Source organism: Phocoena phocoena, chromosome 6 (assembly GCF_963924675.1).
Source record: "Phocoena phocoena chromosome 6, mPhoPho1.1, whole genome shotgun sequence".
Lineage (NCBI taxonomy): Eukaryota > Metazoa > Chordata > Mammalia > Artiodactyla > Phocoenidae > Phocoena > Phocoena phocoena.
Genome location: NC_089224.1, coordinates 59,192,135 through 59,264,223, shown reverse-complemented (window position 1 = coordinate 59,264,223; position 72,089 = coordinate 59,192,135). Strand labels below are relative to the sequence as shown.

General features: G+C 37.9%; 1 protein-coding gene across 1 annotated transcript; it reads left to right on the top strand.

The window, feature by feature from the left end:
* Positions 1-32,596: 32,596 nt before the first annotated feature.
* IL33 (interleukin 33) lies at positions 32,597-44,538 on the top strand. The gene is made up of 7 exons (XM_065879349.1): positions 32,597-32,693; positions 38,952-39,077; positions 39,625-39,765; positions 40,900-41,007; positions 41,921-41,971; positions 42,866-42,963; positions 44,332-44,538. The coding sequence occupies exons 1-7, from the start codon at positions 32,597-32,599 to the stop codon at positions 44,536-44,538; spliced, it is 828 nt and encodes a 275-aa protein (XP_065735421.1).
* The last annotated feature ends 27,551 nt before the right edge of the window (positions 44,539-72,089 follow it).

Sequence of the window (72,089 nt, the reverse complement as noted above, 5' to 3'; positions counted from 1 at the left end):
TTTTCAAGAAAGAAGGACAAATATAAGAACTGAAAAGTGCTATTCCCTCAAAAAAATCTGCTCAAAAATAATTTGTGAAAAAATAAGGAATTAACATTCTAAATAAGTAAATTTAAAAGCTCATTAGTGTTGTTACTATTCTTCATTTAGAGTGAAAATAGTTTTTGCTCTCTTTAATTCTTGCTGTTTTGCACTTTCCTTTGCCTTATCTTTCCCTGCATGAATACTTGCCTCCAGACTATTTGAATTTAAAAAATGACACAAGGTCCTAAGTATTGTGGCTGCACAAGAGTTGATTCTAGAAGGTCTTCGGAAATTTGAGAGTGGAGTATCTAGGACTAGGTGTGGCTGGATATTCTTGATGCTCACTCACTCCTCAGCATTGTGCTTCCTCAGCCTGAATCATCCCTTTATGTCACTGAATGCATCCCTGTATGTCATCCTATGCTGTTCCCTACATCCCTACCTACTGCTTCTCACATTTGTCTTTTGAATACTTAGTGCACTTCTTCTAATTTCGACCCTGAAAAGGCACAGCTCTGTGTTCAGAAAACTTCAGAATCCTCTGTTTCTTAAAGTTTAGGGTGGGTGCTTGAGGTGAATCACACAGCTGGGTAGTGTCCTTAAATTGTAAAGAATTCTCACGGGCATCACTGTCTGCAACTCAAATTTCACATTTTCTTCTCCATGCTTCTCTGAAAGGATCCTGGATTTCCTACCAATATTTGACTGGTGGCTGCATAATTCATTTTCTCAGCAATGTGTTGACTTAGATGTTTTTCACTTTCCCACCACTGTTTAACTTACAGTATCTAAAGCAAGAATGTACCTCTTTTCCTTTCCCATTTATGGAGAGAGAAGAATCCTGAGGGGAACTTTCACTTAGGGGTTGAAATAGGTCTAAAAAGTAAGGGAAGCGATTGAGAAATGGGAGATGCCTCTTCTGGCCAAAGTCTGTAGAGGATTAAAGAAACAGCTTTCAACCAACTTCAGGGAATGTATCTGAGTTTCAGCTGTAAAAAGTTCTGCTCCATGGAGGAATTAAATCATTACAGGGAAATACTGTGGGAGGTGAGGAGGGGGGTTGGGGTGCAGCATTGAGGGAAGAAAAAAATAAACACCAAGAATTGTTTATGCGAGTAAATCTGACAGCATGAGGTCTGTTTTGGAGATATGAGTGCAAAGTTAAATCATTACATGGAAGTACTGCAGAGGGGGCAGCACTGGGGGAAGAAAAATATATACATCAGGGAATATTTATGCCAGTAAATCTGATAGCATGAGGTCTTTTTTGGAGATGTGAGTGTAACTGCGCCAAAATCAATGTATCTTTCATTCAACAAGTTGAAATTTTGCCAAACATGGTGGGCATCAAGTGATAGAATTCTCTTATATCTCAACTTGCAGCAAGAACATTTAGAAACATTAAGACCAAAAATAATCTCCTTGAACAGCAGAAAGAGATCTTAATTCCATTAAAAAAAAAGATGCTTGGTTCAAGGACTTTAGGAAATCCTGGTAGAACCTCTAATCTCTTTTCAATTTCCCTGTGGTTTCTCTGGTGCTATATCTGTACGCAAAAGGAAACTTTAAGGGTACACAGCCTTAGAGGACAGGCAAAGTTCATTTTTGGAGGTGTTAAAGGGGGGAATAAAGAGTTTGGGGCACTTCTTCCCTGTAGCAGACTCCTGGCACACGTTCACATGCTGTCCTTGTTATTGTTGGTAAATCATGCTATATCTGTGAAGGTTTTTGATTTTTTTGTTTTGTTTTGATTTTTACTTTAAGTGAAGAGTGCAGTATAGCATAATAGTAAAAAACACAGATTTTTAGAGTAAGATAGGCCTCAACTCCATTATCTGTCATTGATTAGCTGTATGATTTTGGATCTTAACTTTCCTGAGCCTGAATTTTTTTCTCTTGTGTAAAATGTAAAACAAAATCAAAACAATAATAAAACACTCTACCCTAGAGAGGTGATGAGATGCTTATGAAGGTAAAGCAAGTCAGAAGCAGTCATGAAAGGTAACTGTTAATGATCACTGAAATTTTACTAAATGTGAGACATTCATTCCACATTCTCCCATTTAATCTTCACAGTACCTCTGTGAAATAAATATTATCTTCTCCATTTATAAAATTAAGCAGGTGAGATTTAGAAAGATCGTACTAACCCAACATGACACAACTAGCAAATTTCAGACCAGCAATTAAAACCCAGAGTTAAGTTCCATGAATGAGAAAGACCAACAGGGAAAATGGATTCCAAATGACTTAATTTAATGTGTCGCTAATCCTCTTTGTGAAGCCATTTTCTATTCAAATTTTCCATCATTTCCAAATAAAAATTTTAGTGAGATAACATTAAAACCTTTCACCTGTTTTCTTTAGGGCTACATTCATTACCATCTGAGGGAAAGGGTTCTTGTCAGCCACTGTTCTCTTATGTGACTTTCTTTTGTCATTCCCACTGGTAATGCCAGAACAAACAGTATCCATCCATAAACTTGGCTTTACTTTTAACCAGCATACCAGTCTACATCTAGTTCCTCTTCACTTTGAACAGCTCATAAATTGGATGATCATCACAATTTTTCCCAGCAGTGTTAATGAATCTGAGACCTTTTGCAATTGTAAGAATGTTTTGCTCATTACTTCTCTTGGATTTCCTAGCAAAGATTAGATATTTTCTTAAAGAGTTGGACAGAACTTCATAGTTTTGCATGTCTGCTGTGTTCAAATCTCAACCACTCTAACTTCTTAGCCCTAACTTCTTAGCCTGCTGGCTCTATCAGTTGCAGTTGTTTAAGAAATGCTATTTAAGTAGTTTATATTTTCTTTAAAAAGAGAAAATGATATGACTTTTCCCCACGTTCTTTCATTTGGGGGCTTGTTAAACCCAAACATGAACTTTCCTCTAACCTGAATTTATTAGTTCCAAAATTTTTCCTACCTAAGGTTTTATTTTTCAATTATCTTTTATACATATATTATATATATTAATTGTCCACACTCTTTAACAATCCTGTTTAAACAATACTTTATCAGTAGTCAGCATGATTGCTTCATGCAGGTAAATCAATAGTAGTAATATTGTTTCCTTGAGTAAATATTTCTTATTTTCTAGTCATTTTTAAGAGTTTGAGGCACAGACCTAGGTGCCAACATTCATTCTAGTGTAATTCAGTGGCTATCTTTAGCTTCCTTTTTTTTCTTCATTATGACTTGTATAAGATCTATATTACCTCAATGTATATGTAGCATTACTTTACAAAGAGCATGCATATTTTTTTCTTCACTGACTTTCTCACATGCCATATGGTTTGTGAAATCATAATCATAATTGTCACTATGCGGTGCCAATTACATTTATTAGAATAAATTGGATGTTATTGACTCAAAGGAGTATAAGCTGTTTGACTAAAAAAGTTTGGAGGGTCCCATGCCTAGGATGTGACATATAATGCTTACATGTGGCTGTCCAATTATTATTACCATTCATTATGTCAAGTGGAAGGATTTCTCCTCAGTACTATGAGGTCCATGAGATTAGACACAGCATTTAGAAGCATTAAAGTCATTCGCACTGTGATGTACCAGTTGGAAAAAAATGTTGTTTATAAATCTTTGTATTTTTTTAATTCATAAAAGTATAAAAAATTAGATAGAAGTCCAGTTTATAGCAGCGTCCAATTTTTTTTTCTGGTTATTTGTGGGAAATGCTCCTAAAAGAGCATCTGGCTTTAGACTTATTGGCTCTCCCTACTATCTAGATAGAATCATGCAGGGACTAGTAACCTCGAGGGTTGTAGTTCACTGCTAGGTCCAGATAACTTCTGTACTTATTACATGCACCACCTCTTCTTGGCAAAGAAAGGCACACCAGTTATATTCTTTTGCTCTGCATCATTAGGCATAGAAAGAGGTCATATCTGTCCAGGGGAGGAAAATAATTAGGTCTTATCTTGGAGAAGAGAAGTGTCTAGCATAGTCTTCATTTCAGTAGTTTTCACTTTAAACCCAGCTACCAGGTAACCAAGACTGAGCTTACTTGGATTCCCATGTAAGGATGATGAAGTCAGCAATCTGGGAAACTGCTACAGCCCATGAAGTAGGCAGGGTGGGAGACAAAGGCTTGTCACGCCATGGTGGACAAGTTTCCAGACCTCTGAGTTGTATTTCTGATCATTGCACAAGATAGCTCTGTTGAAACTTTTATGGGAATTAAATATCCAGGGTATGGATTGTGTCTTAGCTTATTCAGGTCAATGTCCAGGAACTCCCACATCTGTGAGTAGAAAGCTTCTATACTCTTGAATTTTAAATGTCTTCTAACAATCAAATTTAATATCTAATACACAATGCAGTATATCACTGGGTGGCCATTTGGTTGTGAAAGAAAATCTCATGGTCTGTCCAGGGATGACGTTCAAAACATTTAACAGCTGGCATGGCATGGCAGAGATAAGTGAGAAAGGAACTAGCCACGTGGAGCATGCCAGCTGAATACCAACTTTGGAAGGGACTCTCATTGTGGCTTTGGCCTCTATCAACTAATTTGGGATAATGTGGTAGTGAAGGAGCTGTGGGATAGCTTAAGTTTTGCGGTACGCAGGCCTCTCACTGTTGTGGCCTCTCCCGTCGCGGAGCACAGGCTCCAGACATGCAGGCTCAGTGGCCATGGCTCACGGACCCAGCCGCTCCGCGGCATGTGGGATCTTCCCAGACCGGGGCACGAACCCGTGTCCCCTGCATCGGCAGGTGGATTCTCAACCACTGCGCCACCAGGAAAGCCCAGTGCTTTTCTCTTTTGAGCATCATTACGGACTCATGATTTTTGGTGATGTGTAATTAACTCGTTTTCAGACTTGTTTTGATTAGCTATAATTTTTTGTTGTCTTCAGTCACTTGGTCACAATTTAGTACACAGAAGCCCCTTCACGGTGGCTCTTTCTTTTTAAACTACCTCAGAACTTTAAAATATGCATCTCTGTTCTCAGGCAACAAGTTATTCAGGCTCACCCTGCATTTCTTCTATCTGAAACATTAAATCAGCCGTTCTCCAAAGAGCCCTAGTTTCTTCAGTGGAGAACATTATTAGGCTACCAAAATCTGGGCCCTGGGATATACATTGGATTATATCATCTTAATACTGAAATTAAAGCAGTTCAGTTAAAATCATGAGTTCATATTTGTATTATCACTGGAGTTCTATGATATATGTCAAAATACTTCTTACAATTATTTTTAATATTTTATTTTGTTATGAGTATATAAACATTTGTTTGATTTACACTTTGGTCCAATTGTTTAAGTTCTTTTTGACTTTGAAAATATTGATGTGTTATTGACAGTTTTTTAAATTTGGTTGCTGCATTAGTTACTGGAGGATGTGGAAACCTGCTTAACAGTTCACTTTATAAATAGGATGTTAACTGAAGTTTGATCTTCAATGTCTTTACAAGTCATTTCATTTGGCTACTATGTGTCCACCCACAATGACTTAATGCATGATTATATGTATATGATTATCATAATCAATTGTATACACAAATTAATATATATATAAATTTTTGGTGAACAAATCCTACTGGTGTTTTACAAGAATAAAATAGCAATAAAAGTACTATATTGGCAATCTGTAAAATTAATAGTAAAACTAGTAATAATAGTACCACTATTGGCAATCTGAATTTTTTTTTTAAAAGAACAACTCAAATAATTACTTATAAATTTCAAAATCCTTTCATGATATAAAATTTTTCAGTTTATCCATTCTGTTTCTGTCATATCATGCTTTTCTCTCATATAAAATATTTTTATTGATTTTAAAATATCAATTTATGTATTCATATTATACTAAAATTTTGCTTAAAATATATCATTATTTAAATATTAAAATGTTTAAACTAGCTGCTATGGAACACAGTATGAAGGTTCCTCAAAAAATTAAAAATAGAACCACCATATGATCTAGCAATCCCACTTTTGTGTATGTATCCAAAAGAATCAAAAGCAGGATATTGAAGAGTTATTTACACACCTATGTTCATTGTAGTATTATTCAGAATAGCCAAGAGGTGGAATCAACCCAAATGTCCACTAATGAATGGATAAAGAAAATATAGTATATACATACAATGAAATATTATTCAGCCTTACAAAAAAGGAGGAAATCCTGTCACATGCTACAACAAAGATGAACCTTGAGGACATTATGCTAAGTGAAATAAGCCAGACACAAATACTCTATACTATATGATCCCATTTATAGGAGGTATTAAAGTAGTCAAACACAAGAAACAGAGAGTGGAATGGTGTTGCCATGGGCTTTGGGAAGGGGGAAATGGTGAGTTGTTGTATGATGGATATAGTTTTAATTTTGCAAGATGAAAAAGTTCTAGAGATCTGTTGCACAACAATGTGAATGTAGTTAACACTACTGAAGTGTACACTTAAAAATGGTTAAGATGGTAAGTTTTATATTATCTATTTTTTTACCACAATTAAAAATGTTTATAAAGAAGGGCTTTGAGCAGGGGGTGGGGGAGAATGTTTAAACAACCCAACTGTATTTAGAGATATTATTAAGTCAATGTCCAGAATACATTAGTTGTTAGCCATTTCTTTTTAGGATTTAGAAAAAGCCAATGTAGATTACATTTAGACAAAAAATATGTAAAGATAATTTGTATCACTTGATATGCTTTAGCTGCAATAAAAGAATAACAAATTGAATATGGCTCAAATTATAAGGACATTTACTGCTCACTTAACAAGAAGTTCTGAAGTTGGCAGCCCCAGAGTTGGTGTAAAGAATCAAGGACGGGGCTTCCCTGGTGGCGCAGTGGTTGAGAGTCCGCCTGCCGATGCAGGGGACACGGGTTCGTGCCCCGGTCTGGGAAGATCCCACATGCCGCGGAGCGGCTGGGCCCGTGAGCCATGGCCGCTGAGCCTGCGCGTCCGGAGCCTGTCCTCCGCAACGGGAGAGGCCACAACAGTGAGAGGCCCGCGTAACGCATAAAAAAAAAAAAAAAAAAAAAAAAAAGAATCAAGGACATAACCAAAAGACCCAGGCTCTTCTTACCCTTCTGCTCTGCCATTCTCAGACTGTCCATGATCTCTCCCTTCATGGGAGAAGATGGCTGGCCCAGCTTTGAGCACCACATCCTCACAGAGGGCAAGTGAGTGGAAGTCAAACAGCACTTACTTCTAAGGAGAGAAAGTTTCCCAGAAGTTCCAGGCACACCTCCCCTTTGTCTCAATGGTAAGATCTGTGTTACACGCCTATACCTAGAACTGTTATTGTCAGATGGAGACAGTATTGCCATGAATGGCTTAGGTTTCTACACATCTAAATTTCTTTTGGGGGGAAAGAAAAGAGATTTGTCAGTTAAAAAACAACATTCATGCTAGGTAAACTCTCAGCATCCCCTCATTCCTGCAGAACTCCAACCATTTTTAGTTTTTCAGGACTTCTTGCCCGTCGCTGAGAAGGGCACCCAAATTCTTTTCAAAGTCATCCTGAGGATTCTGCCTTAGTCTGAAAAACACCTCAAAAATTGTCTTTAGGGGGGCTTCCGGGAAGATGGTGGTAGAGTAAGACGCGGAGATCACCTTCCTCCCCAGAGATACACCAGAAATACATCTACACGTGGAACAACTCCTACAGAACACCTACTGAACGCTGGCAGAAGACCTCAGACCTCCCAAAAGACAAGAAACCCCCCCACGTACCTGGGTAGGGCAAAAGAAAAAAGAATAAACAGAGACAAAAGGATAGGGATGGGTCCTGCACCAGTGGGAGGGAGCTGTGAAGGAGGAAAGGTTTCCACACACTAGGAAGCCCCTTCGCGGGCAGAGACTGCAGGTGGCGCAGGGGGAAAGCTTTGGAGCTGCGGAGGAGAACCCAGCGACAGGGGTGTGGAGAGCAAAGCGGGGAGATTCCCGCACAGAGGATCAGGGCCGACCGGCACTCACCAGCCCGAGAGGCTTGTCTGCTCACCTGCCAGGGCGGGCGGGGCTGGGAGTTGAGGCTCGGGCTTCGGTCTGAGCACCGGGAGAGGACTGGGGCTGTCTGCGTGAACACAGCCTGCAGTGGGTTAGTGCACCACAGCTAGCCGGGAGGGAGTCCGGGGAAAAGTCTGGACCTGTCAAGAAGAGGCAAGAGACTTTTTCTTCCCTCTTTGTTTCCTGGTGTGCGAGGAGAGGGGATTAAGAGCGCTGCTTAAAGGAGCTCCAGAGACGGGCGCGAGCCGTGGCTAAAAGCACAGACCCCAGAGAGGGGCATGAGACGGTAAGGCTGCTGCCGCCGCCACCAAGAAGCCTGTGTGTGAGCACAGGTTACTATCCACACCCTGCTTCCGGGGAGCCTGTGCAACCCCCCACTGCCAGGGTCCCGGGATCCAGGGACAACTCCCCCAGGAGAACACACGGCGCGCCTCACGCTGGTGCAATGTCACGCCGGCCTCTGCCGCCGCAGGCTCGCCCCGCACTACGTGTCCCTCCCTCCCCCCGGCCTGAGTGAGCCACAGTCCCCGAATCAGCTGCTCCTTTAACCCCGTTCTGTCTGAGCGAAGAACAGACGCCCTCTGGCGACCTACACGCAGAGGCGCAGCCAAATCCAAAACTGAGCCCCTGGGAGCTGTGAGAACAAAGAAGAGAAAGGGAAATCTCTCCCAGCAGCCTCAGAAGCAGCGGATTAAAGCTCCACAATCAACCTGATGTACCCTGCATCTGTGGAATACATGAATAGACAACGAATCATCCCAAATTGAGGAGGTGGACTTTGAGAGCAAGATGTATGATTTTTTCTTCTATTTGTGAGTGTGTATGTGTATGCATCTGTGTGAGACTATATCTGTATAGCTTTGTTTCCACCATTTGTCCTAGGGTTCTATCCATCTTTTTATTTTTCTTAATAATTATATTTTTATTTTAATAACTTTATTATATTTTATCTTACTTTATCTTCTTTCTTTCTTTTTTCCTTCCTTCCCTCCTTCCTTCCATCATTACTCCCTCCCTCTCCCCTGTCTTTCTTTCTTTCTACTTCTACTAATTCTTTCTTTCTACTTTTTCTCCCTTTTATTCTGAGCCGTGTGGATGAAAGGCTCTTGGTGTTGCAGTCAGGAGTCAGTGTTGTGCCTCTGAGGTGGGAAAGCCAACTTCAGAACACTGGTCCACAACAAGGACCTGGAAGAACTAAAGATGAAACAAACAACGATGAAAAACACAATAAATGAAATTAAAAATACTCTACATGGGATCAGAGTAGCAGAATAACTGAGGCAGAAGAACGATTAAGTGACTTGGAAGATAAAATAGTGGAAATAACTACTGCAGAGCAGAATAAAGAAAAAAGAGTGAAAAGAACTGAGGACAGTCTCAGAGACCTCTGGGACGACGTTAAATGCACCAACATTAGAATTATAGGGGTTCCAGAAGAAGAAGAGAAAAAGAAAGGGACTGAGAAAATATTTGAAGAGATTATAGTTGAAAACTTCCCTAATATGGGAAAGGAAATAGTTAATCAAGTCCAGGAAGCACAGAGAGTCCCATACAGGATAAATCCAAGGAGAAATATGCCAAGACACATATTAATCAAACTGTCAAAAATTAAATACAAAAAAAATATTAAAAGCAGCAAGGGAAAAACAACAAATAACACACAAGGGAATCCCCATAAGGTTAACAGCTGATCTTTCAGCAGAAACTCTGCAAGCCAGAAGGGACTGGCAGGACATATTTAAAGTGATGAAGGAGAAAAACCTACAACCAAGATTACTCTACTGGGCAAGGATCTCATTCAGATTTGATGGAGAAATTAAAACCTTTACACACAAGCAAAAGCTGAGAGAGTTCAGCACCACCAAACCAGCTTTACAACAACTGCTAAAGGACCTTCTCTAGGCAAGAAACACAAGAGAAGGAAAAGACCTACAATACCGAACCCAAAACAATTAAGAAAATGGGAATAGGAACATACATATTGATAATTACCTTAAAGGTAAATGGACTAAATGCTCCCACAAAAGACACAGATTGGCTGAATGGATACAAAAACAAGACCCATATATTTGCTGTCTACAAGAGACCCACTTCAGACCTAGAGACACATACAGACTGAAAGTAAGGGGATGGAAAAAGATATTTCATGCAAATGGAAACCAAAAGAAAGCTGGAGTGGCAATTCTCAGATCAGACAAAATAGACTTTAAAATAAAGACTATTAGAAGAGACAAAGAAGGACACTACATAATGATCAAGGGATCGATCCAAGAAGAAGATATAACAATTGTAAATATTTATGCACCCAACATAGGAGCACCTCAATACATAAGACAAATACTAACAGCCATAAAAGGGGAAATCGACAGTAACACACTCATAGTAGGGGACTTTAACACCCCACTTTCACCAATGGACAGATCATCCAAAATGAAAATAAATAAGGAAACACAAGCTTTAAATGTTACATTAAACAAGATGGACTTAATTGATATTTATAAGACATTCCATCCAAAAACAACAGAATACACATTCTTCTCAAGTGGTCATGGAACATTCTCCAGGATAGATCATATCTTGGGTCACAAATCAAGCCTTTGTAAATTTAAGAAAATTGAAATCATATCAAGTATCTTTTCTGACCACAACGCTATGAGACTAGATATCAATTACAGGAAAAAATCTGTAAAAAATACAAACACATAGAGGCTAAACAATACACTACTTAATAACGAAGTGATCACTGAATAAATCAAAGAGGAAATTAAAAAACTTAGAAACAAATGACAATGGAGACACGACGACCCAAAACCTATGGGATGCAGCAAAAGCAGTTCTAAGTGGGAAGTTTATAGCAATACAATCCTACCTTAAGAAACAGGAAACATCTCGAATAAACAACCTAACCCTGCACCTAAAGCAATTAGAGAAAGAAGAACAGAAAAACCCCAAAGTTAGCAGAAGGAAAGAAATCATAAAGTTCAGATCAGAAATAAATGAAAAAGAAACGAAGGAAATGATAGCAAAGATCAATAAAATTAAAAGCTGGTTCTTTGAGAAGATAAACAAAATTGATAAAGCTTAGCCAGACTCATCAAGAACAAAAGGGAGAAGACTCAAATCAATAGAATTAGAAATGAAAAAGGAGAAGTAACAACTGACACTGCAGAAATACAAAAGATCATGGGAGATTACTACAAGCAACTCTACGCCGATAAAATGGACACGCTGGAAGAAGTGGACAAATTCTTAGAAATGCACAACCTGCCAAGACTGAATCAGGAAGAAATAGAAAATATGAACAGACCAATCACAAGCACTGAAATTAAAACTGTGATTAAAAATATTCCAACAAACAAAAGTCCAGGACCAGATGGCTTCACAGGCGAATTCTATCAAACACTTAGAGAAGAGCTAACACCTATCCTTCTCAAGCTCTTCCAAAATATAGCAGAGGGAGGAACACTCCCAATCTCATTCTACGAAGCCAACATCACCTTGATACCAAAACCAGACAAGGATGTCACAAGACAGAAAACTACAGGCCAATATCACTGATGAACGTAGATGCAAAAATCCTCAACAAAATACTGGAAACAGAATCCAATAGCACATTAAAAGGATCATACATCATGATCAAGTGGGGTTTATCCCAGGAATGCACGGATTCTTCAATATACGCAAAACAATTAATGTGATAAACCATATTAACAAATTGAAGGAGAAAAACCATATGATCATCTCAATAGATGCAGAGAAAGCTTTCAACAAAATTCAACACCCATTTATGATAAAAACCCTGCAGAAAGTAGGCATAGAGGGAACTTTCCTCAACATAATAAAGGCCATATATGACAAACCCACAGCCAACATCGTCCTCAATGGTGAAAAACTGAAAGCATTTCCACTAAGATCAGTAACAAGATAAGGTTGTCCACTCTCACCACTCTTATTCAACATAGTTTTGGAAGTTTTAGCCACAGCAATCAGAGAAGAAAAGGAAATAAAAGGAATCCAAATTGGAAAGGAAGAAGTAAAGCTGTCACTGTTTGCAGATGACATGATACTATACATAGAGAATCCTAAAGATGCCACCAGAAAACTACTAGAGCTAATCAATGAATTTGGTAAAGTAGCAGGATACAAAATTAATGCACAGAAATCTCTGGCATTCCTATACACTAATGATGAAAAATTGGAAAGTGAAATTAAAAAAACACTCCCATTTACCATTGCAACAAAAAGAATAAAATATCTAGGAATAAACCTACCTACGGAGACAAAAGACCTGTATGCAGAAAATTGTAAGACACTGATGAAAGAAATTAAAGATGATACAAATAGATGGAGAGATATACCATGTTCTTGGATTGGAAGAATCAACACTGTGAAAATGACTCTACTACCCAAAGCAATCTACAGATTCAATGCAATCCCTCTCAAACTACCACTGGTATTTTTCACAGAACTAGAACAAAAAATTTCACAATTTGTATGGAAACACAAAAGACCCCAAATAGCCAAAGCAATCTTGAGAACGAAAAATGGGCCTGGAGGAATCAGGCTCCCTGACTTCAGACTATACTATAAAGCTACAGTAATCAAGACAGTATGGTACTGGCACAAAAACAGAAAGATAGATCAATGGAACAGGGTAGAAAGCCCAGAGATCAACCCACGCACATATGGTCACCTTATCTTTCATAAAGGAGGCAGGAATGTACATTGGAGAAAGGACAACCTCTTCAATAAGTGGTGCTGGGAAAACTGGACAGGTACATCTAAAAGTATGAGATTAGATCACTCCCTAACACCATACACAAAAATAAGCTCAAAATGGATTAAAGGCCTAAATGTAAGGCCAGAAACTCTCAAACTCGTAGAGGAAAACATAGGCAGAACACCCTATGACATAAATCACAGCAAGATCCTTTCTGACCCACCTCCCAAAGAAATGGAAATAAAAACATAAATAAACAAATGGGACCTAATGAAACTTCAAAGCTTTTGCACAGCAATGGAAACCATAAACAAGACCAAAAGACAACCCTCAGAATGGGAGAAAATATTTTCAAATGAAGCAACTGACAAAGGATTAATCTCCAAAATTTTTAAGCAGCTCATGCAGCTCAATAACAAAAAAAACAAACAACCCAATCCAAAAATGGGCTGAAGACCTAAATAGACATTTCTCTAAAGAAGATATACAGACGGCCAACAAACACATGAAAGAATGCTTAACTTCATTAATCATTAGAGAAATGCAAATCAAAACTACAATGAGATATCACCTCACACCAGTCAGAATGGCCATCATCAAAAAATCTAGAAACAATAAATGCTGGAGAGGGTGTGGAGAAAGGGGAACCCTCTTGCACTGTTGGTGGGAATGTAAATTGATACAGCCACTGTGGAGAACAGTATGGAGGTTTCTTAAAAAACTACAAATAGAACTACCATATGACCCAGCAATGCCACTACTGGGCATATACCCTGAGAAAACCATAATTCAAAAAGAGTTATGTACCAAAATGTTCATTGCAGCTCTATGTACAATAGCCTGGAGATGGAAACAACCTAAGTGTCCATCATCGGATGAATGGTAAAGAAGATGTGGCACATATATACAACGGAATATTACTCAGCCATAAAAAGAAACGAAATTGAGCTATTTGTAATGAGGTGGATGGACCTAGAGAGTCTGTCATACAGAGTGAAGGAAGTCAGAAAGAGAAAGACAAATACCGTATGCTAACACATATATATGGAATTTAAGGAAAAAAATGTCATGAAGAGCCTAGGGGTAAGACAGGAATAAAGACACAGAGCTACTAGAGAATGGACTTGAGGATATGGGGAGGGGGAAGGGTAAGCTGTGACAAAGCGAGAGAGAGGCATGGACATATATACACTACCAAACATAAGGTAGATAGCTAGTGGGAAGCAGCCGCATAGCACATGGAGATCAACTCGGTGCTTTGTGACCACCTGGAGGGGTGGGATAGGGAGGGTGGGAGGGAGGGAGACGCAAGAGGGAAGAGATATGGGAACATATGTATATGTATAACTGATTCACTTTGTTATAAAGCAGAAACTAACACACCAGTGTAAAGCAATTATACTCCAATAAAGATGTAAAAAAATTTTTTTTCTTTAATCTGATTTTCAGTTCTTTCAGGACAGAAAACTAAGCCTTTAATCAGACATATCAGAAACACTTCTTCCATACTAACGGAAAAGAGGAATGTGTCCATTTCCCATTTGACCATTTTCTAGTCAGCTCAATTCATTCTTAAATGCAGACGCTGATGTTCCTTTAATTTTTTTTTTTTTTAGCCATGAAATAGATTGCTTACTTAATTCTGTCAATGAGTCTCTTTGATCACCACACTTGAAAAAGTAGAATACATATATTTTAGAATTCACTGACAGTCTCTATTTCCTTTAACTTAAAAAATTCATTAACATATACACACAGAAAATTGCACAAATCATGCGAACAAACCTATGCAACCATAAAAAGAAACAGAAGAGTAAAGAACACCAGAATCCTCCTCCTGCCCTCTTGTTGTCACTTCTCTCTACCTCAAGAAAAGCCATTATTAGGTTTTTTAATATCATATATTCAATATGCCTTTGGGGGTTTTGAGCTATTCATAAATAAATTCATACATTCTATATCTCTTTGTTTCTAGCCTCATTCATTCAAGATTATGTTTGTGAGATACCTCTGTGTTGTTGCACATCGAAGTAGCTTGTTTACTCTCATTACTGGTTAGAATTCCTCTAAATGAATGTGCCACAATTTATCCATTATAAGGTAGTCGGACATTTGCATTGTTTGCTGCTTGGAGTTATGTGACTAGGACTGCTAGGAATATTCTCCTACATATATTTTGGCAAATATTTTTATGCCTTTCTGTTGGATATATACCTTCAAGTAGACTTGTTGGGCCAAATGTATGTATATGTTCAGCTTTAGTGGATACTACCACATTATTTTCCAAAGTGGTTGTAGCAATTTACACTCTCATCAGCCATGTATAAGAATTCCAGTTGTCCCAAATCTTTGCAAATACCTGGTATTTCCTGTCTTCCTCATTTTAGCCATTTTGATAGATAAGCATTGTGGTTCTCCTTCAACGTTAATGCATGCATTTTCTTTACTTTTCCTAGAAATATGTTGTTTCAGTCTGGGGCAACTAGACTTAAATAAGCTGACAAACACACTTCAGAAAAAGATATCTTCCCTAGGATTGTAGTTTTGGAGTTGAGGTATGCCTCTGTTGTGTACCAACTGCAAAGCAACATTAATTAGAGAAGAAAACATTAAGAAAACAAACCATCATATTATATTTGGGTTTCAGAAAAAAAGTCAGGAACCATTTTTTAAAAATGTTACACTATAGTAGAAAAAAAGGATTGTTCTCTTAACCCCACGATCACAAATGGAGTTTTTATAGACTTTGAATACAACATACTTTAAGGAAATTTAGTCAAGTTATTACTGAATCATTATGATCTAATAATAATCCACCCTCAATGTTTTATTAAATAAAACATTGTCCAAGTGACATACAATTTAACAAAGTGTATCTACTTTATGTAATTTATCACAAGCATTTGATAAACCAGGTAATATAGAGGTTCTACACGTGACATCCAAGCACTAAAGGCTGACCGACTGACTGGTTTGGGTTTATTTTTAAGCACAAGGACAACTCTTATCTTCTGGTTGGGTGTCAGAAGACTTAAGTTCAAACAAAGCAAAGGGTATTTTTAGAGCTTATATTTAGTCTTCATAATATAACTAGCAAGCAGTAACTAGTAGTTGACTTCCATTCTTAAAGAGGAAACTTTTTTCTTAAATGTTTTTATTTTTAAAGTGGGTCTGGTACATTATCTTCTACCAATGCAAAGTTTTGCTGCTTTGGGCTGCCTTCTCTTGGCCCTAAATTTTATTTTATTTTATTTTTTTATTGTTTGGCTGTACAGCTGCTGTGGAAGTGCAGAGTCTTAACCACTGAACCGCCAGGGAAGTTCCTCTTGGTCCTAAATTTTAGACATTAAAGTCCTTATTTCCCCATTACCATAAACATCTGGCTCACCCTTTCAGAAGCTCCTCTTGTTATTCCTCAGTTTTTCAAATCTGCCTTCAAATGAAGCCTACTAGCCTCCAGGATCAATTCCAGAAATATCTAGTGGCATCCCTATGCACTGCGAATGGAAGTTAGGTATACTTTCACTGGCTTTAAACATATATATATATATATATATATATATATATATATATATATATATATATATATATATATTATCTGGAATAAACTCTTCTTATCAATATTTTATGTAGTTAAGAAATGTACCATACCCAAATCAGTCTGCTTCTTTAGAAATTTAAGGATATATATTGCATTCTACTTTAAAGATGCACTTCAAACTCTAAAGTTTTCCTGTCTAAAATATGATGTTTCTCTTAAAAAACAAACAGCAAATCACCTGCTAGAATTTCAGATGCTGCCCAGATAACCATATCCTTGTTAGGATTTGGAATTGTACAAATATTAAACCAGTCTAGACTTTGGAATCTGGGCACTATTTCCAGAGTCATAGCTGACATTAATGGGCAAGTTCTCATCTTTGGTTAAGCAATCTGTTTTGGTTGTATTGTTGCCAATTCCAGATGCCCTCACTCTTCTTGGTATGTGTTTGTGGAGAACAGGCAAGATCCAGAAATAATTCCTCCAAACATACATACACATAGATGCAATTACTATCTTTTTTATGAATAAACAGGGATGATAGAGTTTGATATAGCTTCATTGCCTACCGTTGCAAGTTGTTTTCCTTTGTGGATCTAGGTATAAACTTTTTAGAAAGCAAAACAAGGCAGGTCTAAAACAACGAACTGAAGCAAAACAGATTGGATTTTTATCTCCAGTTTTGAGTGCTGATTTTATGACCTAGTGACTCAGGTATATTCACATGCTGTGGCTTGGCACCTGCTTTTACCTTATCTATTTCTCAGCAAAGCCTTTATCTGAGATTTTGCCCCCACTCCTTGTTCCCCTGCCACCTTCTATGGAATGCTGTGCCAGAAATATTTTCTGTGATTCAGTTTTAATCACATCTTCTAAAACCTTTCTCACTCTTCCCTCACTTGTCTTACAAGCTAGAAGGAAACAAATCAAGGCTGCATGCCCTTATCCCCATCCAAAAAAGTGAGCAGTTTCATTGGTTCCTAGAGACAGGACATTGCACTGTGGAAGAAGGTATTCAAACATTTATTAAATTCCATACTTGAGACAAAAGGACAGCATCAAAAATTTCCCTGATAAAATGGAACAGTTCCCTGTATTTTCTTCACACTTTGTTTTTCTTTGCTGTTGTTGCTTAAAATTTTAATGAAACATTAGCCGGTTATAGAGGAAAGAGCAGTCATAGCTACTGCTCTGTGAGCTGGGGACCTAAGTTCTGGTCCTGATCCTCCACCATATACTCACTCACTAGCTGTGTGACCTTAAGTAAGACCTGCTTTGAGTGTCACTTCCCTCATCTGTAAAATAAGGAGTTTTAGGCCAGCCCTGCAGTTTTTAATGGTACTCAGTGGACGGCAAATGTGCTTTAGTGGTTCTAGCATCTATCTGATGCTAATTTCACAGGTTCTGGGGCTACTCTAAGACTAAACACTGATCCATAAACCCAATCAAAATTTCCTTTCTGCTCATCCAAATAGTTTCATTGTCTTCAGTAACTGACATTACAATCTTTTCTCTTTTTAAAAATGTTCTGCAGTTTCATAATTAATATATCAAGATGTAGATTTTTTTCTTTTTTTAAACCTACTTGGGATTCATTGGGATTTTTAGATCTGAGGATTGGGGTCTTTCAATAATTCTGGAAAGTTCTCAGCCTTTATACCTTCAAATATTGCTCATTTCCTATTCTATCTCCTTCTAAAATTCCAAATAGATACACATTAGACTGTCTCATTCTGTCCTTGAAGTCTCTTACCCCCATTTTTATATTTTTCATCTTTTTAAAAAAGTAATAATTATTTTTTTAAAGTCTTTATTGAATTTGTTACAATATTGCTTCTGTTTTAGTTTTTTGGCCCTGAGGCATGTGGGATCTTAGCTCCCTGAACAGGGATCTAACTCGCAACCCCTGCATTGGAAGGCGAAGTCTGGACCGCCAGGGAAGTCTCTATTTTTCATCTTTAAGTGTTACTGGATTGTATTCCAAGGAATACCTTCAGATATATTTTCTAGTTCACTGACTCTCTTCATATGTGTCTAATCTGTTTAATCAATCCATGGAGCTTTAAGTCCAACAGTATATTTTTCATTTCTAGATATTTTATTTGGATCTTTTTCAAATCCATTTGTTCTTTGTTCATGTTTTCAATCTTTTTAGAGCTCTACCTAAACATATTACAATCAGTTGTTTTAAAAAAAATCAGTTGTTTTATATGTCATTTATGATTGTTCTAATACATGAAGCCTTTGCAGGTTGGTTTCTGCTGTCTGTTCCCTCCATGGGCTCTCACCATGATGCCTAGTATTCTTGTTTGCTTTATAAATCTTGACTGCAAATTACTCATTCATCCTGCAAATTTTTCTCTGTGAATATTCTGTGGCTTGAGTTGCAGCCGGTAAAATTCATCAAGATAAGATTTGAGTTTTCCTTTCCAATATGCCTTGGGATACTACCAACCTAAAACCATTTTGTGTTTAATTCTCTATTTCAGGCTTTTGGAGGCACACAGGTAGTGAGTGTGAATACAGGCTGCAAACCCCTGTGGGGGCTAAGTTTTCATGAGGAGATAAATTCTCAGAGCAATGGTTTCCCTTCCCTCGGACAAACAAGCTTCCTAGCTATCCCCTTCTGCAAGTGGGGTTTATTTATCTCAATCAGCCTTAACCTGTGAGTGTAGCCCTTTGGATATCCAGGTTTGTGCAGCAATTCCCTATTAGAATCCCCATCTTAGGCACATCCTGGGCTTTATTTCCTGGCCCCCGCACTTCATGTAGTTGTCCGCTCTCTCTAGCATTTAGCAGACAACTTTAGGAAAAAGCCAAGCTTGCATGCCTACTATACATTCTTTACTTTCATGCCAGCTCAACGATAAATTTGAAAAAACTTTTTTTTTTTTTTTTTTTTTTGCGGTATGCGGGCCTCTCACTGTTGTGGCCTCTCCCGTTGCGGAGCACAGGCTCCGGACGCGCAGGCTCAGCGGCCATGGCTCACGGGCCCAGCCGCTAGGCGGTATGTGGGATCTTCCTGGACTGGGGCACAAACCTGTGTCCCCTGCATCGGCAGGCAGACTCTCAACCACTGTGCCACCAGGGAAGCCCTTGAAAAAACTTTAAAAAATATTTCTTACAGCATTATAGTTGTTTTGTCAGGTGGGCTGGCCATGGTAACTAATCCACTGTTATGTCGGAAACAGAAGTCTCTGATTAATTAACTTTATAATGAGCAAATATTATAAATTTAAATATATAAACCATAGTTATATTAATAAATCAACAAATTCCTGATTTTCTCTTTTTTGTCTCTTGGGGGTTCTATTCAATATTCCTTTTTCAGAAAAGGATTCTACTTCTTTAAAAGTTTTGAAAATTTCCTCTTCCACCCACAAACTGTAATGATTATAATGATTTCTCCTTATGATGCTGCTAAATCTATTAACTAGCTAGACCACCACTGATGGCATATGAACTGAGTCTCAGTTTCACTCTCCCTTACAAGGTCAAATAATCCAGGTGGCATGTCATATTTTCAAACTTTTAATTTTGTTTTCTTAGTAGGGAAACCTTTTTGACCTAGAAAACTTTAAGCAGAAGCCCAGTATGGAAAAGAGGTTTCTGCTCTGGGCTCAGGAATAGGGAAGAAGATCTGAAAGCCAACAGATTTGAATTTCTCCACCACTTTTCTGGAATACCTCATGAATTCTAAAAGTTTGCTTGAGGTTTTAGGCTACGGGACCTTACACAAGTTCTTTGATCTCTCTGTGCTTCAGTTTCCTCATCTGTAAAATAGGGAAGATAATAGTACCCCCTGATAAAACTGCTATGATGATTGAATGAGTTATATATATAAAGCACTTAGTACAGTACAGTATTGGCACAGAGTGAACACTATATAAAGGTTAATTTTTAAAAATACAGAACTTCTAACTCTTCAAAAATCCTATTGAATTTTTCATACTCTTTTGACTTTTTACAAAATTCATAATTTGTATATTATTTGTCCAGTTTTACTTAAAAAGAATTTTCAAAATAAAAGAAAAAAGTGATCTCAACTTTAAACTTCAGAGTCAAACTAAAACCAAAGACCTATTTATTCTATGTTGTTTCATTCCCATACATTGCTTTCTTCTAGCACTTAGGGCTCTCTGAATCCATAAAAACAAAAACAAATCTACACTACAGACTCAATAGACTTCCCTTTTCACTTTAAGTTTGCTCTAAGACAAAACATACCCAAGTCCATTATGTACCTTGATTTCAGATCTACCTCTACCCATCTAGGTTACTTAATGCTCCCTTGTCTGCCCGCCTCGTCCTGTCTGCTATAAGGTTAGTGAAAAGAGAGGAGAAGGGCACAGGGCTGAGGCAGAGCTTGTGCATTTCTCTGAGGATGGCATCTTTTGGGTGGTCAAGGGGCTGGTGTGGCTGCTGGTATAGAACCAAGCCCAGGGATAGGGGAAAGAAGGGGCTGAACCAGGAACCTGTATAGGAGCACAGGAAAGAGAGTCAAAAGGATAAGAAGACACTGGCTTTCAGGAACCCTCTTCATTTTTGAGAGGAGGAGACTGTGACCTAGACAGCTGAAAAGCCCTGTGGGGAGGGAGCAAATCCTGGGTCTAAGCTTGAGAATGGGAGGTCATTCTACCTCTGCTTCTTCAAAAATTACTAAAGACTTGGTCCAATACACAGCTGGGTCTCCAAAGTATGTGACGCATGGGGAGGGGCAACCAAGGGGAATAAAACAACACATTGAACTGAATAATTCAAAATGTTGATCACACTAAAACCACAGGGCCAGAGGCCAAACATAAAGCCAGCTTCTTTAAATGCTTTAGAAAAAGCACTGACCCAAGAACAAGAAGACCTGGGTTCTATTAGGCTGAGCCATATAAAACTGTCATTTTTGTGGGTCAAAATTCAGTAGTGCCCATTTCACACTGCTCAACCCACAGTCCCAATTCCACCACTCTGTGGATCTTTGGGATCCACAGAGGCTGGTGATGCCTGCCTTGTCTAGTTTGTAGGGTTTTTGCAAGGACAGATCCAAATTACACAACATTTATTGAGTGCCTGCTTATGGGTAGCTGCTTGGAAGACAAAAGATGACTAAGGTATAACGCTGGTTCCCAAGGAACTAGCAGTCCAGTGGAGAAGATAGGGAAACAAATAAAGTTGGATACGATAAGCAAATAAGGGAGGAAGCAATAAATTCTGCTGATTGGGAGACAAAGGAATTTGAATTGAGCTCTAAGAGTTAAATAGAAGTTTCCCAGGTAAAGGGGAAGAGGCAACTTTAGCAAGAGGAACAACTTGAGCAAGCCATGGAGGTGTGAAAGTGCATGGTAGCTTGAGGAACAGTAAATAGTCCAGTGGGTCTAAAATGCACAGGGCATAGAGGAAGGGGCTGTGTGAGGCTAGAAAGTCTGAAGGGCAGGTCGTACCAGTGTATAAAAATGATTAGATAAGACTGCATCCAGGAAAACCGTAAGAAAGCATAGAAGTGTTTTATAAATACTGTGTTATTTACCTTAAAGACATAAAAGTTTTCCTAAAAACTCATACCATCCTTCTCCTCCTCTAACAAAAGGTTCAGCTTGAGTCATAGATTAATTTGCCAGCTTTCTTGAGTGTTTCCCCTCCCTACGAGGCATGTAGAAATTTTCAGAGATGTGGGGAGTGGAGACAGGAAGTGATTCAGTTTGAGTGCTGTCTCATGGTTCCCCAAACTCAACCTCCCTTTCCTTGACATCACTTATTCTGATCTCCCCCAGAAGAAAGAAGTGAAGCCACCACAACCAAGGGAGTAGAAGGTCAGTGTGAGCACACTCCTCTCTTACCTTCTCCCTTCTGCTTCCCTGCAAAATCTCTCAGAATTAAGTCATACAGTGTTGCCAAGCTTAGCCATAATCCCCATTTTTTCTTCCCCCTACCAGACAGGAACAGTTTTGGGATGCTGACTGCTTTCAGTAATTTTCTGGTAGCCAACAATGGGTTGTGTAATCCCACCACATCCTCAGAGATCCTCTGCACAAACCAGAACATGCAATCTTGATGACACAGTGAATGGAATTAAAGGCCCAGGAATATAATTCTACTTCATTCTACTAATGGCTTCCATGGAATAAGAGAAAGAACCACATAGACTTGATTTCAGATTCTGACTTTGTTACTTATTAGCTATGTGGCCTTTTCCAAGATACTTAATCTCTCTGAGCCTCTATTTCCTCACTTCTACAATGGAGGCAATCATATTCAAATATTAGTGTCATGGTGACAATTATAAATAATGTATGTAAAACATCTGACCCACAGAAGATGTCCAAGATACTGTAACTGTTATAACCGTTAGTATTATCGCCACCACCAACATTATTAAGAGTTTGCACTAATGCAGACTCCCTACTGGTTTCATTCCTACCCTCTTACTTCCCTCAATCTGTTCCTAAAATGGCAGCCAGAGCACTCTTTTAAAAACTAAGTCATATTACATATTACTTAAAACCCTTCTTTGGTTTCCCATTGTACTTTGCTTTTTTGTTTTGTTTTGTCAATCTTCATTGGAGTATAATTGCTTTACAATGTTGTGTTATTTTCTGCAGTACAACAAAGTGAATCAGCTGTATGTATACATATATCCCCAAACTCCCTCCCTCTTGAGCCTCCCTCCCAACTCCCTATCCCAGCCTTCTACATCGTCGCAAAGCATCGAGTTGATTTCCCTGTGCTATGCAGCAGCTTCTCACTAGCCATGCATTTCGCATTTGGTACTGTATATATGTCAGTGCTGCTCTCCCACTTCTTCTCAGCTTCCCCTCCCCCTCTGTTTCCTCAAGTCCATTCTCTACATCTGCATCTTTATTCCTGCCCTGCCACTAGGTTCATCAGTACCATTTTTTTTGATTCCATATATGTGCATTAGCATATGGTATTTTTCTCTTTCTGACTTACTTCACTCTCTATGACAGACTCTAGGTCCGTCCACCTCATTACAAATAACTCAATTTTGTTCTTTTTTATGGCTGAGTAATATTCCATTGTATATATGTGCCACATCTTCTTTATACATTTATCTGTCGATGAACATTTAGGTTGCTTCCATGTCCTGGTTATTGCAAATAGTGGTGCAATGAATAGTGCGGTACATACCTTTTTGAATTATGGTTTTCTCAGGGTATATGCCCAGTAGTGGGATTGCTGAGTCATATGGTAGTTCTATTTTTAGTTTTTTAAGGAACCTCCATACTGTTCTCCATAGTGGCTGCATCAATTTACATTTGCACCAACAGTGCAGGAGGGTTCCCTTTTCTCCACACCCTCTCCAGCATTTATTGTTTCTAGATTTTTTGATGATGGCCAGTCTGACTGGAGTGAGGTGATATCTCACTGTAGTTTTGATTTGCATTTCCCTAATGGTTAGTGATGTTGAGCATCCTTTCATGGGTTTCTTGGAAATCTGTATATCTTTGGAGAAATGTCTATTTAGGTCTTCTGCCCATTTTTTGATTAGGTTGCTTGGTTTTTTTCTTTTTTTTTTTTAGTTTCCCTTGCTGTGCAAAAGGTTTTAAGTTTCATTAGGTCCCATTTGTTTATTTTTGCTTTTATTACCATTACTCTAGGAGGTGGGTCCAAAAGGATCTTACTGTGCTTTATTTCATAGAGTGTTCTGCCTATGTTTTCCTCTAAGAATTTTATAATGTCTGGACTTACATTTAGGTCTTTAATCCATTTTGAGCTTATCTTTGTGTATGGTGTGAAGTAGTGTTCTAATTTCATTCTTTTACATGTAGCTGTCCAGTTTTCCCAGCACCATTTATTGAAAAAGCTGTCTTTCTCCATTGCATATTCGTGCCTCCTTTATCAAAGATAAGGTGACCATATGTGCATGGGTTTATCTCTGGGTTTTCTATGCTGTTCCATTGATCTAAATTTCTGTTTTTGTGCCAGTACCATACTGTATGGATTACTGTAGTTTTGTAGTAGAGTCTGAAGTCAGGGAGCCTGATTTCTCCAGCTCCGTTTTTCTTTCTCAAAATTGCTTTGGCTATTTGGAGTGTTTTGTGTTTCCATACAAACTGTACATGCAAACTTGTTCTACTTCTGTGAAAAATGCCATTGGTAATTTGATTGGGACTGCATTGAATCTGTAGATTGCTTTGGGTAGTATAGTCATTTTCACAATGTTGATTCTTCCAATCCAAAATCATGGTATATCTTTCCATCTGTTTGTATCATCTTTGATTTCTTTCATCAGTGTCTTATAGTTTTCTGCATACAGGTCTTTTGCCTCCTTAGGTAGGTTTATTCCTAGATATTTTATTCTTTTTGTTGCACTGGTAAATGGGAGTGTTTCCTTAATGTGTTCTGATTTTTCATGGTGTTCTGATTTTTCATGGTTAGTGTATAGGAATGCAAGAAATTTCTCTGCATTAATTTCATATCCTGCTACTTTACCAAATTCACTGATTACCTCTAGTAGTTTTCTGGTGGCATCTTTAGGATTTTCTATGTATAGTATCATGTTATCTGCACACAGTGACAGTTTACTTCTTCTTTTCCAATTTGGATTCCTTTTATTTCTTTTTCTTCTCTGACTGCTGTGGCTAAACCTTCCAAAACTATGTTGAATAATAGTTCTGAGAGTGAGCACCCTTGTCTTGTTCCTGATTTTGAGGAAATGGTTTCAGTTTTTCACCATTGAGAATAATGTTGGCTGTGGGTCTGTCATATATGCCTTTTATTGGCTTTTTTATTTTTTATTTTGATTAAAAACTCTGGAGAGTTTTTAATCATAAATGGGAGTTGAATTTTGTCAAAAGCGTTTTACTGCAACTATTGAGATTATCATATGGTTTTCTTTTTCTTTTTTTTTTTTGCAGTACGCGGGCCTCTCACTGTTGTGGCCTCTCCCCTTGTGGAGCACAGGCTCCGGACGCGCAGGCTCAGTGGCCATGGCTCACGGGCCTAGCTGATCCGCGGCATGTGGTATCTTCCCGGACCGGGGCACGAACCTGTGTCCCCTGTATCGGCAGGCGGACTCTTAACCACTGCGCCACCAGGGAAGCACTAGCATATGGTTTTTATCCTTCAGTTTGTTAACATGATGTATCACATTGATTGATTTGCATATGTTGAAGATTCCTTGCATTCCTGGGATAAACCCCACTTGATCATGGTGTATGATCCTTTAATGTGCTGTTGGATTCTGTTTGCAGTACTTGGTTGAGGATTTTTGCATCCATGTTCATCAGTGATACTGGCCTGTAGATTTCTTTCTTTGTGACATCTTTGTCTGGTTTTGGTATCAGGGTGATGGTGGTCTCATAGACTGAGTTTGGGAGTGTTCCTCCCTCTGCTATATTTTGGAGAGTTTGAGAGGATAGTTGTTAGCTCTTCTCTAAATGTTTGATAGGATTCTCCTATGAAGCTATCTGACTCTGGGCTTTTGTTTGTTGGAAGATTTTTAATCACAGTTTCAATTTCAGTGCTTGTGATGGGTCTGTTCACATTTTCTATTTCTTTCTGGTTCAGTCTTGGAAGGCTGTACTTTTCTAAGAATTTGTCCATTTCTTCCAGGTTGCCCATTTTATTGAGATATAGTTGCTTTTAGTAATCTCTCATGATCCTCTGTATTTCTGCAGTGTCAGTTGTTACTTCTCTTTTTTCATTTCTAATTCTGTTGATTTGAGTCTTCTTCCTTTTTATCCTGATGAGTGTGCCTAATGATATCTCAATTTTGTTTATCTTCTCAAAGACCCAGTTTTTAGTTTTATTGATCTTTGCTATTCTTTCCTTCATTTCTTTTTCATTTATTTCTGACCTGATCTTTATAATTTCTTTCTTGTAATAACTTTGGGGTGTTTTTTGCTGTTCTTCTTCTTTCTTTAATTGCTTTAGATGTAAGGTTAGTTTGTTTATTGAGATTTTTCTTGTTTCTTTTTTTTTTTTTTACATCTTTATTGGAATATAATAGCTTTACAATGGTGTGTTAGTTTCTGCTTTATAACAAAGTGAATGAGTTATACATATATTCCCATATCTCTTCCCTCTTGCGTCTCCCTCCCTCCCACCCTCCCTATTCCACCCTTCTAGGTGGTCACAAAGCACCGAGCTGATCTCCCTGTGCTATGCAGCTGCTTCTCACTAGCTATCTATTTTACATTGGGTAGTGTATGTATTTCCATGCCACTCTCTCACTTTGTCACAGCTTACCCTTTCCCCTCCCCATTTCCTCAAGTCCATTCTCTAGTAGGTCTGTGTCTTTATTCCCATCTTACCCCTAGGTTCTTCATGACATTTTTTTCTTTAGATTCCATATATATGTGTTAGCATACAGTATTTGTCTTTCTCTTTCTGACTTACTTCACTCTGTATGACAGACTCTAGGTCCATCTACCTCACTACAAATAACTCAATTTTGTTTCTTTTATGGCTGAGTAATATTCCATTGTATATATGTGCCACATCTTCTTTATCCATTCATCCAATGATGGACACTTAGGTTGCTTCTAGGTCCTGGTTATTGTAAATAGAGCTGCAATGAACATTGTGGTACATGACTCTTTTTGAATTATGGTTTTCTCAGGGTATATGCCCAGTAGTGGGATTGCTGGGTCATATAGTAGTTCTATTTGTAGTTTTTAAAGGAACCTCCATACTATTCTCCATAGTGGCTGTATCAATTTACATTCCCACCAACAGTGCAAGAGGTTTCCCTTATCTCCACACCCTCTCCAGGATTTATTGTTTGTAGAATTTTTGTTGATGGCCATTCTGACCTGTATGAGAGAATATCGCATTGTAGATTTGATTTGCATTTCTCTAATGATTAGAGAATGTTGAGCATTCTTTCATGTGTTTGTTGGCAATCTGTATATCTTCTTTGGAGAAATGTCTATTTAGGTCTTCTGCCCATTTTTGGATCGGGTTGTTTGTTTTTTTCGATATTGATCTGCATGAGCTGCTTGTAAATTTTGGAGAATAATCCGCTGTCAGTTGCTTCATTTGTAAATATTTTCTCCCATTCTGAGAGTTGTCTTTTCATCTTGTTTATGGTTTCCTTTGCTGTGCAAAAGTTTTTCAGTTTCATTAGATCCCATTTGTTTTTTTTTTTTCTGTTTTTATTTGCATTTCTCTACTGGGTGGGTCAAAAAGGATCTTGCTGTGATTTATGTCATAGAGTGTTCTGCCTATGTTTTCCTCTAAGAGTTTGATAGCGTCTGGCCTTACATTTTTGTTTTTAATCGATTTTGAGTTTATATTTATGTATGGTGTTAGGGAGGGTTCTAATTCCACTCTTTTATGTGTAGCTGTCCAGTTTTCCCAGCACCACTTATTGAAGAGGCTGTCTTTTCTCCATTGTATATTCTTGCCTCCTTTATCAAATATAAGGTGACCATATGTGTGTGGGTTTATCTCTGGGCTTTCTATCCTGTTCCATAACTCTATATTTCTGTTTTTGTGTCAGTACCATAATATATGGATTACTGTAGCTTTGTAATATAGTCTGAAATCAGGGAGCCTGATTCCTCCAGCTCTGTTTTTCTTTCTCAAGATTTCTTTGGCTACTTGGAGTCTTTTGCGTTTCCATACAAATTGTGAAATTTTTTGTTCTAGTTCTGTGAAAAATGCCAGTGGTAGTTTGATAGGGATTGCAGTGAATCTGTAGTTTGCTTTGGGTAGTATAGTCATTTTCAAAACGTTAATTCTTCCACTCCAGAACATGATATATCTCTCCATCTGTCTGTATAATCTTTGATTTCTTTCATCAGTGTCTTATACTTTACTGCATACAGGTCTTTTGTCTCCCTAGGTACGATTATTCCTAGATATTTTATTCTTTTTGTTGAAATGGCAAATGGGAGTGTTTTCTTAATTTCACTCTCAGGTTTTTTATTATTAGTGTAGAGGAATACCAGAGATTTCTGTGCATTAATTTTGTATCCTGCTACTTTACCAAATTCATTGATTAGCTCTAGTAGTTTTCTGGTAGCATCTTTAGGATTCTCTATGTATAGTATCATGTCATCTGCAACCAGTGACAGTTTTACTTTTCTCTTTTCTGATTTGCAATCATTTATTTCTTTTTCTTTTGTAATTGTTGTGGCTAAAACTTCCAAAACTATGTGGAATAATAGCGGTGAGAGTGGGCAACCTTGTCTTGTTCCTGATCCTAGTGGAAATGTTTACAGTTTTTCACCATTGAGGACGATGTTGGCTGTGGGTTTGCCATATATGGCCTTTATTATGTTGAGGAAAGTTCCCTCTATGCCTACTTCCTGTAGGGTTTTTATCATAAATGGATGTTGAATTTTGTTGAAAGCTTTCTCTGCATCTATTGAAATGATCGTATGGTTTTTCTCCTTCAATTTGTTAATATGGTGTATCACATTGATTGATTTGCATATATTGAAGAATCCTTGCATTCCTGGGATAAACCCCACTTGATCATGGTGTATGATCCTTTTAATGTGCTGTTGGATTCTGTTTGCTAGTATTTTGTTGAGGATTTTTGCATCTATGTTCATCAGTGATATTGGTCTGTAGTTTTCTTTCTTTGTGTCATCTTTGTCTGGTTTTGGTATCAGGGTGATGGTGGCCTCGTAGAATGAGTTTTGGAGCTTTTCTTCCTCTATTATATTTTGGAAGAGTTTGAGAAGGACAGGTGATAGCTCTTCTCTAAATGTTTGATAGCATTCGCTATGAAGCCATCTGGTCCTGGGCTTTTGTTTGTTGGAAGATTTTTAATCACAGTTTCAACTTCAGTGCTTGTGATTGGTCTGTTCATATTTTCTATTTCTTCTTGGTTCAGTCTCGGCAGGTTGTGCATTTCTAAGAATTTGTCCATTCCTTCCAGGTTGTCCATTTTATTGGCATATAGTTGCTTGTAGTAATCTCTCATGATCCTTTGTATTTCTGCAGTGTCAGTTTTTACTTCTGCTTTTTCATTTCTAATTCTATTGATTTGAGTCTTCTCCCTGTTTTTCTTGATGAGTCTGGCTAATGGTTTATCAATTTTGTTTATCTTCTCAAAGTACCAGCTTTTAGTTTTATTGATCTTTGCTATCTTTTCCTTCATTTCTTTTTCATTTATTACTGATCTGATCCTTACGATTTCTTTCCTTCTGCTAGCTTTGGGGTTTTTTTGTTCTTCTTTCTCTAATTGCTTTAGGTGTAAGGTTAGGTTGTTTGTTTGAGATGTTTCTTGTTTCTTAAGGTAGGACTGTATTGCTATAAAGTTCCCTCTTAGAACTGCTTTTGCTGCATCCCATAGGTTTTTGGTTGTTGTGTCTCCATTGTCATTTTTTTCTAGGTATTTTTTGATTACCTCCTTGATTTCTTCAGTGATCTCTTGGTTATTAAGTAGTGTATTGTTTAGCCTCTATGTGTTTGTATATTTTACAGATTTTTTCCTGTAATTGATATCTAGTCTCATAGCGTTGTGGTCAGAAAAGATACTTGATATGATTTCAATTTTCTTAAATTTACAAAGGCTTGATTTGTTTCCCAAGATATGATCTATCCTGGAGAATGTTCCATGACCACTTGAGAAGAATGTGTATTCTGTTGTTTTTGGATGGAATGTCCTGTAAATATCAATTAAGTCCATCTTGTTTAATGTATCATTTAAAGCTTGTGTTTCCTTATTTATTTTCATTTTGGATGATCTGTCCATTGGTGAAAGTGGGGTGTTAAAGTCCCCTACTCTTATTGTGTTACTGTCGATTTCCCCTTTTATGGCTGTTAGGAGCACCTCAATACATAAAGGAAATGCTATGTTGGGCACAGAAATATCTACAATTTTTATATCTTCCTCTTGGATTGATCCCTTGATCATTATGTAGTCTCTTTCTTTGTCTCTTGTAATAGTTGTTATTTTAAAGTCTATTATGTCTGCTATGAGAATTGCTACTCCAGCTTTCTTCTGGTTTCCATTTGCATGGAATATCTTTTTCCATCCCCACACTTTGAGTTTGTGTGTGTCCCTAGGTCTGAAGTGGGTCTCTTGTAGACAGCACATATATGGGTCTTGTTTTTGCATCCATTCAGCCAGTCTATGTCTTTTGGTGGGAGCATTTAATCCATTTACATTTAAGGTAATTATCAATATATATGTTCTGATTACCATTTTCTTAATTTTGGGGGGTTTGTTATTGTAGGTCTTTTCCTTCTCTTGTGTTTCCTGCCTAGACAATTCCTTTAGCATTTGTTGTAAAGCTGCTTTGTTGGTGCTGAATTCTCTTCGCTTTTGCTTGTCTGTAAAGGTTTTAATTTCTCAGTCAAATGTGATTGAGATCCTTGCTGAGTAGAGTAATCTTGGTTGTAGGTTTTTCTCCTTCATCATTTTAAATATGTCCTGCCACTCCATTCTGGCTTGCAGAGTTTGTGCTGAAAGATCAACTGTTAACCGTATGGGGATAGTCTTGTGTGTTATTTGGTTTTTTTCCCTTGCTACTTTTCATATTTTTTCTTTGTATTTAATTTTTGATAGTTTGATTAATATGTGTCTTGGTGTGTTTCTCCTTGGATTTAACCTGTATGGGACTCTCTGTGCTTCCTGGACTTGATTGACTATTTCCTTTCCCATATTAGGGAAGTTTTCAACTATAATCTCTTCAAATATTTTCTCAGTCCCTTTCTTTTTCTCTTCTTCTTCTGGGACCCCTGTAATTCGAATGTTGGTTTGTTTAATATTGTCCCAGAGGTCTCTGAGACTGTCCTCAATTCTTTTCATTCTTTTTTCTTTATTCTGCTCTGCAGTAGTTATTCCCACTATTTTATCTTCCAGGTCACTTCTCCATTCTTCTGCCTCAGTTATTCCGCTATTGATCCCTTCTAGAGCATTTTTAATTTCATTTATTGTGTTGTTCATCACTGTTTGCTCTTGTTCTTCTAGGTTCTTGTTAAACGTTTCTTGTATTTTCACCATTCTATTTCCAAGATTTTGGATCATCTTTACTATCATTATTCTGAATTGTTTTTCAGGTAGACTGCCTATTTCCTCTTCATTTGTTTGGTCTGATGGGTTTTTGCCTTGCTCCTTCATCTGCTGTGTGTTTCTCTGTCTTCTTATTTTGCTTAACTTACTGTGTTTGGGGTCTCCTTTTTGCAGGCTGCAGGTTTGTAGTTCCCGTTGTTTTTGGTGTCTGTCCCCAGTGGCTAAGTTTGGTTCATTGGGTTGTGCAGGCTTCCTGGTGGAGGCAACAAGTGCCTGTATTCTGGTGGATGAGGCTGGATCTTGTCTTTCTGGTGGGCAGGTCCACATCTGGTGGTGTGTTTTGGGGTGTATGTGGCCTTATTATGATTTTAGACAGCCTCTCTGCTAATGGGTGGGGTTGTGTTCCTGTCTTACTAGTTGTTTGGCATAGGGTGTCCAGCACTGTAGTTTGCTGGCCATTGAGTGAAGCTGGGTCAGAGTTGGAGATCTCTGGGAGATTTTCGCCGTTTGATATTACATGGAGCTGGGAGGTCTCTTGTGGAGAGGTGGCTCTGCCACCTCAGAGGCACAGTTCTGACACACGGCTGGAGCACCAAGAGCCTGTCATCCACATGGCTGCTAGTGTTGGAGGGTCTCCTGCTGAGGTGGGGGGAGGCTGTGGCTCACCATGGGGACAAGGACACTGGCAGCAGAAGTTCTGGGAAGTACTCCTTGGCGTGAGCCCTCCCAGAGTCTGCCATTAGCCCCACCAAAGAGCCCAGGTAGCAACCATCACTTTTTTTGATGCACAAACTATGCCAAATTTGCCCAGCAGGAGACCCTTCAAAGGGGCTCCTGTGTCCTTTTCGCACAATCTCACTAATATTTTAATGACTCACTGCTTTATGGCACAACAAGGTACTCAATGTTCACTTCTACTTTCCCAGCCCAGATCTAGAATCCTGGCTCCTTTTAGTGGAGAAAGTATGTAGAAACTAAGACATGGGCACACTGATATTGCTAATTCAAATTTAACACTACAGGGATTTTCCCTTCTTCTTTTATTTTATATTTATATCTCCTTTTCCCTGCAGTGAAAATCCTATAACACCAATACATTTGTTTTATCCCATAGTATAGCAAAAACAATCTCAGAATTTCAATACAGATATTTCCACTAACAACAAACCCAGAAAGTAAAGTTTAAGATTTCTTTACAGTTCTTTTTGTCCTCTCACTATATTTCTAGTATAGATATATATTCAGAATATGATGTTCAAATTTTACTGAAATTATTATTTTCTCTATGTGGCTATGTTATCAATTTTACACTGAGTTAGCCACAGTTGTTTCTGTTTGTTTTCAAGTTGAGACAATTGAACTAATGTTATATGTTAATCCAACAGAAGCCTGAAAAATGAAGCCTAAAATGAAGTATTCAACCACCAAAATTTCCCCAGCAAAGATGAACAGCTCAGCAGGCAAAGCCTTGGTAAAATCTCCCAACTTGAGAAGTAAGGACTTAAGCCTTTCTGATTGTTTTACACACTATTTTTTACCTGTTACCAAATCTTTATTATTCCAATGTTTATACATTCTACCTTACCAAAAACTACTAAGAATACAAGAGCTGAAATTGAAAGGGATGGCTCATAAATGTGTAACACAGTCAGTGCTGTTTTGTTTTGTTTTGTTTTTTGCGGTACGTGGGCCTCTCACTGTTATGGCCTCTCCCGTTGCGGAGCACAGGCTCCGGACGCGCAGGCTCAGCGGCCATGGCTCACGGGCCCAGCCGCTCCGCGGCATGTGGGATCTTCCCGGACCAGGGCACGAACCCGTGTCCCCTGCATTGTCAGGCGGACTCTCAACCATTGCGCCACCAGGGAAGCCCAGTGCTGGTTTTAAACAGACTATATCTGGCCAACTTTTGCTTATTTGATATATCACAGAACAGGAGTGGCTCAGATGACTTAAACCTGCTAATAGTGATAAACGTAATTATGGCCCTTCATGTTAACCCCTTCTCTACCCATACTTCCTGCCACCAAATCCCAAAACCTTTTTCCCAGATTTCCTAACAAAAATTTAAACAGACCCACTTTTATTCGACAAACATTTATTAAGACCTTTGGTATATCAAGCTTGTGGTCTTGACTTGAGACTTCTGATAAAGGAGAGAATAACAAGCAAATATATTTGCATAATCCAGGACCCAAATAAAGCAGAATTGACCAAATGATGCTCAAGTCTGTCCAATTGCAAACTCAAAGGGTTTGGAATAAGTTGAAAGGTAACTAAGTCAGGTAGTAGCCTTACCTTTAAGATCAAAGGACTATTAACATCTTTGATTCTTAAAATTACTTATCCTAGAAAAGAATTATGCAAATTTATTCTCATGTTTTACATTTGAGAACAGTAACACAAAAGAATTAACAGAGCTCTGGTGGACCAGAAAGAAAATACAGCATGAGAAATGGTAGTGGGGACTGGCATATCTTTGTCCTTTGTGCTCTTCTGCATTTCCCTGAACATTTTAGGCCAGAAGAGAAAGCAGTGTTAAAGAATATCATTTCTGTCTCCCTGAGGCTCTGGCCCACCCATGCTCTTCTTTTGTAAGTAGGAAAACCAGTAACTGGACTACAGTTTCTGAATCACCAGGAAATCACAGCTAAGTTAGTTCTTTTATTTATGTCTGAGTCAAAATGCTCCTTGCAGGAACAGTGACTCATTAGAAGTGACTCTGTGTCCCCAAATTCCCTCTTAATAAAAAATGAATTTTCTTTGTACCCTAGGAGATGTGGGCTCTATGTAGATACTGGAATGAGGGAGGGAGCAGGCTGGAATATACATCAGAGTTTCTGGCATTGATGGAAAATGAAAATGTAACCCCACCTGTCAGGGTTCAGTGGCCCTAACTGCTTATTTACACCATTCAGAGAAACAATGATAAAGATAATCCCAAATCTCATCGCATTATTTTTATGGTTCCTTAGCAGATTTTCCCTTCCAACAATATTGGCTCAGTTTAATACTATAATTGTCATTATTTAAACACTCCTGGCTAAAATTTCAACAGATACCTGTGTGGTGTGTGACAGGTATGAACTGCTTTTCAAAACTCAAGGTGCAAGAAATGTCACATCTTATTTTTCTAAATAAACTGCTCTGAGTCCCCAAACAACAAAGTTCATTTTAATTCCTTTTCCTCCCCTGGGCTAGCAGGATCTTACACAATCACAAAGCCATAAAACGCAATACCCAACCACTACAGGTATCCATACAGTCATGTCCCACATGAGTTCTGGTCAGCACCGGGGCATTTCACCTCTAGTGCCAACAGGGTACGGGACTTCATGAGCTAGAGGAAAGCCTCTCCCCAAACTCATCTCCTTCCCCGTTTCTAGGAAGCTACTCCTCAGGGTCAGGCCATTCTCCTCTGTTAATTCCTCTCCCCCACATCCATCAACCCTTTCCCTGCCCTGAAAATACAGTGTCCTTATGTATCTATCCAGAGGTCACAATATGGGAGCCCTGGGACATATCCATCCAGCAGGAGTATTTTAGTTGGCCTGAATAGTATTACTGTTGTTTTTTAATTGAGACAACATTTAAAAATTGGGAGATTTTGCATAAAAGTCTGAATGTGTGGTTTCTCTCAAAAAAATCTGAAGATCTAGCAACAAATGGGCCCATATCCCTACATGACAATAGTTGAAGGTAGAACTGAGTAGGGATCACCCCCTTTAGTTTGCAGCTCTCCACAGAAGATCTTCTGTTACAGTGAAGGAGCTTTCACTTTATCCTGTGGACAGCAGGGAACCAACTGAAAATGTTTAATTGAGGAAAAACAAGACATTTTTATTTTGGAAAGACCATGTTGGTGGTAGTGAAGATAGAGCAAGCAGGCAAGAGTAGAAATAGAAACTGATCAGAGGTCTACTGCATTCATCTTAGGGGTCTGGTGATGAGGGCCTGACCTAAGATGGCAGAATGGAAAGACTAAAATTCAGATACGTTCAGAAATTGAAATCAGTAAGGTAAACCGAATAAATTGAAGGATAGAGAGAGGGGAAAATGGATAATTCTCAGCTTTCTGATTTAAAAATTGGGCAGAAAACGGCAGATAGAGGTACTGTTTTTAAAGATAGGGAATTATGGAGAAATATATTGGGGGTAAAAGATAAAGAAGTTGTTTTTTTATTATGAGTATATTTGCATTTGGGGTATGTGTATGTCATTCAGGTAGAGATGTCCAGAATTCAGAAGGCTCTACACAGATAGAAATAGACATGCTTTAAGGTAACTTTAGTCAAAAATGCCCTGTGGCATCAAAATTTCTGTAGAGAAAGAGCAACAGATATAAAGCTCAGGAGACAGACCAAAGGTAGAGTTACAGTTTGGGGAGTCATCAACATAGAAAAAGATGACTGAAGTCATTGGAGCAAGCAAGATTGCCCAGAAAGAAAGCCTAGAGTGAGAAAAAAAGGCAAAGGACAAAATCTTCAGGAACACCAACGTTTTAGGATCAGGCAGAGAAGGAAGAACTAACAAAGAGACAGAGATGGACTGATCAGAGGGAAACAAGGAGAATCCAAGGAGACAGCTGATACAACAATAAGGGAAGAAGGGTTCAAAGAAGGAAGTGGTCCACAAGTCAAATGCAACAAACGGGTCAAAGGTAGTAAACAGGGCAAAGAGACCTTGGTAAAATTAGTGTTTGGGGGAAAAAATGAAAGATGAAGTGATTCCCTTCTGTAGTTCCTGTCAGCTATGGTCTGGCTCTACAAAAAGATTTCCAGGCCCATTCCCATTTACTCACCATAAATGTCTGAGGGATTTCATCATGCAGTTGCTATGATGAAACTGCTTATGAGAATTTCCTTAAAAGCCATATAAATACACTGCCCTCAGATATCAAGCAGGATGGAAACACAGGAAATGGCAACAACCTTTTCATAAGTTTGAGCTGGCTTTTTGATCCTAGTGGAACACTCTCTTCTACAGAGTTCCTATGGCCATGACAGCTTCATGCTTTCCTCCCAAGAACACAGCCCTCACACCACAGTTTCAGCTGCCCCGAATACCAAAGTATACCTTCTTCCAAACTCTCCCAATGTAAAGTATTTTAAATACTTCAAAAAGTCATCCCCCAAGGAATTATACCTAGTGTTTGTCTCACTAGATGCTAGCCCTTACATTCACATATTTAGCCCTCAATTCTCTTTTTCTACATCCATAATATTTCCCCAGTGCTATGACCCTCACTTCTAACTACCCAAGACCCATATCCTCCTCCCCAAAGAGTCCACTCTCAATATTAGACATACCTGGCATGGGATACCTCAGGGGATGCTACACATAATGAGAAGCATACAGGAATGAGCATGCTTAGAGCATCATCTTATGCCTTTTAACTCTGAAGAGACAATGTGATACAGTATAGTGTAAACCCTGACAGGTGGATTTTGTTTTTCTATTTTGTAATGCAAGTGCCCGACTTAAGCTTTGATTGCTGAGGCATGCACTTCAAAGAGGTATACACTTCAAAGAGGCATCTACTTCAAAGATGGCTATCTCAAATAAATACATGGCCAGCCACAAGGCTAGATAAAGAAAAGGAGATCTTGCTTGATTTTCATAACTGGCCATTTGGACTACTTTCTTTTTTTCTCTTCCCATACTTTAAATTCCTGCTTTTATGTTTTAAATTCACCAATAAATAGTGAGCTCTCGCTATCCTAGGCTCCCACCCTCAACCCCAATAAAAGCAGAACCCCACGCCCATGTACCCTCTCTACCTGTGACTTCTCTGTGGGGTCCCAGATATGCAGTGTAATTTACAGATCCTATAATTAATTAGCCTTTATTTCTTCAGCTTCCTGATGGTTATTGCTGAAGGTCATCCTGCAATCATAATAAGAACTTTAACAGCCAGTCCAAAAACAACATTGGTTATTGACAGGCTAAGACCAGCACAAAACATGCAATTAATGACATATTGTATTAAATTAGTTGTCAGGAGACCAAGTTCAGTGTTGGCTCTGGCACAGCTTTGTAAATTATCTTTGCACTATATAAATGTGAGATACTGTAGCTGACATATCTGTATTATAAAGGAATATTAGGGATTTCCAGGGTGAATGAGTATGATTTAATGGCCTTTCCCTGTTCAGACAGTTGAAGATACTTAAAGGTAGATGCCCATCTGAATTGGAAGTAAGATATAGATAATTCAAAACAGTAATTAACAAAAGTTTATTCCACTTAACTTTGAAAAGCATATTAGGAAGGCAAATCTTCTTGAGAATAAAAAAAAATCATAGAATGGATCTCAAATCACAAGGAATTATTTTCATTTTCTGAATTACTGTCAATAATTGAAATTTGGCTATATTGCATAAATTGCTTGATAATTCATTTACTATAATGTTGGAAATTGAGATCCTATGACTCAAGTGTTTCTTTTATATTTGACTTTGAAAGGTTTTTTATGATTTCCAAGTGACAAATTTAATGTTTTATTTGAGATTTTAATTTTTATTTGGATAAATGAAATCAGAATTACTGAATAACTGATATTTTTTTTACTTCAACTGATTTAATTTCAGTTTGCATTTTGCTATTCCCTGAAGTTGTAGTGTAGCATTTTTTTTAGATGGAGGTAGATGGAAGCATAGCTTTGATATTAGACACACTTGAGTCACATCTTTTCACCAGACCTGTAACCTTGGGCAAGTGTCGTGAATGCTAAGAACTTCAAATCATCATCTGTAAAACAAAGAGAATAATACCTACCTTGCAATATTATTTGTGAAGGGTTAAAGGAAACAGTATGTAGAATTATCAGCACAGTGTAGACACTGTGCTGATAATTATCAGCCCACTGTAGACACACTAATATTTAACAAGGGAGTCAAAAATACTTAATGGAGAAAAGATGGTCTCTTCAATAAATGGTGCTAGGAAAACTGGATAATAACATGTAAAAGAATGAAACCTAACTTAATGGAGAAAAGATGGTCTCTTCAATAAATGGTGCTAGGAAAACTGGATAATAACATGTAAAAGAATGAAACCTAACTCCTATCTACACCACTCACAAAAATTAACGCCCAATGGATTAAAGACTTAAATGTAAGACCTGAAACCACAAAACTCCTAGAAGAAAACATAGGCAGAAAGCTCCCTAACATGGTCGGCTATTTTTAGTATCAATAACCTTTATAGACTATAGTCATCTCTCCAAAATTATTAAAAGTATACTCTAGATAAGTAGAAATGATTGTAGATTTCATATGATCAAAGAGCTCCCCCTCAGTTAGGCAAAAATTGCTATATGTTGGATGTAGATCCACACTCCCTTAAACCAATTTTGAAACCAAATCTTTTCTAAAGATCTAAAGTTTTTTGTATCTCATTTGATAGCAAAATATGACCTGAACTCATTTGACAGCTAAATCCTGACCTGAACCACATGAGGTCTTTATTTATTTCACTTTATGTAAAATTTCCTGTTTCACTATAAAATTATTAATTTTTTATTATGAGGTGCTGCCCTAGTCCCTGCTGGGTGTTCTAGTTATATACAATATATGGTCTACATGACAGTCTTAAAATCTAATAAACTCTGAATTTTGAAACACAACTGGCCCCAAGGTTTCTGATAAGATACTGTGGACCTGTAGTTGCTTTCTTGGTCGGTACACTCAGGGTTTGTAAAAGGATAAAGATGGATGGAATGAAATGGTATCACAATTTTTTCAATTGCTCAGAATCCCAACAGAAGGCTGAAGAAGTTTGCCCCATGGTCTTTATGCAGCTACGCTCTGGCCTTAAAATAGAAAAGAAGACCTGTTACTTTAGGAAAGAAACCACCAAAAGGCATTCACCAAGAACAGGTAAGGAGAAACTGCATTTCCTGATAATTTTTCAACATAATGATGGGCATCTATTTGCCTTCACTTACCACATCAAGATACATAATTTTTTTCCTCATCCAAATTCCTTCTGGAAAAGAGTAAGGATGATGAACTATTTTTTAGCCATTTTCAGAAGGGCATATAGAGTTTTTAATAGCATGGGAGAAATGGTTATGCTATAATATTAAGTAAAAATAGAGGATACAAAATTATAAATATATTTACAATATTTTTTATTTTTTTCATTTAAAGGAAGTAAACTAAAATGAATAGTGGTTGCCTTTTGGGTGTTGAGACCATGGGTGACTAGTTTTCTTTTGCCTGGACTCCAGTGGGTGTGCCCTATTGGGATATAAGTGTATAGGAGGTATTGATTCCTTCAGACCATGGGGTGACTGAAATCCTGGGGTCATTCATCATTGTCAGCAAGCAGCCTCGACTGGAAATCCTCAAAGGAGAGATGGGAGAGGGGTCTGCACAGAGTGAGGACTGACAGTCCAGTCTTATTCCTACACCTATCCTGCAGCTAAAACGTACAAAGAGAAACATCTGGTATTCGCTGCCTGTCAGGAGCTGGAACACCTTGGACCGTCTGTGAAGAGCTTCGCCTTCGATAAAACTAGGGTCCAGAAATATACTACAGCAACTGGTCTTCCAAGTATCAAAGGTAAGACTGGTCACAGGGGTGGTGTGAGGATGAGGAGGGAGGTAAGACACGGACCTTGGAAATGCCACTCCAGGAAGCAGCCCCAAGTCTACAATTTCATGTAAATATATCAGAAACTTCTGTCCATTTGTTGCTGATGTGCCCATGTAGTGGTATCCAAACTAAGTACAGGGTAGTTGCTCTAACAATGCATGTGCGTTCTATAGTTAGCATTCCATTATTATTTTGAAATGCTTGCTATGGATTGGAATTTCATATACATTATTCCTGAGAAAAATACATTATCCTTTAGGGGAAAAAACCACATTATCTTCCCGAACTTCAACATTTTGACAATGAAAGAAAAAGAAGAGCTATTATATTTTTTAAATATAATTTCAACTCAAGTATTTTAAATAGTTGTTAAAATGGTTTTAAATTATATCACATACTTGTGCAAATATTCAATATTCTTAATTTTTTATATATTATTTTCTTTAGCATAATTCTATACTATAAAGAAAATATGATTTTTTTCCTCCAGGACCTATATATGTAGTCTCTAAATCTGCTCCAGTTTACCCCAACATGCTGTAGAAATATTACCATTTTCTATGTGTGCTCGTATATTAAAAAAAAATTGAGAGTACTGCTTTAAGTGTCACTGTTATTTAGCCAGAAGACAGAATCAGGCTCACATCTGCATTCTCCAGGACTGTTGAAAGTCTCTGAGTAACTCCATGCTTTACAGATGGGTATTCACTTATCCATGTCTATCAAAATACAGCCCCTTCTTGCCCATAGTTCCCTAGATCATGTGGAGTCAGGAAGCAGAGGTTTCCTCAGGCAAACTCTATAACTTTTCCAGCTTCTTTCTCCCCACTAAACCCTCCCATAAGCACACTAACATGGCCTACCATGGTCTTCATGCAGGATGCTAGCATCTTTAATCTCATTCAAGTGGCACACCTCAGCCTTTTAGCTACATTAAGCTTGTGCCAGAGGCTTTCATCTATCCAACAGTGATGGACAAAGTACAGCTCAAATTGCAGAAACAAACACAACCTATTGAGAAAGCTTTTCTTTATTTCTAAAAGATTTTTCATGGAAACAAGGTTTTTGAATTCTTAATGACAAGATTTTTACTTGTTACAGAACATTCTGCTTCCCTGAGTACATACAACAATCAATACATTACTTTTGTTTTCGAGGATGGAAATTATGAGATCTATGTTGAAGACTTAGGAAAAGACCAAGAGAAAGGTAGAATATTTCCTTTTGTCTTTAATGATATAATGATGACTAGTAAAGTAAAAAAATAAATTTACCAAACCATAAACAATAGATTAACTCAGACATGGCAAATAGATTTCATGCTATGTGCTAACTCCAATGCATTGGCAGGGGATGCTTGAATATTACTATATTGAGGAGGAATCAGAAGTTTATTCAGGGGGCTTCCCTGGCGGCGCAGTGGTTAAGAATCTGCCTGCCAATGCAGGGGACATGGGTTCGAGCCCTGGTCCGGGAGAATCCCACATGCCACGGAGCAACTAAGCCTGTGCGCCACAACTACTGAGTCTGCGCACTAGAGCCCGCGAGCCACAACTACTGAAGTCCATGCGCCTAGAGCCCGTGCTCTGCAGCAAGAGAGGCCACCGCGATGAGAAACCCGCGCACTGCAACGAAGGGTAGCCCCTGCTCGCCACAACTAGAGAAAGCCCGTGCAGCAACAAAAGCCCAAAGCAGCCAAAAATAAATAAATAAAATAAGTTTAAAAAAAAAAAAGCTTATTCAGGATTCATCAGGGGAGAAGGATGATATTGAGAAGTGGTATCTGTTGTGAAATGTGGAAAGAGGTACCACATATATTTGCTATCGCTAAATTATCTACTAGGTCTTTCCAGCTTTATCAGTATCACTAAAGTATAAACCCTAGTAAAAGAATATACCAGTGCTATGAACAACATTTTAAATATTTTAATACCAGCATTGTTGGAGAATTCCTCAGAATATATTTATGCATTTTTAAGACCTTTCTCAAAACCACAGAAGTTTTGCCTTTATTGATATACAATAAAAGAAGAGGATGTTTTCTGATGTTATATATATGTTGAAACTGAACCATTTGATAAAATTGTATCTCACCGAAGGGATTTTATGCATTCTCTTTCAGACAAGGTGTTACTCCGTTACTATGATTCCCAATTCCCCTCAAGTGAAACAGGTAATTTCGAAAGCTGGGTAGCTCTAGTGCTTGAATTCCTAAATTTAGGGTAAAGACAAATCCAAAAATGCTCCATGGGAAAGGAAAGCAGTCTCAGAAGGTTCTCTCCAGCCCAAACTCATGGTAAAAGTCTTGGATCTAAGATTTTAAACGGATATACTCCATCTCATCCATTTTGCAGTTTAATAATTAGGATAAAGGTTTGGCTACATTTAACACAGATTCAGAATAATAATGTCTTAAGTTATACAAAACTTTATTTCTGTTTTAGCCAGGGCTGGAATGGCAGTTCTGCTCAACAGGTTGCCCACACCCAGCTCCTTTTCTCTTTGTGGCTCTGCCAACATCCACATGGTTCAAGATTCCTTGCCACCATGAAAATATCCATTCAGCAGGACAGAGGAAGACAGATGTATTATTTGAGTTCTATTTCCCTTTAAGGACGCAACCTGGAAGTTGCACCTGACACTTCTATTCACCTTATATTTCTCAGAACTTAGACATATTGCTACACTTAGCTACAAGAAGGCAGGCTGGGAAACATTCTATTATTACACAAAAAGAGGAGTTGGATATTGGGGGACAACCATCAGTGGCCTTCTATGCAGACAGGGAAGCTGACAACTAGAGCAATACCCATGAGACTCACAATTCTACTAGTATTCTAATAGTATATAAGAAAACTAACCTCTCTCCTAAGGGGACTTAGAATTACCCCTTACTGTCCAATGACTCTTTAGTTTCATCTGGGTACAAGTATTTCTAAGAGATGTGTTGTTGAATGAAATAGTTATTTTATATGACATCTTGGACTCTTTTCCTGGGTGTTAAATTCATTTAAATTAAAATGAGCTACAATTCTTAACTTTATAATTTGCATTTTTTAATTGCAAGAAGGTGGTGGTGATCATCGGAAGTTAATGGTAAACCTGAGCCCCACAAAAGACAAAGATTTCTTGCTGCATGCCAACAGTAAGGAGCATTCTGTGGAGGTAATAGAAATATGCACCTAACTGTCATGACAGACTCTACTCATCTGTGCAGATTTGGGGTACTTTGAAGAAGAAGTTTTGTTTGTGCTATTGTACATAAAACAAAATCAGTTATGATTAAAAACTTGCTTCTGGAACATGGAAGGGAGTGAAATGGCATGTGTAGCCTTGCTACTGAAAGTTTGATCTCTGCCAGCAGTGCAGCATTGCCTGGGAGCGTTTTAGAAATGTAGACTTTCAGACTCCCTCACAACTGAATCGAAATCAGCATTTTAACAAATCTCCAGGACATTCATAGGTACATTAAAGTTTGAGAAGCACTGCTATATAGAATGACTCGAATCCTTTCTATTTGGCTGTAGGAACTACTATGTTCTTCCAGGAAGTATTTCCTTGTAAAATATGGTTTTCTTAGGCAATTGAAAAACTAATTTTATACTCTGAGACTGCTAAAGGGAGAGTCATAAACATTTCCATATGCCAAGATATATAGATAACATAATAATCTACATTTTAATCATAGGATTCACTGCATTGTCTTCTTCAGTTAGTAAATAGCAGTATTATATTGGTCATGATGAAGAATTATAAACATCTTGAGGAACAAACAAGCCAAAGTGGACACAAGGAAGAAAACATTAAAGTATAATATAGAAGATAAATTATATAAATATATAGAGCTAACAAATATAGCCATGCAAGGTATTAATATAAACTCTGGATGGTAATCAGCATCTCCCTTAACAAAACATTCCTAAGTATATATAATAGTGTTTGGCATATATAACTACTCAATAATAAGTGCTGACCCCTACTGAGCTTTATTATATACCAAGAAGTGTGCTAAAGGTTTTACAAGTACTATCTCATTTAATTCTCACAATAACTCTCTTATGAAGTTATTGTATTGGTTAGGTTTGCTGTGTAACAAACCATCCCTAACACTTAATAACTTAAAATAATAATCATTTCTATCACTCATGTATCTGTGGGTAAGTTGGGAGTTGACCGATCTAGAAAACTGGCTACACTAAAAAACTGAGGCTTGAAAGGTAAATCAAAGTGTCCAGGTCTCAGAGATACTACATGGCAAAAGAGAAATATGAATCCAGAAGTACTGCATCCAGATCCAGTCATTCTAAGCCATCATGTCTCTCAAAATATACTATCAGTGAATCAAATCAAATCCCCCTACTTTGGCCCTCTGCTCATTTCTTCCCCACCTCCCATCCCCTTCTCAGTAAGCAGGCTTGCTAGAAATATCAAGTTATGAATAATTATTCTCCTTTAGTTTCCAATACAGGGATGTAAAGTTGACTCTGTACTTCCAACTCACATATTGGTTACTTTCTCTCTTGTCTTCCTCAGCTACAAAAATGTGAAAACCAATTGCCAGAACAGGCCTTCTTTGTCCTTCATGAGAAGACCTCCCAATGTGTTTCATTTGAATGTAAGAGCAATCCTGGAGTGTTTCTAGGAGTAAAGGATAACCACCTAGCTCTTATTAAACGAGGGGAACACCCTGAGGATTCAAATGAAGAGAATACCATATTTAAGCTCTCAAACTTAATATGATGGAAAGCTGCGGATCTTGGGTTGAGTAGTCCAAACAGCTACCACTGGAGAAAGGATAAGCGATAAAGAGACAGATAACATGAAGGGAAATGGAATGTTTAGTATGCTGAGGAATGTTTTCCTTATTATGTATAAAAATATTTTTTATAATCCTTCAGTTCTGTTTTTTACTTCCCTCTGTATCACTGCATATTCAGTACAAGTATTGGTATATTAAATAGCATACTGGTAAAGAGATTTGCCAACATTCTGAAGAGATACAGCCTGACCTTTACATTTTTCCTCTTTCAGTCCTGAAAGAACTTCTTCATATTTTGAGCTGAGACCTCTGGGGAGAAGCAAAGGGACTGATCCGCAATTTTGCTTTAGACAGGGATCAATTTAAAGAGCTATATAGGGACATAATTTTCCCTTGTTCCAAATAATAGCCTCAAACACTAGAGCCACTAATAAAAAAGACAATTGGAAGCTACACAGATTTACCATTTCACAACTGGAATAAAACACCAAGTTTGTTTGTAAATACCGAAACTTCAGATGCCTATATAGTTAGACAGGTAATATAAATATGTGAAAAGGCAAGGATAATTTTAAAATTAAGGAAAACAAATCTAGTATTTTAAAAGTGAATAATTTCAACTCTAATTCACTTTTAAAATTCTGATTTTTATAGACTGAGTTAACTTTAAGCAAGGCATTCTTACATTAGAAAGTGAAATAAATTTTAGTTCAGACATGAAATTGAAATTATTAGGAATATCTAACAAACTAGAATATTTTTAAAAGCACTGAGCCACAATATATGTTTGGGCATCCAAGTATCATGGGTTCCAAGTACCATGGGTTCCAAGTACCATGGTGTGGACATAAGTCCTCTAACCTATTAGAGCTTAGACGGGACATAGGATTAACATTACAATTTCAATAACTGGTTATCCTTCATATGTTCTTCTGACCCTGGCTTCCAGGAATCTATGACTTTTGATATATTCATTACCTTGGACAAAATTTCTTCTCATCCTTTCTTCCGACATGCACAAGGCCTTTTGTTGTTTAGCTTCCCAATAACCCTGCTTACTATGGAATATTCACTTGACTTCTGTTCTTTCTCCATTTCTTTTGACCATCTGTGTCCTTCTGCACCCCCTGACCTCACTTCCACGTAACCTAACCTCTGGATGCCAACATCTTTATTCTGCTTTTTCTACCTGATGGTGTAGAATTTTATGTAAACCTATTTATGGCAGTATTCTTCATTAAATGTCTTTGTGTTTTATTGCTACTAAGGTACTAAAGTTTATACTCAACCATATAATAACATTTCTCAACTACTAAATAATTTTTGCTTATTTTAAAACCTTAGCAATTTCTACTGTAATTCTTCACAGGTGTAATACTGATAATAAATGACAAACATAATGACAGAATACTTATAAAATATGACTTTTTCTGAAAGTGTCGGCTTTTTAATTTGTTGAGATATATTGAATATAACTGTTGGTGGAACATAAAATAAAAGAGGCTGAGAATTATTGTATGAGTGCAAACAATTATAGAACAATATATCTTTGATTCATTACTTTGTCAATAATTTTACTATAGAGACAAAAATAAAAGCAGAATCTATATCACTCCCTCTGAAAAAATGTTGACCATGTGTATCTGTATGATATACTTAAATGATTATTATTAAGTAACCAAATATATCCATTACATTGTTCATATTCTTGAATAAACTGTATTTTTCAAAAGTATGTGAGACCACAATGATTTTATAATAAAATGACTCATATTGTGAAATTATTAAGTGAAAGTAAGCATACCCCAATCCATCAACGTTGGTAAGTGGAGTAGGTCATTTCTCTAATATTTTTGGTGATTCAAAATTAAGTAAGGGACTTGCCTGGTGGCGCAGTGGTTGAGAGTCCGCCTGCCGATGCAGGGGACACGGATTCATGCCCCAGTCCGGGAAGATCCCACATGCCGCGGAACGGCTAGGCCCATGAGCCATGGCCGCTGAGCCGGCGCGTCCAGAGCCTGTGCTCCACAACGGGAGAGGCCACAACAGTGAGAGGCCCTTGTACCGCAAAAAAAAAAAAAAAAAAAAATTAAGTAAGATTTTTCAGAGAAGAGACTGTGTCTTTTTCACCTTTGTACTCATAGTGCCCATCATGGTGGCCAGTACAAAGGAGGTATTCAGAGACTTTTACCAAAGATCAAACAGCCAACATACACTTGCATTAAACCTTTAACCTGGGACTTCCAACTCCTTATTTAGATATCTTTCAATCAGGTTATCTTATTTTACAAGTTTAATTTTCCTTTTTTTAAAAAAATACTTTCCACCATCACTATAGTCAGTATTATTTGATTAAAACATTCAAATGTATGGTAGCTTTTTGTCATTTACTTGCATTTTTTTTAACATCTTTACAGGAGTATAATTGCTTTACAATGGTGTGCTAATTTCTGCTTTTATCACAAAGTGAATCAGCTATACATATACATATATCTCCATAACTCCTCCCTCTTGTTTCTCACTCTCACCCTCCCTATCCCACCTCTCTAGGTACTCACAAAGCACCAAGTTGATCTCCCTGTGCTATGCGGCTGCTTCCCACTAGATATCTATTTTACATTTGGTAGTGTATATATGTCCATTCCACTCTCTCACTTCGTCCCAGCTTACCCTTCCCCCTCCCCATATCCTCAAGTCCATTCTCTACATCAGCGTCTTTATTCCTGTCCTGCCCCTAGGTTCTTCAGAACCTTTCTTTTTTTTTGAGATTCCATATATATGTGTTATCATATGGTATTTGTTTTTCTCTTTGTGACTTACTTCACTCTGTATGACAAACTCTAGGTCCATCCACCTCACTACAAATAACTCAATTTCATTTCTTTTTATGGCTGAGTAATATTCCATTGTATCTATGTGCCACATCTTCTTTATCCATTCATCTGTCGATGGACACTTAGGTTGCTTCCATGTCCTGGCTATTGTAAATAGAGCTGCAATGAACATTGTGGTACATGACTCTTTTTGAATTATGGTCTTCTCAGGGTATATGCCCAGTAGTGGGATTGCTGGGTCATATGGTAATTCTACTTTTGGTTTTTTAAGGAAACTCCACACTATTCTCCATAGTGGCTGTATCGATTTACATTCCCACCAACAGTGCAAGAGGGTTCCCTTTTCTCCACACCCTCTCCAGCATTTATTGTTTGTAGATTTTTTAATGATGGCCATTCTGACTGGTGTGAGGTGATACCTCATTGTAGGTTTGATTTGCATTTCTCTAATAATTAGTGATGCTGAGCATCCTTTCATGTGTTTGTTGGCAATCTGTATGTCTACTTTGGAGAAATGTCTGTTTAGGCCCTCTGCCCATTTTTGGATTGGGTTTTTTGCTTTTTTGATATTGAGCTGCATGAACTGCTTGTAAATTTTGGAGTTAATCCTCTGTCAGTTGCTTCATTAGCAAATATTTTCTACCATTCTGAGGGTTGTCTTTTGGTCTTATTTGTGTTTTCCTTTGCTGTGCCAAAAGCTTTAAGTTTCATTAGGTTCCATTTGTTTACTTTTGTTTTTATTTCCATTTCTCTAGGAGGTGGGTCAAAAAGGATCTTGCTGTGATTTATGTCAAACAGCGTACTTCTTATGTTTTCCTCTAAGAGTTTTAGAGTGTCTGGCCTTACATTTATGTCTTTAATCCATTTTGAGCTTATTTTTGTGTATGGTGTTAGGGAGTGTTCTAATTTCATTCTTTTATATGTAGCTATCCAGTTTTCCCAGCACCACTTATTGAAGAGGCTGTGTTTTCTCCATCGTATATTCTTGACTCCTTTATCAAAAATAAGGTGACCATATGTGCATGGGTTTATCTCTGGGCTGTCTATCCTGCTCCAATGATCTATAGTTCTGTTTTTGTGCCAGCACCATAAATGTCTTGATTACTGTAGCTTTGTAGTATAGCCTGAAGTCTGGGAGCCTGATTCCTGTAGCTCCGTTTTTCTTTCTCAAGATTGCGTTGGTTATTTGGTGTCTTTTGTTTCCATACAAATTATGAAAGTTTTTGTTCTAGTTCTGTGAAAAATGCCATTGGTAGTTTGATAGGGATTGCACTGAATCTGTAGATTACTTTGAGTAGTTTGGTCATTTTCACAATCTTGATTCTTCCAACCCAAGAATATGGTATATTTCTCCATCTGTTTGTATCGTCTTTAATTTCTTTCATCAGTGTCTTACAATTTTCTGCATATAGGTCCTTTGTCTCCTTAGGTAGGTTTATTCCTAGGTATTTTATTCTTTTTGTTGCAATGGTAAATGGGAGTGTTCTCTTAATTTTTGTTCTGATTTTTCATCATTAGTGTATAGGAATGCAAGAGATTTCTGTGCATTAATTTTGTATTCTGTTACTTTACCAGATTCATTGATTAGCTCTAGTAGTTTTCTGGTAGCATCTTTAGGATTCTCTATGTATTGTATCATGTCATCTGCAAACAGTGACAGCTTTACTTCTTCTTTTCTGATTTGGATTCCTTTTATTTCTTTTTCTTCTCTGATTGTTGTGGCTAAAACTTCCAAACTTGCATTTGTTTTGATGTTGGATAACACATATTACCAGAACGAATTTGCCCATTTCATTTTATCAGAAATGACAATTATGTCAAAATTTAGTTTTCCCTCATTTTATTTATGTTCTTTACATTTTTATGTATTTATTGGACACCTTGAAATATTGTCAGGAAAATTTTATTTGAATGAGTAAAGTGACTTAGAATTGGGATAGAAAACTAAGTAAGTGTTGAAATTTGGGGAGTTGGGGAAAGAAAATTCCTAATTTAAGTAGAATGCAACAGGTTGTTTAAAGTCTAAAAGGATTAATTCACAACCCCCATATCTGCAGAAAAAAACAATCCAAAAAAAAAATCCCACCAATTTCAACCTTTGCGCCTCATGCTGAGAAACTGCATGGTGGATAGAGAAATCTTAAGCTGGGATACTCCAGTTGGGTTTGGGACAGGCTTGTCCTAAAACTCCTTCTCCCCTCATACTATCAGCTCTACAGCTCAGAAATCTCATCTTCTAGCAGGTATTCCTTAAATACATGCCATATATACTGGATGTATCAATGAGCTACTTCCTGTTGAGGTGCCAAGATGATGAAACACTTCCTCAAGTCCAATTACAGTCCCTAACCCAGAGGACACTCCCATAAAGAGAACGCATGAATCACTGCCTAGCATATTAAGAACATAGGCTGAGACTTCCCTGGTGGCGCAATGGTTAAGAATCCACCTTCCAATGCAGGGGACTCCAGTTCCATCCCTGTTCAGGGAACTAAGATCCCACATGCTGCGAGGCAACTAAGCCCATGCACTGCAATTACCGAGCCTGTGTTGCTCTAGAGCCCGCATGTTCCAAAGCCCACATGCTCTAGAGGCCATGTGCCACAACTAGAAAGAAGCATGTGCCCCACAACAAAAGAACCCGCGTGCCACAATGAAAACCCGATGCAGCTAAATAAACAAATATTAAAAAACAAAAAAAGAACATAGGCTTGGTTTACTGCTTACTGCCTGTGCAACTTCAGCAAATTATATAACCTCTCTCAATCTCAGTTTATCCTCTGCAAAAACTAGGAGATACCAAATATTGTAGTTGTTTACTTACTATCTATCAGCACCACCCCTACTTCCTTGCCCACAGAAACTCATTTTGACCTGGGCAGCAATATGCCCAACTAAAAATACACTCCTTCCCAGACTTCCACACAGTAATGTGGTAACCATTTGAAACCGTTCTGGACAATAAAAGTTAGACAGTATCATGGTTTGAGAAAAACTATTTATTTATGGCTGCATTGGGTCTTCATTGCTTTGTGTGGGTTTTCTCAAGTTGCAGTGAGTGGAGGCTACTCTTCACTGTGGTTCGCAGGCCTCTCATTGCAGTGGCTTCTCTTGCTGTAAAGCACAGGCTCTAGGTGTGCGGGCTTCAGTAGTTGTGGCATGTAGGCTCAGTAGTTGTGGCACACAGGTTCAGCCACTCCACGGTATGTGGGATTCTCCCAGACCAGGGCTCGAACCCATGTCCCCTGCATTGGCATGCGGATTCTTAACCACTGTGCCACCAGGGAAGTCCCTGAGAAAAACTTTTTAAAGGGGACATATTCAGCTGGCATGTCCTTTTTCAGTCTTTCACCCTCTCCCCTTCTTCCTACCTAGACCATAAGTATGAGGCTGAATGTGCAGCAGAAAACTGACCATGAAGCAGTAAGCAAGGAGACAAAGGCTTACATATTAAAAATGGCAGAAGGAAAAATGGGAGAACGCTGGTGTAGAGAACAATATTCGTGTTCTGCTCAAATCTTAAGTTTCTTTATACTGGATTCTTTGGTACCATACACCCACACCACCACCACCACCACCACTTTCTGTGTGCTTTCAATATCCAGCACTTGCATCACTTCTTACAAAGACTACACTTATAGTACTGATGCTGCTTTTCTCTCTTGCACAGAGAGATAAAAGTTTCTGTGAGTTTGCATTCCTTCCACCAGCCTTATAAAGCTCCTGAAAGCCCAGCTCCCTTGTTTTGGGTGAAACAACTCTGTCTTAAATTTCACTCAAAAATTCCCCTACAGGGTTCATGTGGAAGCTACTCTCTGCTGGACTTCAGCATGAGATCACATTCTTGTTTAGATCCCTGTCCATCCCTGCCCTACCCAACTCCCATAGCAGTATTTCTTGGGAACACTTCCTTAGTAAATCACATGCTGATAAATCCCTTAATCAGAATCTACTTCTGGGGAAACTAATGTAAGACTCCAGGTCACACGTGACATTTTTTTTGCTGCCATACTAGTCTTGTAGTGTTAACTGCAGACTTTCTTGTTGAGAGAGAAAAATAAAACCATGTTTGCTTAAGCTAATGGTGGGTTTTCTGTTGAATGTGGCTTAAAGCAAACTCATCCATAGAAGAGGTGATGGTAATACCTGCTTCTTAGGACACTGATAAGAATTGCCTTGCACATTGCAACCACTCAGTGAATGTTTGTTTAGAAAGACAGGCAAACCCAAGAACAATCTTTCTTAGGTATAATTGGAATATAGAAAGGCACAATCAAATCCCTCCATGACTTTAAGAAAAAACCTCTAAGAATAAAGTGTGACGGTCGGGGTGGGGGTGGAATCAGAATGGATGTGATCTTACAGGTATAGAAGTAATCCACTAAGTTCATAGGGGTTTATTTGAGTATACTTCTTAACCTACAAATAAGTTACATATAGTCTTTAATATACATCAAATATTACATTATAAATATAAAAAGATTTAAAAGCAAAAATGAAAGAATGACTCATATTCCTTCAAAAAAATCATTGGATAAGAGCATAGATGTTCCAAAATATAGAAATGGGATAACTAAAAAAATTTATAATAATTTATTAATATTAAATTGATCAGAAAAACAATAGAGAAATCAATGAAAACAAAAGCTCGATATTGCAGAAAAATCAATAAAATGGATAAATCTTTTACCAGCTTGATTAGGAAAAAAATGATGATACAAATTACCAACATCAAGAGTAAGAGAGTTGTCATCAGTATAGATTCTAAAGATATTAAAAGGATAAAAAAGGGAATATTATGGACAATACTTGGCAATTTTAATAAAAATAGACAGATTACTTGAAAGATACAAACTATCAAGACTTACTCAAGAAGAAACAGACAATATGAATGGCCCTATATTGATTTACTCAATATTCTGTAATGGCCTATATGGGAAAAGAATCTTAAAAAGAGTGGATATATGTGTATGTATAACTGATTCACTTTGCTATACACCTGAAACTAACACAACATTGTAAATCAACTATAGTCCAATAAAATTTTTTTTAAAAGTGAATCTGTAGTTTAAAATCTTCTCATTAAAAACTCCAGTCTTCATTGTTGAACTCTTCCAAATATTTAAGGAAGAAATATCAATTCTAAACAAACTCTATCAAAAAATTGAGGGAATTCTGTTGAACTAATTCTATGCAGCAAGTGTTACACTAAAAACCAAAGACATTGAAAACTACAGACCAATAGTTTTCATGAACAAAGATAAAAGAATACTAAATAAAATTTTAGCAAATCAAACCCAACAATACAGAAAAAGGATATATAATACATACAAAGGATACACACACACAAACATATATTTAAAAGATATAAAAATGCATCATGACCAAGTGGGGTTTATCCCAGGAATACAAGGTTGGTTAAATATTCAAAAATCAATCAATGTAATTTACCACATTAACAAATTAAAACAGAAAAATAATACGATGATGTCGATAGATGCAGAAAAAGCAGTTCAAAATCTAATATCCATTCCTAATAAAAGCACTCAATAAACTAGAAATAAAAGGGAAATTCTAAACATGATAAAGGGCATAGACCAAAGCACACTTACAGCTAACATCATAATTAATGGTAACAGACTGAATAAGATCAAGAGCAATGAACGGATGTCCACTCTCACCACCTCTTTTTTTCTTTTTCTCTCACCAGTTGTATCTAGCATTTTACTGGGGCTTCTAGTCATTGCAATAAGGCAAGACAAAGAAATAAATAATACAGACTGCAAAACAAAAAGTAAAACTGTCTTTATTTAAAATAACATAATCATCCATGTAGAAAGTCTGATGTAATTTGCAAAGAAGCTAATAGAACTATAAATTGAGTTTAACAAAGATCCAGGTTGTTACAATACACAAAAATCACTTTTATTTCTATATAATATAATAACAAAAGACAACTGGAAATTTAAATCTTTACCATTTATAATACAATTAAGTATTTTAAAGTACTTAGGGATAAATCTGACAAAGATGTGCAAGACCTGTTCACTGAAAACTACCAAGCACAAATGAGAGAAATTAAAGAAGACCTAAATAAATGGAAAGACATACCTTGTTCAGGGGTCAGAAGATTCAATATGGTTAGATGTCCATTCTCCTGAGGTTGATATATGTTTCGTGCAATCCCAATCAAAATCCCAATCTGATTTTAAAATTTACATAGACATTCTGAGGACCTAGAATAGCCAAAACAATTTCTAAAAAGAAAAACAACACTAGAGGTCTCTACTACTTGCTTTCAAGACTTATTATAAAGCTACATTTATGTTAAGAGTGTGGTATTTCCATAAAGATAGACAAAGTCATCAGTGGAACAGCATAGATAGTTCAAAAATAGACTCAACTATATATACACAACAGATTATTCCCAAAGATGCGAAGTCAATTCAATAGCAAAAAAAAAAGGTGATCTTTTCAACAAATGGCGTTGGAACAATTGCATATCCATATGCAAAAAACAAAAATGAAAGAAAGAACGAAAAGAAAAAAACCATTAAACTTCAAGCCATACCTTGCACTATATATGAAAACTCAAGACGAATCACAGACATAAAAAGTAAAGTGTAAAACTATAAATCTAGAAGAAAACATAAGAGAAAATCTATGTGACACTGGGTTAAAGATTTTTTATATAGGATATCAAAAATATGATCCATAAAATTTTAAAATTTGATATTTTGGAATTCATCAAAATTAAAAACTTCTGCTCTTAGAAAGATGGTGTTAAAAAGAGTGAGAAGACAAGCCAAAGACTATAAGAAAACATTTGCAAAACATGTATTTGCTAAAAGACATATCTAGACTATATGAAGAACTCTTAAAACACAGTAAGAGGGCTTCCCTGGTGGCGCAGTGGTTGAGAGTCCACCTGACGATGCAGGGGACGCGGGTTCGTGCCCCGGTCCGGGAAGATCCCACATGCCGCGGAGCGGCTAGGCCCGTGAGCCATGGCCGCTGAGCCTGCGCGTCCGGAGCCTGTGCTCCGCAAAGAGAGAGGCCACAACAATGAGAGGCCCGCGTACCGCAAAAAAAAAAAAACAAAAACACAGTAAGACACAGTGATGTCAGCATTATGGTAGTATGAGACAGTCCCTTTACCTCTCCCCTTCTATCTATAACTAGTAAAACACGCATAATTTAACAAAGGCTCTGCTGCCCAACACATCAGGATGCTGGAGAGATCCACACGTTTGTACATCTAAAGGTGGGTGGATATGAACTCATAGAACAGACAGAACTGGGGGAAGAGTGGAGGCAGTACAGCTATCCTGGTCCTCCTGGATGGTGGCTGAGCCTGCAGCCCCAGAGAACCTGATAGCAGCAACAGAGGTGGTGCACACAACTCTGGGCTCTAAGCCGCAGCAGCACCCACATCCACAGGCAACTGGGCAGCAGTAGCATCAGGGCCCACAATCTAGTTCTTACCACCACAGTGGCACCCATGACTCCAGTCACCCATGAACATGACAACTCCAGAAGTGGTAGAGGGAACCATAATCCTGGCTTGTCCCAAATTTCCCCCTCTCCCTGCCACAGTGACAGTGCCCACAACCCAGGTGAACCTGGACACAGCAGAGCCACCCACCATTCTGGTGCCCCCAGCAGCAACGCCAGAAATAGCACTGACACCAGCAACAAGACACCAGTGACCCCAGGAGCACAAGTAGCAATAACAAGGGCACTGGTAACACCTCTGATAGAGGTGGTAGAGGGAGCAAAGTGCTGATTCTCAAATATAGCTAGAGCCAGCTCAAGCAAGAGAAACCTAAAACTTGTGCTATAGCACCACCTAGTAAAAAACAAAAGGAAGGACTTAATTACCAACCCGTTGAAAAATTAAAATCAAATTGAACAAAAGCTCTACCTAAACAAGAAAGATGTTCACTACTTCAAGTACACCACAGAGGAACAAGTCATCAAGCACCATGAAAAAACATAGTGACATGATATTTTAAAAAGAAAATGAAAGAGGGAGGGGATATGGGGATATATGTATACATATAGCTGATTCACTTTGTTATACAACAGAAACTAACACAACACTATAAAGCAATTATACTCCAATAAAGATGTTAAAAAAAAAAAAGAAAAGAAAATGACAATTCTCCAGAAACCAAACTTAAAATCTTGAAAGACTGTGAGGACAAGATAGCAGAGTAAAAGGACCTTGAGCTCACCTCTTCTCATGAACACACCAAAATCACGACTAACTGCTGAACAACCATCGATTAAAAGGACTGGAATCTACAAAAAAAAAAGGTATTCTACATCCAAAGACACAAAGAAGAAACCACAAGACAGTAGGAGGGGTGCACTCTTGATATAATCAAATTCCATACCACACAGGTGGGTGACCCACAACCTGGAGAATAATTATATTGCAGAAGTTCTCCCACAGGAGTGAGAGCTCTGAGCTACATGCCAGGATTCCCAGCCTAGGGGTCCAGAATTGGGAGGAGGAGCTCCCAGAGCATTTGGCTTTGAATGCCAGCAGTTGATTGCAGGAGCTCCACAGGACTGGAGGAAAGAGTGACTCCACTCTTAAGAGCACACACAAGGTCTCACATGCACCAAGACCCAGCGCAAAAGTAGTGACTCCATAGGAGTCTAGCCCAGACCTACCTGCAGGTCTTGAAAAGTCTCCTGGGGAGACAGGGGATGGCTGTGTCCCTCTCTGGGGTCAAAAGAGCTGGTGGTGGACACAGCAAGGACCTAAATGACCTCTGACTAAATGCAGACATTTTGGTTCCTTGGCATGGAGACCTGGCCCCACCCAGTAGCCTGTAAGCTCCAGTGCTAGGACACCTAAGGCCAAACAACCAATAAGGTGGGAACACAAGCCCACCCATCAGTAGACAGGCTGCCTAAAGACTTCCTGATCCCACAGCCAGCCTAAGACATGCCCCTTGACACTGCCCTGCCCACCAGAGGGCCAAGAAACAGCTCTACCCACCAGTGGGCAGGCATTGACTCCTCCCACCAGGAAGCCTGCACAAGCCTGTAGACCAGCCTCACCCACCAGGGGGCAGACACCAGAAGGAAGGAAACTCCAATCCTGCAGCCTGTGGAACTGAGTCCACAAACACAGGTCAGAACCTACCCTGGAACCAGCTGGTCCCTGGCTCTTGGGTGATGAGAGGGGAGTGTACTTCTGGGACACACAGGATGGCCCCTACAGAAGGCCACTCCAAGGTTGAGAAATGTAACCAAGGTACTACATACATAAAAATACAAATAGAAATTCAAAAATGAGATGGCAAAGGAATATGTTCCAGACAAAGGAACAAGATAAAACCCCAGAAGAACAACTAAGTGAAGTGGAGATAGGCAACCTACCTATGAAAGAATTCCAAGAAATGGCTACAAAGATGATCCAAGAACTCATAAAAAGAACAGATGCACAGATTGAGAAGTCACAAGAAGTTCTTAGCAAAGAGATAGAAAATATAAAGAACAACCAAACAGAGTTGAAGAATACAATACTGAAATGAAAAACACACTAGAAGGAATCAATAGCAGAATGAATGAGGCAGAAGAATGAATCATTGAACTGGAAGACACAGTGGTGGATATCACTGTTATGGAACAGAATAAAGAAAAAAGAATGAAAAGAAATGAGGACAGTTTAAGAGACATCTGGGACAACAGCAAACACACCAATATTCACATTATAGGGGTCCCAGAAGGAGAAGAGGGAGAGAAAGAGGCTGAGAAAATATTCAAAAAGATAAACAGTCACCCAAGTCCAGGAAGCACAGAGTCCCTTATAGAATTAACCCAAGGAGGAACACACCAAGACACATACAAATCAAATTGACAAAAATTAAAGACAAAGAGAAAATATTAAAAGCAACAAGGAAAAAGCAGCAAATAACATACAAGGGAATCCCCTTAAGACTATCAGCTGATTTTTCAGCAGAAACTCTACAGGCCAGAAGGGAGTGGAAAAATATATTTAAAGTGATGAAAGGGAAAAAGCTACAACCAAAAATACTCGACCCAGCAAGGCTCTCATTCACATTTGATGAGAAATCAAAAGCTTTACAGACAAATGAAAGCTTAAAGAATTCAGCACCACGAAACCAGTGTTATGACAAATGCTAAAGGAACTTCTTTAAGTGGAAAAAAAAGGCCACAACTAGAAACAAGAAAATTACAAAATGGGAAAGCTCACTAGTAAAGCAAACATACAGTAAGGGTAGGAAATCATGGACACACAAATGTGATATCAAAACCAGTAATCATGAGATCCTCTGGCACAAATGCTGGATACCTGAAATGCAATTGAAATTAAGAGAACAGCAACCTAAAACAATCATGTATACATATAGACTGCTAGAGCAAAACCTCATGGTAACCACAAAAATCTATAATAGATAATACACACAAAAAAGAAAAAGGAATCCAAACACAATATTAAAGATAGTCATAAATCACAAGAGGAGATAACAAAAGAGGAAAGGAATAAAAAAAAAACCTACAAAAACAAATCCAAAACAATTAACAAAATGGCAATAACAACATACATATCAATAATTACCTTAAATATAAATGGATTAAATGCTCCAATCAAAAGACATAGACTGGCTGAATGGATACAAAAACAAGACCCATAAGGATGCTGTCTACAAGAGACCCACTTCATATCTAGAGACACATACAGACTGGAAGTGTGGGGATAGAAAAAGGTATTCCATGAAAATGGAAATCAAAGGAAGCTGAAGTAGTGATACTCATATCAGACAAAATAGACTTTATTTGTCTGTTTGTTTGTTTTTTGGCCACTGTGCAGCTTGGGGGATCTTAGTTCACCAGCTAGGCATTGAACCCAGGCCATGCAGTGAAAGCACCAATTCCTAACCACTGGACCACAAGGGAATTCCCCAAAATAGACTTTAAAATAAAGACTGTTACAGGAGACAAAGAACAAAACTACATAATGATCACAGAGTCAATCCAAGAAGAAGATATAACACTTGTAATAAACATATATGCACAGAACATAGGAACACCTCAATATATAAGGCAAATGTTAACAGACATAAAAGGATAAATTGACAGTAACACAATAATAGTGGGAGACTTTAACACTTCACTTACATCAATAGACACATCATGCAGACAGAAAATCAATAAGGAAACACAGGCCTTAAAAGACACATTAGACCAGATGGGCTTAGTTAATATTTATAGAGCATTCCATCTGAAAGCAGCAGAATACACATTCTTTCAAGTTCACGTAGACTATTCTCCAGAATAGATCACATGCTGGGTCACAAAAGAAGTCCTGGTAAATTTTAAAAAACTGAAATCATATCAAGCATCTTTTCCAACCACAGTGCTATGAGATTGGAAATCAACTACAAGGAAAAAAAACTTCAAAAAACACAAACACGTGGAGGCTAAGCAATAAGCTACTAAACAACCAATAGATCACTGAAGAAATCAAAGAGGAAATTAAAAATACTTAGAGACAAAAGAAAATGAAAACACGACAATACAAACCCTATGAGATATGGGAAAAGCAGTTCTAAGGGGGAAATTTATAGCAATACAGTCTTACCACAGGAAACAAGAAAAATCTCAAATAAACAACGCAACCTTACAGCTAAAGAAGAACAAACAAAAGCTAAAGTTAGTAAAAGGAAAGAAATCATAAAGATCAGAGCAGAAATAAATGAAATAGAGACTAAGAAAAGAATAGAAAAGATCAATGCAAGTAAAAGCTGGTTCTTTGAAATGATAAACAAAATTGATAAACCTTTAGCCAGACTCATCAAGAAAAAAGGGAGAGAGCCCAAATCAATAAAATCAGAAATGAAAAAGGAGAAATTACAACTGACACCACATAAATACAAAGGATTTTAAGACACTACTATGAGCAGCTATATACCAATAAAATGGACAACCTGGAGGAAATGGACAAATTCTTAGAAAGGTACAATCTCCCAAGACCAAACCAGAAAGAAATAGAAAATATGAACAGAATAATCACAAGTACTGAAATTGAAACTGTGATTTAAAAACTCCCAGCAAACAAAAGTGCAGGACCAGATGGCCTCACAGGCGAATTCTATCAAACATTTAAAGAGGAGAGACACTCAAGATGGCAGAAGAGTAAGACGTGGAGATCACCTTCCTCCCCACAAATACACCAGAAATACATCTATACGTGGAGCAACTCCTACAGAACACCTACTGAATGCTGGCAGAAGACCTCAGCCTTCCCAAAAGGCAAGAAAATCCCCACGAACCTGGGTAGGGCAAAAGAAAAAACAGAGACAAAAGAATAGGGATGGGACCAGCACCACTGGGAGGGAGCTGTGAAGGAGGAAAAGTTTCCACACACTAGGAAGCCCCTTCACTGGCAGAGACCGGGGGTGACGGGGGGAAAGCTTCAGAGACATGGAGGACAGCATAGCAACAGGGGTGCAGAGGTCAAAGCTAAGAGATTCCCGCACAGAGGATTGGTGCTGACCAGCACTCACCAGCCTGAGAGGCTTGTCTGCTCACCAGCCAGCCAGGACGGGTGGGGGCTGGGAGTTGAGGCTTGAGCTTCGGTTATATCCCAGGGAGAGGACTGGGGTTGGCTGCGTGAACAAAGCCTGAAGGCGGCTAGTGCACCACAGTTAGCCGGGAGGGAGTCTGGGAAAAAGTCTGGAACCACTTAAGAGGCAAGAGTCCATTGTTTCATGGTGCGTGAGGAGAGGGGATTTAGAGCACCGCCTAAACGAGTTCCTGAGAGGGGCGAGAGCCACGCCTATCAGCACAGACACCAGAGATGGGCATGAAACGCTAAGGCTGCTACTGCAGCCACCCAGAAGCCTATGTGCAAGCACAGGTCACTATCCATACCTCCCCTCCTGAAAGCCTGTGCAGCCCGCCACTGCCAGGGTCCCGTGATCCAGGGACAGCTTCCCCAGGAGAATACAGGGCATGCCTCAGCCTGTTGCAACGTGATGGTGGCCTCTGCCGCCACAGGCTCGCCCTGCATTCCGCATCGCTCCCTCCCCCAAGGCATGAGTGAGCCAGAGCCACCTAATCAGCTGCTACTTTAACCCCATCCTATCTGAGCCAAGAAAGGATGCCCTTAGGCACCCTACATGCAGAGGTGGGGCCAAACACAAAGCTGAACGCCAGGAGCTGTGCAAAGAGAAAGGGAAATATCTCCCAGTGGCCTCAAGAGCAGTGGATTAAATCTCCACAATCAACTTGATGTACATTGTATCTGGGGAATACCTGAATAGACAACGAATCATCCCAAAATTGAGGCAGTGGACTTTGAGCAACCATATATTTCTTTTTTCCTTTTTCTCTTTTTGTGACTGTGTATGTTTATGCTTCTTGGTGTGATTTTATCTGTATAGCTTTGCTTTTACCATTTGTCCTAGGGATCTGTCTGTCCATTTTTTGGTATTTTTTCTTTTTTTAGTATAGTTTTTAGGGCTTGTTATCATTGGTGGATTTGTTTTGTGGTTTTGTTGCTCTCTTCTTTCTTTTTTTATTACTTTTTAATATTTTATTTTAAAAACTTTATTTTCTTTTTTTCTTTCTTTTTTTTTTTCTCCCTTTTCTTCTGAGCTATGTGGCTGACAGGGTCTTGGTGCTCTGGCCGGGTGTCAGGCCTGTGCCTCTGATGTAAGAGAGTCGAGTTCAGGACACTGGTCCACCAGAGACCGCCCGGCTCCATGTAATATGAAATGGAGAAAGCTCTCCCAGAGATCTCTATCTCAGTGCTAAGACCCAGCTCCACTCAACGACCAGCAGGCTACAGTGCTGGGCACCCTAAGTCAAACAACTAGCAAGACAGGAACACAACCCCACCCATTAGCAGAGAGGCTGCCTAAAAGCATAATAAGGTCACAGACACTCCAAAACACACCACCAACACAGTCCTGCCCACCAGAAAGACAAGATCCAGCCTCATCCACCAGAAAACAGGCAACAGTGCCCTCCACCAGGAAGGCTTCACAACCCACTAAACCAACCTTAGCCACTGGAGGCAGACACCAAAAACAATGGGAACTATGAACCTGCAGCCTGTGAAAAGGAGACCCCAAACACAATAAGTTAAGCAAAATGAGAAGACAGAGAAACACACAGCAGATGAAGAAGCAACATAAAAACCTACCAGACCAAACAAATAAAGAGGAAATTAGCAGTCTACCTGAAAAAGAATTCAGAGTAATGAGAGTAAAGATATCCAAAATCTTGGAAACAGAATGGGGAAAATACAAGAAACGTTTAACAAGGACCTAAAAGAACTAAAGAGCAAACAAAAAATGATGAACAACACAATAAATGAAATTAAAAATTCTCTAGAAGGAGTCAATAGCAGAATAACTGAGGCAGAAGAACGGATGAGTGACCTGGAGGATAAAATATTGGAAATAACTACTGCAGAGCAGAATAAAGAAAAAAGAATGAAAAGAATTGAGGACAGTCTCAGAGACCTCTGGGACAACATTAAATGCAACTACATTCGAAATATAGGGGTCCCAGAAGAAGAAGAGAAAACGAAAGGGACTGAGAAAATATTTGAAGAGATTATAGTTGAAAACTTCCCTAATATGGGAAAGGAAAGAGTCAGTCAAGTTCAGGAGGCTCAGAGAGTCCTATAGAAGATAAATCCAATGTGAAACACAACAAGACACATATTAAACAAACTACCAAAATTAAATACAAAGAAAAAACATTAAAAGCAGCTAGGGAAAAACAACAAATAACACACAAGGGAATCCCCATAAGGTTAACAGCTGATCTTTCGGTAGAAACACTGCAAGCCAGAAGAGAGGGCAGGACATATTTAAAGTGATGAAAGGGAAAAACCTACAACCAAGATTACTCTACCCAGCAAGGATCTCATTCAGATTTGATGGAGAAATTAAAACCTTTACGAACAAGCAAAAGTTAAGAGAATTCAGCACCGCCAAACCAGCTTTACAACAAATGCTAAAGGAACTTTTCTAGGCAGGAAACACAAATAAAGGAAGGGAACTACAATAACAAAATAAAACCAATTAAGAAAATGGTAATAGGAACATACATATCGATAATTACCTTAACGGTAAATGGATTAAAGGCTCCAACCAAAAGACATAGACTGGCTGAATGGATACAAAAACAAGACCCATATATGCTGTCTACGAGAGACCCACTTCAGACCTAGGGACACATACAGACTGAAAATGAGGGGATGGAAAAGAGATATTCAATTCCAATGGAAATCACAAGAAGGCTGGACTAGCAATTCTCATGTCAGATGAAAGAGACTTTAAAATAAAGACTATTACAAGAGACAAAGAAGGATACTACAGAATGATCAAGGGATCAATCCAAGAAGAAGATATACCAACTGTAAATATTTATGAACCCAACATAGGAGCACCTTAATACATAAGGCAAATACTAACAGCCATAAAAGGGGAAATCGACAGTAACACAATCATAGTAGGGGACTTTAACACCCCTTTTTCATCAATGGACAGATCATCCAAAATGAAAATAAACAAGGAAACATGAGCTTTAAATGACACATTAAACAAGATGGACTTACTTGATATTTATACGACTATCCACCCAAAAACAACAGAATACACTTTCTTCTCAAGTGCTCATGGAACATTCTCCAGAATAGATCATATCTTGGCTCACAAATCAGCCTTGGTAAATTTAAGAAAATTGAAATTGTATCAAGTATCTTTTCTGACCACAACGCTATGAGACTAGATATCAATTACCGGAAAATATCTGTAAAAAATACAAACACATGGAGGCTAAACAATACACTACTAAATAACCAAGAGATCACTGATGAAATCAAAAGGAAATCAAAAAATACTTAGAAACAAATGAAAATGAAAAAACGACGACCCAAAACCTATGGGGTGCTGCAAAAGCAGTTCTAAGAGGGAAGTTTATAGCAATACAATCCTATCTCAGGTAACAAGAAAAATCTCAAATAAACAGCCTAACCTTACACCTAAAGCAATTAAAGAAAGAACAAAAAACAAACAAAGAAACAAAACCCCAAAGTTAGCAGAAGGAAAGAAATCATAAAGATCAGAGCAGAAATAAATGAAAAAGAAATGAAGGAAACAATAGCAAAAATCAATAAAACTAAAAGCTCGTTCTTTGAGAAACAGAATTGATAAACCATTAGCCAGACTTATCAAGAAAAAAAGGGAGAAGACTCAAATCAACAGAAATTAGAAATGAAAAAGGAGAAGTAAAAACTGACACTGCAGAAATACAAAGAATCATGAGAGATTACTACAAGCAACTATATGCCAACAAAATGGACAACCTTGAAGAAATGGACAAATTCTTAGAAAAGCACAACCTTCCGAGAGTGAACCAGGAAGAAACAGAAAATATAAACAGAGCAATCACAAGCACTGAAGTTGAAATTGTGATTAAAAATCTTCCAAATAAAAGCCCAGGACCAGATGACTTCACAGGCGAATTCTATCAAACATTTAGAGAAGAGCTAACACCTATCCTTCTCAAACTCTTCCAAAATATAGCAGAGGGAGGAACACTCCCAAACTCATTCTACAAGGCCACCATCATCCTGATACCAAAACCAGACAAAGATGTCAAAAAGAAAGAAAACTACAGGCCAATATCACTGATGAATATACATGCAAAAATCCTCAACAAAATACTAGCAAAGAGAACCCAGCAGCATATGAAAAGGATCATGCAAAATGATCAAGTGGGGTTTATCCCAGGAATGCAAGGATTCTTCAATATATGCAAATCAATCAATGTGATACACCATATTAACAAAATGAAGGATAAAAACCATATGATCACCTCAGTAGATGCAGAAAAAGCTTTTGACAAAATTCAACACCCATTTATGATAAAAACCCTCCAGAAAGTAGGCATAGAGGGAACTTACCTCAACATAATAAAGGCCATATGTGACAAACCCACAGCCAACATCGTTCTCAATGGTGAAAACCTGAAACAATTTTCACTAAGATCAGGAACAAGACAAGGTTGCCCACTATCACCACTATTATTCAACATAGTTTTGGAAGTTTTAGCCACAGCAACCAGAGAAGAAAAAGAAATAAAAGGAATTCAAATCAGAAAGGAAAAAGTAAAGCTGTCACTGTTTGCAGATCACAGGATACTATACGTAGAGAATCCTAAAGATGCTACCAGAAAACTAATAGAGCTAATCAATGAATTTGGTAAAGTAGCAGAATACAAAATTAATGGAGAGAAATCTCTTGCATCCCTATACACTAATGATGAAAACCTGAAAGAGAAATTAAGGAAACACTCCCATTTACCATTGCAACAAAAAGAATAAAATACCTAGGAATAAACCTACCTAAGGAGACAAAAGACCTGTATGCAGAAAACTATAAGACACTGATGAAAGAAATTAAAGATGATACAAACAGATGGAGAGATATACCATGTTCTTGGATTGGAAGAATCAACACTGTGAAAATGACTATACTACCCAAAGCAATCTACAGATTCAATGCAATCCCTATCAAACTACCAATGGCATTTTTCACAGAACTAGAACAAAAAATTATACAATTTGTATGGAAACACAGAAGACCCCAAGTAGCCAAAGCAATCTTGAGAATGAAAAACAGAGCTGGAGGAATCATTATCCCAGATTTCGGACTATACTACAAAGCTACAGTAATCAAGACATTATGGTACTGGCACAAAAATAGAACTACAGATCAATGGAAGAAGAGAGAAAGCCCAGAGATAAACCCACGCACATATAGCCACCTTATTTTTGATAAAGGAGGCAAGAATATACAATGGAGAAAAGATAGTCTCTTCAATAAGTGGTGCTGGGAAAACTGGACAGCTACATGTAAAAGAACGAAATTAGAACACTCCCTAACACCATACATAAATATAAACTCAAAATGGATTAAAGACCTAAATGTAAGGCCAGACGCTATCAAACTCTTAGAGGAAAACATAGGCAGAACACTCTATGACATAAATCACAGCAAGATCCTTTGTGACCCACCTCCTAGAAAAATGGAAATAAAAACAAAAATAGACAAATGGGACCTAATGAAACTTAAAAGCTTTTGCACAGCAAAGGAAAACACAGATAAGACAAAAAGACAGCCCTCAGAATGGGAGAAAATTTTTGCCAATGAAGCAACTGACAAAGGATTAATCTCCAAAATTTATAAGCAGCTCATGCAGCTCATTATGATAAAAACAAACAATGCAATCCAAAAATGCGCAGAAGACCTAAATAGACATTTCTCTACAGAAGATATACAGATTGCCAACAAACACATGAAAGGATGCTCAGCATCACTAATCATTAGAGAAATGCAGATCAAAACTACAATGAGGTATCACCACACCAGTCAGAATGGCCATCATCAAAAAATCTACAAACAATAAATGCTGGAGAGGGTGTGGAGAAAAGGGAACACTCTCGCATTGTTGGTGGGAATGTACGTTGATACATTCACTATGGAGAATAGTATGGAGGTTCCTTAAAAAACTAAAAATAGAACTACCATATGACCCAGCAATTCCACTACTGGGCATATACCCTGAGAAGACCATATTTCAAAAAGAGTCATGTACCACAACATTCATTGCAGCTCTATTTACAATAGCTAGGACATGGAAGCAACCTAAGTGTCCATCCATGACTGGATAAAGAAGATGTGGCACATATATACAATGAAATATTACTCAGCCATAAAAAGAAACGAAATTGACTTATTTGTCGTGAGGTGGATGGACCTAGAGTCTGTCATACAGAGTGAAGTAAGTCAGAAAGAGAAAAATAAATACTGTATGCTAACACATATATATGGAATCTCAAAAAAAAAAAAAAAAAGAAAGGTTCTGAGAACCTAGGGGCAGGACAGGAATAAGGATGCAGACGTTGAGAATGGACCTGAGGACATGGGGAGGGGGAAGGGTAAGCTGGGACGAAGTGAGAGAGTGGCATAGACTTATATATACTACCAAATATAAAATAGATAGCTAGTGGGAAGCAGCCGCATAGCACAGGGAGATCAGTTCGGTGCTTTGTGACCACCTAGATGGGTGGGATGGTGAGGGTGGGAGGGAGACACAAGAGGGAGAAGATACGGGGATATATGTATATGTATAGCTGATTCACTTTGCTATAAAGCAGAAACTAATACACCATTGTAAAGCAATTATACCCCAATAAACACGTTAAAAAAAATAAAGAAGAATTAACATCTATCCTTCCAAAACTATTCCAAAACATTGCAGAGGAAGGAACACTCCAAACTCATTCAATGAGGCCACCATCACCCTGATACCAAAACCAGACAGAGATACCACAAAAAAGAAAGTTATAGGCCAATATCACTGATGAACATAGACACGAAAATCCTCAGCAAAAAACTAGCAAACTGTATCCAACAGTATATTAAAAGGATCTACACCATGATCAAGTGTGATCAATCCGAGGGATGCAAGTGTTTTTCAATATCTACAAATCAATCTATGTGATATACCACATTAACAAATTAAAGAATAAAAACCGTATAATTACCTCAATAGATGCAGAAAAGATTTTGATAAAAAATTCAACATCCATTTATGATAAAAAAAATAACTCCAGAAAGTGGGCATAGGGGGAACCTACCTCAACATAATAAAGGCCATATATGACAAACCCAAAACCAACATCAAACTCAACAGTGAAAAACTGAGAGCATTTCCTCTAAGACAGCAGTCCCCATCCTTTCTGGCACCAGGAACCAGTTTTGTGGAAGACAATTTTTCCATGGACAGGGGGTGAGGGGGATGATTCAGGTGGTAACTGAGCAATGGAGGGGATGGGTCAAGTGGTAATGTGAGTGATGGGGGGATGCTTCAGATGGTAATGCAAGCAATGGTTCAGGTGGTAATGAGAGAGATGGGGAGCAGCAGATGAAGCTTTGCTCGCTCACCCACTTCTCACCTCCTGCTGTGTGGTCCAGTTCCTTAAAGGCTGTGGACCGGTACCAGTCCATGTCCCGGGGTTGGGGACCTCTGCTCTAAGATCAGGAACAAGACAAAGATAACAACTCTCACCACTTTTATTCAGTATAGTTTTGAAAGTCCTAGAAATAGCAATCAGATAATTAAAAGAAATAAAGGGGATCCAAATTGGAAAAGAAGAATAAAATTGTCACTATTTGCAGGTGACATGATACTATACATAGAAAATCCTAAAGATGCTACTCGAAAAGTATTAGAGGTCACAAATGAATTTGGTAAAGTTGCAGGATACAAAATTAATACCCAGAAATCTGTTATGTTTCTATACATTAACAACAAAAGGTCAGAAAGAGAAATCAAGAAAACAATCCAATTTACCATCACACTAAAAACAATAAAATACCTAGGAATATACCTACCTAAGGAGGCAAAAGAACTGTACTCTGAAAACTATAAGATGCTGATGAAAGAAATCAAAGAAGGCACAAACAAATGAAAAGATATATCATGTTCTTAGATTGGAAGAAGCAATATTGTCAAAATGATTATACCACCCAAGGCAATCTACAGATTCAACACAATCCCTATCAAATTACCAATGGCATATTTCCTAGAACTAGAACAAAAAAATTTTTAATTTGTGTGGAAACAAAGAAGACCCCAAATAGCCAAAGGAATCTTGAGAAAGAAAAACGGAGCTGGGAGAATCAGGCCACCCAGCTTCAGACTATACTACAGAGTTACAGTCATCAGAACAGTATGGTACTGGCACAAAAACAGAAATAAGATCAGTGGAACAGGATAGAAAGCCCAGAAATAAACCCATGTACCTATGGTCAAGTAATCTATGATCAAGGCAAGAACATACAATAGAGAAAAGACAGTCTCTTCAATAAGTGGTGCTGGGAAAACCAGACAGCTACATGTAAAAGAATGAAATTAGAACATTTACTAACACCATACACAAAAATAAACTCAAAATGGATTAAAGTTCTAAATGTAAGACCAGATAACTATAAAACTCCTAGAGGAAAACATAGTCAAGAGACTCTTTGACATAAATTGGAGCAATATCTTTTTGAATCCACCTCCTAGAGGAATGAAAATAAATACAAAAATAAACAAATGGGACCTAATTAAACTTAAAAGCTATTACACACCAAAGGAAACCATAAACAAAACAAAAAGACTACCTACAGAATAGGAGAAAATTTTTGCACACATTGAGACTGACAAGGGATTAATCTCCAAAACATAAAAACAGTTCATGCAGCTCAAAACAAAAAAATAAACAACCCAAAGAAAAAATAGGCAGAAGACCTAAATAGACATTTCTGCAAAGAAGACATACAGATGGCTAAAAAGCATGTGAAAATATGCTCAACATCACTAATTATTAGAGAAATGCAAGAAAAAACTACAGTGAGGTATCACCTCACACTGGTCAGAATGGCCATCATCAAAAAGTCTACAAATAATAAATGTTGGGTTTCCCTGGTGGCGCAGTGCTTAAGAATCCACCTGCCAATGCAGGGGACACGGGTTCGAGCCCTGGTTCGGGAAGATCCCACATGCCACAGAGCAACTAAACCTGTGAGCCACAACTACTGAGCCTGCTCTCCAGAGCCCGCGAGTCACAACTCCTGAAGCCTGGGTGCCTAGAACCTGTGCTCTGCAACAAGAGAAGCCACCGCAATGAGAGGCCTGTGCACCGCAACAAAGAGTAGCCCCTGCTCATTGCAACTAGAGAAAGCCCATGCACAGCAACAAAGACCCAACGCAGCCAAAAATAAATAAATTAAGTAATTTTTTTAAATTAATTAAATAATTAATTAATTTTAAATAATAAATGCTGGAGAGGGTGTGGAGAAAAAGGAACTCTTCATCCACTGTTGGTGGATATGCAAACTGGTGCAGCCACTATGCAGAACAGTATGGAGGTTCCTCAAAAACTAAAAGTAGAGCTACCGTATGATCCTGCAATCCCACTCCTGGGCATGTATCTGGAGAAATCCATAATTTGAAAAGATACATGCACCCCAATATTCATAGCAGCACTATTTACAATAGCCAAGATATGGAAACAAGCTAAATGTCCATCGACAGATGAAGGGATAAAGAAGATGTGGTATAAATATGCAATGGAATACTACTTAGCCATAAAAAATAACGAAAAAATGCCATTTGCAGCAATATGGATGGACCTAGATATTATCATACTAAGTGAAGTAAGCCAGACAAAGACAAATATCATACGATATCACTTATATGTGGAATCTTAAAAAAAGAGAGCGACACAAATGAACATATTTTGAAAATAGAAAGAGACTCACAGACACAAAAAACAAGCTTACAGTTACCATAGGTAAAAGGGGGTGGGGGAGGGATAACTTAGGTGACTGGGATTAACATACACATACTACTACGTATAAAACAGATAACCAACAAGGATCTACTATATAGCACAGGGAACTATACTCAATATTATGTAATAACCAATAAGGAAAAAGAACCTGAAAAGGAATATATATGTACATATATATGTGTATATATGTATATATGTATATATGTGTGTATACAGATGTATAACTGAATCATTGTGCTGTACACCTGAAACTTATATAATATTGTAAATCAACTATACTTCAATAAAAGTTTTTTAATTAAAAAAAATTTTAATATACTGTCAGCCATCACAAAGATAAAATTCTTTCCTCCATTGAGAAAAAAATAAAAAAGACTGTACTCTAAGCCATAGAGAATTCAAAATGGTTGTCATGAAGAAACTCAATGAGCTACAAGAAAACTCAGAAAGGCAGTTCAATGGGCTTAGGAATAAAATTAATGAATAGAACAAATACTTTACCAAATAGATCAAAATTCTGAAAAATTCTGGAGCTCAGCAACTCAGTAAATGTGATGAAGAATGCATTAGAAAGCACTGGAAATAGAGCAGACCATATGGAAGAGAGAATTAGGAAGCTTGAAGATCTTGAATCTTGAAATGATTCAGGTAGAAGAAGAGAGAGAACTAAGATATTTAAAAAAAAATAAAGATGCTCTATGAGAACTGCGTGACTCCATTAGAAAGGCAACATAAGGATAATGGGTATCACAGAAGGAGAAGAGAGGGAGAGGGGAGCAGAGAGCTTATTTAAAGAAATAATAGCTTAGAACTTCCCAGACCTGGGGGAATAAACTAGATATACAAGTACATGAAACTAAGAGAACACATAATTGACTCAACATTAAAAAAGACCTTCTCCAAGACACAGTATATTAACACTGTCAAAAGGCAATGATAAAGAAAGAATTTTAAAGGCAGCCAGTGCGGGGGTGGGGGAGTAGAAAAACACAGTAACCTACAAAGGTACCCCCCAACCCCCATTAGGCTATCAGCATATGTCTCAACAGAAATTCTACAGGTCAGGAGGGAGCAGAATGACATACTCAAAATCTTGAAAGATAAAAATGGTCAGCCAAGAATACTTTATACAGCAAAGTTATGATATGAAGGAGAAATACAAAAAAACAAATACAAAAAAACAAAAGCTGAGGGAACTCATCACCACTAGACCTCCCTTACAAGAAATGTTGAATGGATCTCTTCTAGCTGAAATGAAAAGGCCAAAGTATACTAACCTTTGAATAAAGTGATAAACAGACAGAATAAAAAAATTGCAACTCTGTGTCAGAATATCTTGTTAAACACTTAATTGTAGCATAAATGTTAAAGGGGATAAAAGCATTAAAAATAACCATAGCAATTTCAATTTGGAAACAAACACACAATATAAAAAGGGATAATTTGTGACCACAAAAATATAAAAGGAGAAGAGGAAAAGGACATAACTTGTATGTGTAAATGAAGATAAGATATTATCAGCAGATAAAGGACCATTTTATCTGTGAGATGTCTTACACAAACCCCATGGTAAACACAAAACAAAAATCTAGAGCAGAGACACAAAACATAATAAAAGAGGAATCTGAGGGAAAACATCATAGACAACCACCAAACTAAAAAAGCAGATAGAAACACAAGGAAAAAGAAAGAATTGAGATACAGAGCAACCAAAAAACAAAAGACCAAATGGCAGTACTAAGTCCTCATATCTCAATTACCCTCAATATAAATGGATGGAATTCACCAATGAAAATTGAGCCATTGGCTCAAAAATGAGCCATTCCACAGAGTGGCTTTGTGGATTAAAAACAAGTACCAACTATATGCTGCCTTCAGAAGACTAATCTCAGGTCTAAAGACAAACATAGACTCACAGGGAAGTGTTGGAAGATGATACTCCAAGCAAATAGCAGCCAGAAGAAAGCAGGTGTAGCCATACTCATATCCAACGAAATAGACTTCATATCAAAAAAGGTAACAAGAGACAAGATGGACATTTTATAATGATAAAGGGGATAATCCATTAAGGAGGCATAACAATTATCAATATATCAATATATATGCAGTTAACATAGGAGCACCAAAATGTATAAAGCAATTATTAACAGACCTAAAGGGAAAAATTGATAGTAATACAATAATAGCAGTGGGCTTCAACACCCCACTTATAAAGATGGATAGATCATCCAGACAGTAAGTCAACAAGAAAATATCAGCCTTCAATGAAACATTACCAGATGGATTTAAT

Bases quoted from the DNA above. Each gene is read 5' to 3' on its own strand.
- IL33 (XM_065879349.1), top strand. From the start codon at position 32,597: ATGAAGCCTAAAATGAAGTATTCAACCACCAAAATTTCCCCAGCAAAG. The intron at 39,078-39,624 runs GTAAGGAGAAAC...CCTATCCTGCAG, and splicing joins AAGGCATTCACCAAGAACAG to CTAAAACGTACAAAGAGAAA. The intron at 42,964-44,331 runs GTAATAGAAATA...TGTCTTCCTCAG, and splicing joins GTAAGGAGCATTCTGTGGAG to CTACAAAAATGTGAAAACCA.